The 72,089-nt window shown below is 42.0% G+C and overlaps 1 long non-coding RNA gene across 1 annotated transcript; it reads left to right on the top strand.

Annotated features, from left to right (window-relative positions):
- The first annotated feature begins 34,459 nt into the window (after positions 1–34,459).
- Positions 34,460–63,945, top strand: LOC149122948 (uncharacterized). The gene is made up of 3 exons (XR_016217295.1): positions 34,460–34,598; positions 50,739–50,817; positions 60,017–63,945. It is a non-coding gene; the product is annotated as an uncharacterized LOC149122948 (long non-coding RNA).
- The last annotated feature ends 8,144 nt before the right edge of the window (positions 63,946–72,089 follow it).

Below are 72,089 nucleotides of genomic sequence, written 5' to 3'. Positions count from 1 at the left end.
GCCATTGCTAATCAGTAAGGGAAGTGAAAAGAATGCAATAAATCATGCTGACAAATCTGAGAAGTAATTTGATGTCTGTTTCCTAGCACACAAAATAAATTTCATGTGGATTAGACTTTAATTTGAATATGTCCCAGTTAAAATGTGTCATTGCTTGCTCCATAGCAAAAAATACTCTAGTACATGAAGAGAACATAAATATACAAATATCTAAAGATTCCAACTAACACAGACTTTTCCATCCACATCTCTTTGCTGGCTGCTTCTCCTTTGGGCTCAATTGCACAGGCAAGCCTCTGCTCCCAACCACTCCTGGAGACACTGAGATCTTCCACAGTGCCCATATGTACCCTGCTGGGAAAGTGCTTCCCCTTCTATTCACCTAGCAAGTTCCTACTCCTTCAGGATCCACCTTAAGTAAATGTCTCTTCCTTGTGGATTGCACCTGCCTACACAGGTGGTCTCTCCCACTTGTACATTCTCATGTAATCTATCACGTTGATTACCAATAGCTACTTACAGGTTGGCCATCATGTATGTGTGAGCACTTTGCATTTGAAGGACTATGTTTTTAAGTTTTTATTTATTTTTATTTGAGAGGTAGACAAAGAGAATAAGAAAGACAAATACACACAGAGGAAGACCTTGGATATGTTTGTTTGTTCCGCATATGCCTGGAGATTCAGGAACTCAATCCAGGGCTCCCTGGTCAGTGGCAGGGATCCAGCTATTTGAGCCATAACCTGATGCTTCCTTCCCAGAGGATGCATTTGTTGAAAGCTGGAATCTGAAGTAGAGGCAGGACTCAACCCAGGTATTCTCATATGGGACAAGAGTGTTAACCACTGCACCAAAGGCCCATCCCTGGGAGGCTGCATTTCCAGTACTCAGCATAGAGTAGGAACTGAGTAATAGGCCAAGTGCATGGAGTAAGCACACACACCTGTTGAAAACACATATTGCACTACAGTGGCTGGATGTCCAGCACTGTGTATTACAACTTATCCAGGAGAAGCTAATCTATGAGTCTACAATAGTAGAGGGTAGTGGTTGCTATATTGTTGAGTGGAAAACACAAGCAACAGCAATGATAACATTTGCCAAACAATGTCAAGAGCACGGCCATAGCCCGAGTGGGAATCCTGGTTCTCCGGGGGTGATTCTGTTTAACTCTCTGAATCTGTTTTCTGACTCTATAATGGGAGCAGTGAGATCACATGCAAAAAGTGCCTGCTGGCTGACACCAGAGCCAGCTTCGGGTAAGCAGCAGTAAATGATCAGCTATCACTGTTCTGAAGTGGGATGGAAACATCCCAGAGATGTGGCAGCTTTAGAATGTCCTAGGACAGGCCCAGGTATCAGGGGTCACATGGGAACTGATGATAACCCCACTAAAGCAGTGGGACCAAGTCACAAGGGGCTGGTGGGAGAGGTCCTGGTCACAGCCTTTGGGCTCTTCCAGGCTGTCCTTTCCCTCCCATGCCAGGGTTCTCATAGACACAGATCCTGAGTATGTGCAGATGGCAAGGCCCACACTATAGATGCCAGCCCTCATACTTGGGAATGTCTCCTCTTAAAAGCTTTCTCTGGGAATTCCACAGCTGTATGGCTAGAATATGATTTGGCTTTCAAACTCATGCACTTGAGTCCCTGAAGTCTTATGTTTATTGTACTGAAAGATTGGAAATTAACTCCAGTTATGGTGCTAGGAAGTTGGGCCTTTGGGAGGGTGATTGCATTGAGATTAAGTTGTTAGGATGCAGCCCCACGATTAGATCCTGGTGTCTTTAGGAGAGAGACACTTAGACTTGTGCATTTCTTGTCTTTTGCTATGTGGTGCTCAGCATACTTTCGGATTTTGCCAGCAAGAACACCATCACCAAAGGCTGAGTCAATGGGACTACCCCATTGGACTGTAAACCTCCAGAACTAAGAGCCAAAGTAAACCTCTTTCCTTTATAAAATGGATTCCCTCAAGTATTTCCTTATAGTAAAAAAAGATGACTTACAACAGTGATCTGAGCTGGTTTTCCCAATGTCTCCATACAGGGAGGGGGGAAGAGAACAAACTAATGGAATGCTCACACTAGGCTAATTTCAAACTGTCATGACCTTTCAAATCTCTTGTCCCTACTCCAATCATACCCCTGCCCCTGGAGACCCCACTGTGCTGTAAACTCATTTTATAAACAGACAGGGAAAACAGCCACCACCATCATGAGTGAGGCTGCAACACTCCTCTCAGCTGGGCCCCAGGGCTACTGGGGTGATCTAAAGCCACTATGCTGCCTATGTTTGTACTCCAACCATAATTTCCCCCTTGAGCTGTCAGAAAACAGCTCTTCATGGTGTCTGCCCCAAGCCAGAGACTGTAGAGGTAACCTGGTTGACCTGGGGTTCCAGTAGCTTGTGCAGGGCCAGAGCAAGGCCACAGAGCATGAACTGCCACTGTCATCATGCTGAGTGACACACAGTAAACAAAACAGAGCCTACTTCTACTGAAGCTGAATCCAACGTGCCTGGATCACAGTGCATCCTTCTGTGTTTCTGGAGCTGTCCTTAGCTGTAGGCTTAGCCCCTCTATAACCCATGAGTCAAGCCGAACCTGAAGCTGAATACCTGCTCCACACTCCTCATGGTCTTTCCAGTGTCCTGCTTCTGAGAATCTTGAGCTCTGCTTCCTTTGGCCCAAGTACTGATGAGTTTTCCTCCTGCAATCTGGGGTACCTGGAACGCAAGTCCTGTTTAGCAGAGCCTTCCTTGTCTTGTCTAGGCTCTTTCCAGAAGTCAGAGTCTTTATCCCCCAGAGAGTATCAAAGGCAGCAAAATTCAAGCCAACAGTCACATCCAGAGGAACGCTTCTCTGAAGTCGATTACTACATAAAAACGAGTATCCCACAGCTCAAGTCTGGGCAAGTGGTGTTGAGAAGGGACTCCTGGGAGTCACAGTCATCTCCTTTCCCTTGTCACCCCAGGAGCAGGAACAAGACAGAGATCCAGATGCCTTATCCAGAGTCTATGAGCAGCAGAAACAGATGCAGTGGGCATCAGGTTACTCAGTCTTTGTTGCTATGCCACTCCTAGAATTTTCCTCATCGTTGCTGAGTTTCTGTGGGCTTAGACTGCTGCTTTGTCTCTCTAGGCAATGTCCTCTAGGCAGCCTTGCCTGCAAGTACACATGGTCTAAGAATTTACCTAGCTCACTTTCCATTGCCAAAAGCAATAAATCTACGACCATGCCAACAGTTATAATGCACCAAGTCTAAGACACTGTCTGTCTTTCAGGACTTGTTTGTCCAGGAGCTGGAAGAAAACAGAGATAGGTATGATATCCCCAAATCTTTACAAAGCACATTCCTGCTGAGAGCAAGTGGGAACTGGTGCAGCAAGCAAGTAAATGAGGAACACAGGGAAGAGGCTGGCAAGGAGGGTATCAGGAAAAAGTGTTTTCAGAGCCGAGTGGAGATGGTGGGAATGAATCCTGGGGAAAAGCAGATGGAAAGAAAAGGCCAGCAGGCAGGAGAGAAGTCCATATGAAAGAGGGGAGGATTTAGGAAGTTAGCAGCTCACATAGACCCTGGGACACAGCGAAATGACCCATGTGCCTTGGAGTTACGAATTTTGTGCTACTTGTTCTTTTAAGTCCCCAACAGTCAGATCTCAAACATATTTATTGGATTTGATTCAAAGCAAAAATAAAAGTGGCAAAAGTCCATTTTGCAAGATAATCACTGCAAACCATGTGACAAATGGAGATCGTCTGGAAATGAGGATATGGCTAGATGGTGCGCTTGCCCTCTGTGAGCACAAAGTCACACTCAGACTCCTGCGCCCTTCCAGCACCCCCCGGCAGGCTCCAGCCCAGCACTGTCAGTTATAAGGATACTTGGTCCCCCTCCTCAGCCCCTGACATCTTCCCTTTCTGTACTTTCTGGATTGCGAGCAAGTAGCCTCTTGCTTCTCAGTGCAAATCCTTGCTGTTTCCCAAATGATTCACACCAATACTGTAACCATCAGGATCCTGCCAAGACTAAGACCCTACAAGCAGCCTCAAGAAGCATCCAGGTACATAAGGAAGAAATTGCACTAGCAGCGGAACCTTCCAAGGAGCTACCCACACCCAAGATGTCTTCCAATCCAGCCGGCTCTGGCAGTAAACTGTGAACTCTCACATAGCATAAAGATTTGCTCAAGCACTGTGCTGAGTCCTGAGCACACTTCAGCCCAGCCTCCACCTGCATGAGGTTGTGCCCCTAAAAGTGACCCAGCCCATCTATTGAATCTTTGCTCAAGAAAATGCAATTCAGCCAAATCACTAAATATACATTACCTCACCCCAGGTCATCAAACCATTTTAATTTCCCCAGTTCTCCTGTTTCTGTAATTTCCCCTTTCTCCATAGCTTCTCTAGACTCCTCTTTGCCCCTCCTTTTTTCATTTCTCATAGCCCACTTATGTTCTTTCTCTGTTTCTCTTTAAAATCCTCAGCCACCTTTAGGTCTTGGTGGAGTAGAACCCATTTACTCAGGAGTCTTTCTCCTCCTTACTGCGATAGTCTGAACAGATCTCTCTCCCTGCATTTCACAGGTGGCCAGTGTTGGTTATCTTTGACACCACCAGGCAAAGCTGCTACCAGGCCCTCACCAGGACCGACTGCAGATGCCTCCTGACCACTGAGCCTTGGAACTTAGTGTGACCAATCAGCTAGCCAGTCTCAGGTCAGCAGCCGATCCTCTCACCAGCTACTAAGACAAAATGGTGTCCTTTCTTTTCCTGCTGGTCCAGTGGCCTTTGGTGCCCAAAAGCCAGTCCCCAGATTCAAGGGATTCATTCTCTACATTTCCGCTGGACTTCTGCTCTAATTATCAGTGTTACATCCAGATAAAGCTCTCCTTTTCAAATATCCACTGGCCCTAATTAATGGACCACTGTTTAAGATGGCCATACAGTATAGAGAGCAGAGCAGCAGAACCAGAAATACCCTACAGCCTCAGTCTTTGGTTAGCATGGCCAAAATCAAAGCACTTTCCTGGAACGTCAGCATTCCTGATCTTTTCCTCCGACATTGTCATTGGTTCGGGAGCCCTCACCTGCCAAAGAAATGTCCAGCTCTCACTAGCAATCCTATTTGTGTACAGGGATGCATTTCTATGGGTCCTGAGGGATGCTTTCCACATGCTCATCTTCAAGAACCAGAGATCAACTTCCAAAACACCACTCACAGCTACCACTGATCAGGTTCCCATTCTGCACCCACGCTGTCCTGGAGTCACACCAACTCATATTTGTTTTCATATTTCATCCCCCTGAAAAGCCACACTGTACCAAGAAGGAAATCACAGCCTGATGAGATCAGGCAACCTGCCACAGTCACAGAGCCAGCACAAGCAAGGCTTAAGGTCGGGCATTTCTGGCTCCAAAACTCTCCTGTCTATGATGTCCAGTGCAGAGCTGGAGGTGGTTGGGAAATGTTTTCTCCACTCTGATTTTGGGATTCCTGGTATTGGAAAGGCAGATTATAAATGTCTAATTTCCCAGGTAAGCAATATGGCAATAGGTCTTTAGAATATTAATAATGTTAATGCCCTCTCTGCCCTGGAAATTACATTTTTTTTGACAGGCAGAGTGGACAGTGAGAGAGAGAGAAACAGAGAGAAAAGTCTTCCTTTTCCGTTGGTTCACCCCCCAATGGCCGCAGCGGCCGGAGAGCTGCGCACCTATACGAGGCCAGGAGCCAGGTGCCTCTCCTGGTCTCCCATGCGGATGCAGGGACCAAGGACTTGGGCCATCCTCCACTGTACTCCCAGGTCACAGCAGAGAGCTGGACTGGAAGAGGAGCAACCTGGACAGAATCCGGTGCCCCAACTGGGACTATAACCTGGGGTGCCAGTGCCACAGGCGGAGGATTAGCCTATTGAGCCATGGCGCCGGCTGGGAAATCACATTTTTTAGAATTTATTATAATAGACATTGTTTGAAATATCACTTATATTTATAAAAAACAGTTCAAATGAAGGGATGCTGTGCAGCCAAAAGAAAATCATGTTTCGGACAAATAATTATATTTTCAGACAAATAATACAACTGGCAAAGAGTGCCCAATTAGAGTGAACACACAACTCTATGTACTCATTAGATTCCTAATCCGTGCTTGTGATTTCTATATAATGGTTATGGGGTTGGGGGAGCTTCCTTTCTCCAGAGTTCCCATCCACCCTGTCCATGACACAGTAACTGAACAGCACAGGCCACTGCCATCCATGTACTGCTTAAACAAGCAGGGAACTGAAGCATATTCAATCATTGTCTCTCTGGAAAATAGGTACTGATTCATAGCATCTGCCAGTTACCATGGTGTAAATATGTGCCCATGGTGGTCAGTGTCAAGCCACAACAGGAAATTGGTGCAGGCATGTTTGTGATGAGATGGGCACACTTGGCCCTGCCAAACTATTTCCAGCTGACGCAGCATGTTCTGGGCAAACACTCTGTGAGTGTGGACAAGGGTGCTTATCTTTGTTTGCATGGTTGGTTGGAGACATATCCTTTTTTTTTTTTTTTTTTTTTTTTTTGATAGGCAGAGTAGACAGTGAGAGAGAGAGAGAGAGAGAGAGAGAGAGAAAGGTCTTCCTTTGCCGTTCGTTCACCTTTCAATGGCCGCCGCAGCTGGCGCACTGCGGCTGGCGCACCGTGCTGATCCGAAGGCAGAGCCAGGTGCTTCTCCTGGTCTCCCATGTGGGTGCAGGGCCCAAGCACTTGGGCCATCCTCCACTGCACTCCTGGGCCACACCAGAGAGCTGGCCTGGAAGAGGGGCAACCGGGACAGAATCCGGCGCCCCGACTGGGACTAGAACCCGGTGTGCTGGTGCTGCAGGGGGAGGATTAACCTATTGAGCCACGGCACCGGCCACACATCCTTTTAAAATCTGTGAATGTTAAATTCTCATGTAAAAAAGTGTAGTGCTGTGGAAATGAAAATTAAGATGGCTGCAGTTTGATCCAGAGCAAGGTATATTGTGAGCCTAAGAGACTGTGTTTGGGGTTGATGCTGTGGTATAGCAGGTGAGATTACCTACAATACCAGCATCCCATGTGGGCATTGGTTTGAATCTCAGCTGCTCCATTTCTGATCCAGGTCCCTGCTGGAGTGCCTGGGAAGGCAGCAGAGGATGGTCCAGGTTCTTGGGCCCCTGCTCCATGTGGGAGAGCTGGTTGAGGCTTTTGGCTTCAACCTCGCACAGCTTTGGCTGTTGGGCCATTTGGAGAGTGAGCCAGCTGATGGATGATCTCTCTCTTTGTCCCTCTCTGCTTCTCCTTCTATAGCTCTGCCTGCACACACACACACACACACACACACATAATCTTCCTTACCATAACTCAACCTTTGTCTCACAACTTGCAAATCTATTATATATCTGAATAAAAAATGTCTTTGCTTTGCTTTTATTCTAACCTTATTTGTGATTTCTTAGTTTACATTATTTGCCTATAACCTATGCAATCCTCTCATATACTCTTTAAAATTAGATTACTTATAATTCCTCATACAATGTGAACACTATGTAAGTACTTTATGTCTTGTTTAAGGAGTAATGATAAGAAAAATATCTGCACATGTTTAGTTCAGACACAATTTTTAAAATACTTTTGGTCCACGTTAGTGGATCCCTGGATGTGGAATCCCTGAGTACAGAGATCTGTGTTTTTGCTTTCTTCTTTGTGTTGGGGGAATTAGAAAAGAAAACTCCAGGTGGGAGAGAATCTGACCCACATTGGGACACTGTACCTCTGAGGTGACCACTCTACAATGGAGGTGGCCACTACACCTAAGGTGACAGCTGTGGTGATCACTGCATGTCTGAGGCAGGTTGCTGCTCCTCCTGACCGGCCATTCCTCTGCACTCCTGCTGCTCTACCTGCTGGGCAGATGCTGTCCTCACCCCCTCACCCCACAAGTCACCTACCACTTTCAGGGCAAGAGGACAGGTTTGATCATTTCTCTTTCAGTTCTTCTGTACCACCAGCCTGTCAAAGCTGGCCAGGGTAGGCAGGCAGACTCATTAGGCAGCATCCACTAGTGGAAATGAGGGTCTAAAACAAAAGCAGCAAAGACATGCAGAGGAGAGAAAAGTTGCAAAGCTTTGGACACTCTTGTTCCTGTACTCAATGGATAGAAATCTGGGGGGGGGGGGGGGGAAGCCCAGCTTTTTCATGAACTTCCTGACTCAAAATTTTCAAGTAATATATCCACATCATTAATATGTCACTCTTATACTAGGCCTATGCTAACCTTCTCTGTATTACTCCTACTTAGCATTAGTAATGGTGCTAAAGTGAGCACCACTAACGTGGATTAACAGGAACCTACTGCCAATTACGTTGGCCCCTATGAAGGAACTGATCCTGTGTCTTCAGCATCCACAGTGGATGCTCCATTGGCTTCCACCTCAAAATAAAACACAAAGTAATTACCTACAGTTTCCCTAACCCCACACTCAGCCTCAAGCATGAGTAGAGAGGTCCCTGAACAGCTGTTTTGTGTTCACGAGGAATCCTGCTATGTGTGGCCAAAGTCTAGTGACTGCTGTATCTGAAAGTATTTACAGTCTCAGTTTCTATTTTCATAAATTCATTCACTCATAAAATATTTATTGAGAACTCACTGTGTACCACATGCTGCTGGAGGCATTTAGGATCCACCAGTGAACAACAACAGAAATAGATAAAAATCCCTGCCCTCACTGATCTGCTTCTTCTGGTGAGAAGACAGATGGTAAATTATACAAAGGGTCTTCAGAAAGTTCATAGGAATGTATATAATGAAAAAAACTGAGCATGAATTTCAAAACCAGAAATTTTGCACTAAAATTAACTTATCTTTTTAATTCCATGTTCCATATGCTTTTTGAAGTATTCTCATATAGTGCAATAAAGGTAGGTGGTCACAGTTTTGAAAAATAATAGAACAGGATAAGGGGAATGAGGAGTACTTAATAGTAGGGTTGAAATTTGTCCTGATTTTTAAATTCTCTACCTTCTCATAACGAAAAGAACGGCCAAGGCTGTGATCACTGATAGGAGAACAAGGGGGCAGAACTAGACACCTCTCACTTCTGGTAGATTTCCCATCATTCACACAGTTTAGTGAATTGATGAGTTGGTCTAATCAGTTCCCAACACAAAATCCTTGAGGTCTTCAGTCCACCGTCACACCCCTGTGTGTGTGCATCACAGTCTCATTGCTTTATTTTTGTTTATTTTATTTTATTTTATTTTTTTGACAGGCAGAGTGGACAGTGAGAAAGAGAGAGAGACAGAGAGAAAGGTCTTCCTTTACCGTTGGTTCACCCTCCAATGGCCGCCGCGGCCGGCGTGCTGTGACCAGCGCACCACGCTGATCTGAAGGCAGGAGCCAGGTGCTTCTCCTGGTCTCCCATGCGGGTGCAGGGCCCAAGCACTTGGGCCATCCTCCACTGCACTCCCAGGCCATAGCAGGGAGCTGGACAGGAAGAGGGGCAACCGGGGCAGACTCCGGCACCTGACCGGGACTAGAATCCGGTGTGCTGGCTCCAAGGATTAGCCTATTGAGCCGCCGCACAGGCCAGTCTCATTGCTTTGTAATGCAAATCCCCTCATGTAAGGTGTTAGGGAAAGAGATCAGAATATACTTGCACAAATAGTTGCAAGAAGGGATAAGACACCATTAATCAAGTTCTTACATCTGACACTAAGTTGCTATGCGACACACTTCTTGGTGAAAAAAAAAAACAAACGCTCTGATGCCTGAGGTACTATGCCTGGTGGGTAAAATATGCAAAGGTTCACCAACAAGGGGAAGAAGAGGGAACACTTCAGAAAATTCTAGAGAGGGTAGAAGAGTGGGCAGAGAAGTATCTAGAAAACGTGGTGGGAAGTATCTCCAGAACCACCCTAGACAGATGATGGGGCATCAGATAGATAAGAGAGCGAGAACTTCATGGCAGATTAAACTCTTAGGTCTTCCTCCATTCTTGTCTGATTGTCCACCCATGAATAGAAAGTTCCCTGAGAACAAGGCTTCATTTAATCTCCTCCTCCCAGTTAGTGCAAAATAAATATGTGAGGAAGCAAAAAAAAAAAAAAAAAAAAAAAAAAAAAAGGCACAGGAAAAGACCGTTCACTGTTAGGACATGACTAGTCTAGTAAACCAAACCGTGGAAGGCTGGGAAGCCAGGGGAAGAGAAGTTAGCAACTCAGTGAGGTCAAATCATGAAGAGCCTCAACCAACATAACCTGAAGGGGTGATAGGAAACACTAGAGTGTTTTCAGAAAGAGAAGACAGGGTTATGTCAGCAAGATGACTGCAAAGGAGGTCCCCATCCCTAGTCACTCTCACCCCCAAAAACACCAACTTAGCCACTATCCACAGATGAGAATGCCTTTGTGAGAATCCTGAAACTCAGGAGCAAGATTACAGCACCCTATCTGAGCACAAAAACTGAGAGAAAAATGCAATTAAAAAAGGTAAGAAAAACAACAAAAAGAAATAAAAGACATTAAAATTGGAAAAGAAGTTATATTGTCCCTGTTTGCAGTTGGTATGATCTTTTACATAGAAAACTGTAAAGACTTGTGATAGGTGTTTTGTCATGTTATGATTAAAGTGAATCTAAGTAAATTGGTACTTTAATAATGATTAAAATGAATATGTTTTGACAGCACTAATTCCATTTTGAGCTTTTCTTGCAAAGCAAACTGAGACTGAGCCAAATGGCTGGCTTATAGTCACCCTTGACACTGGTTGGCAGATAGCCACAGTGACAACTGTGCACAAATATGCATATGGGATGGGGTGCCCTGGGACTTTTCTCTCCAAGATTGTCATCTGGAATGTGAGATGATAGACTTCCTGGGGTGATGTAGTCACTTGTGACACAGCTTGCTGTGACCACTCTTTGTGAGTACACACTCTGAGAAGGCATCAGTCTCCAGAGACTATGATAGAATGACAAAGTCCTTTACCACCTTGCCAATGACTTTAAGGCAATATGTACCTGTTTGAATGTCAACCAGACCATTTGCATACTGTCTTCCATGGACTGAGAGTGTATGGCCCAGCCCTAGGTATTGCAGCCATTTGGGGAGTGAATCAATGGATTAAGATCTCTCTCCCCACCCCACCTCACCCCAGCCCATCACTCTGCTTTTCAGATAGATGAAAATAAATGAATATTTAAAAAGATTAATCATGTTTTTTTTTAAAAAAATGAGATATCATCTTTCACCTGCCATGTAAAATGATACTGGAAATAATATTAAAGATAGACCTACTGCATGATCCAGAAATCCCACTTCTAAATGTATCAGGAATAATTGAAATTAAGATAGGATGTCAAGGAGGTATCTTTTGTGTATACCAATTTTATTGATTTTTGTGTATTGACTTTATATCCTGCAACTTTACCAAACTGTCTTATGAGTTCTAATAGTCTCTTACTGGAGTCTTTTGGTTCCCTTATATATAAAATCATGTCATTTGGCCCCAGCACTGTGGTGTAGCGGGTAAAGCCACCGCCTGCAGTGCCAATTTCCCATACGGGCACTGGTTCAAGCCCTGGCTACTCCACTTCCGATCCAGCTCTCTGCTTTGGCCTGGGAAAGCAGTAGAGGATGGCCCTAGTGTTTGGACCACTGCACTCATGTGGGAGACCCAGAAGAAGCTCATGGCTCCTGGCTTTGGATCGGTCCAACTCCCATTGTTGGGGCCATTTAGGGAATGAACCAGTGGATAGAAGTCTTCTCTCTCTGTCTCTCCCTGTCTTTGTTTGTAACTTTGCCTGTCAAGTAAATAAATAAATCATAAAAAAAGAATCATGTCATGTGTAAACAGGGATAATTTGACTTCCTCCTTTCCAATTGTATCGCTCTGATCTCTTTTTCTTGCCTCTGGCTAAAACTTCCTGGACTGTATTGAATATCAGTGGTGAAAGTGGGCATCCTTGTCTAGTTCCATATCTTAGTGGAAATGCTTCCAACTTTTCCTCATTCAATAGCCTTTGTATACACAGAAAATGCCATGGCTAAGAAAGGACTTGTTAAGGCAGTCTCATTCACAATAGATACAAAAAATTTAAATACCTTGGAATAAATTTAACCAAGGAGATAAAAGATTTCTATAATGAAAATTACAAAATATTAAAGTAAGAAATAGAGCAAGGCACCACTCCAATACAGTCCCATCAAGATTTCATGTACCAATGCCATCTCATTAGTCCAAGTGATCAATTACAGTTCACAATTGATCACACTGATAGGTCAAAGTGTCAAAGGGATCACACAAACAAGACTAGTGTCTGCAAATACTAACTGATAGAATAAAAAAGGGAGAGAACGATCCAACATGGGAAGTGGGATACCCAGCAGACCCATAGAATGGCAGATGTCCTAAACAGCACTCTGGCCTCAGAATCAGCCCTTAAGGCATTCGGATCTGGCTGAAGAGCCCATGAGAGTATTTTAGGCATGGAAAGCCAAGACACTCTGGCAAAAAAAAAAAAAAAAAGAAAAGAAAAGAAAAGAAAAGAAACTAAATGAAAGGTCTCTGCGAGTGAGATCCCAGTAAAAGAATGAGCCATCAAAGGAGAGGAGGTACCTTTCTCTGAAGGGAGGAGAGAACTTCCACTTTGACTATGACCTTGTCTGAATAAGATCAGAGTGGGTGAACTCAAGAGGCTTCCATAGCCTTGGCAACTCATGACTAGAGCCTAGGGAGATTTCTGACGCCATAATCAAGAGTGTCAAATTGTTAAGTCAACAACAGGAGTCACTGTGTACTTACTCCTCATGTGGGATCTCTGTCCTTAATGTGTTGTCCAATGTGAATTAATGCTATAACTAGTACTCAAACAGTATTTTGTGTTCTGTGTGGGTGCAAACTGATGAAATCTTTACTTAATATATGCTATATTGATCTTCTGTATATAAAGAGAATTGAAAATGAATCTTGATGTGAATGGAATGGGAGAGGGAGCTGGAGATGGGAGGGGTGCGGGTGGGGGGGAAGTTATGGGGGGGAAGCCATTGTAATCCATAAACTGTACTTTGGAAAATTATATTTACTAAATAAAAGTTAAAAAAAAAGAAAAAAAAAACTTCCATGTTTGTGGGTTGGAGGAATTAATATCTTCAAAGCATCCATACTACCAAAGGCAATTTACAAATTCAATGCAATCCCAATCAAAATGCCAATGAAATTCCTCTAGGATCTGCAAAGAAAAAGATGCTAAAATTCGTTTGGAAGGAGCTGGCACTGTGGTGAAATAGGCTAAGCCTCCACCCATGGTGGCAGCATTCCATATTGGTGCCAGTTCATGTTTCTGATTGTTCCTTTTCTGAATCAGTTCTCTGATTATGGCCTGGGAAAGCAGTAGAAGATGGCCTAAATGCTTGGGCCCCTGCACCCACATGAGATACTTGTAGGAAGCTCCTGGCTACTGGTTTCAGATCAGCCCACCTCCAGCTGTTGCAGCTATTTAAGAAGTGAACCAGCAGATGGAAGATCTCTCTCTCTCTCTCTCTCTCTCTGTCCCTCTCTCTGTCTGTGATTCTGTCTCTCAAATAATTAAGATCTTTAAAAAAAATCACATGGAAACAGAAGAGACCCTGAATACCTAAAGCAATCTTATAGAACAAAAACAAGGCTGGAGGCATCACAATGACAGATTCCAAGACATTCTACAGGGCTGTTATAATCAAAGCAGCCTCCTACTGGCACAAAAATAGACATGTAGACCAGTGGAACAGAATAAAAACTCCTGAAATCAATCCACACATCTACAACCAACTAATCTTTGACAAAAGAGCTAGAATCAATCTCTGGAGAAAGAACAGTCTCTTCAACAAAGAGTACTGGGAAAATTCCATCTCCACATGCAGAAGCATGAAACAAGACCCCTACCTTACACCTTACGCAAAAAAATCAACTCAAGGAGCCAGCACTGTGGCATAGCAGGTAAAGCCACTGCCTGCAATGCTGGCATTCCATATGAGTGCTGGTTCAAGTCCCAGCTGCTCCATTTCTGATCCAGCTCTCTGCTATGGCCTGGGAGAGCAGTAGAAGATGGCCCAAGTGCTTGGGCCCCTACACCTGCATGGGGAACCTTGAGGAAGCTCCTGACTACTAGCTTCCGATCGGCCCAGTTCTGGCTTTTGCAGCCACTTGGGGAGTAAACCAGAGGATGGAAGACCTCTCTCTGTGTGTGTGTCTGCCTCTCTCTAATTCTGCCTTTCAAATAAATAAATAAATCTAAAAATATCAACTCAAACTGAATCAAGAATTTAAATCTATGACCTGATACCATCAAATTACTAGAGGAGAGCATTGGGGAAACTCTGCAGGACATTGGCATTAGCAAAGACTTCTTGGAAAAGACCCCAGAAGCACAGGCAATAAAGGCAAAAATAGACAAATGGGATTACATCAAGCTAAGAAGCTTCTACACTGCAAAGGAAACACTCAACAAAGTGAAGAGGCAACCAACAGAATGGGAAAAAAATATTTGTAAACCATGAAATCCATAAAGGATTAATATCCAGAATCTATAAAGAGCTCAAGAAACTCAACAACAACAAAACAAATCATCCAGTTAAGTAATGGGCAAAGGAAATGAACAGGCATTTTTCAAAAGAGGAAGTTCAAATGTGCAAAAGACATATGCAAAAAGGCTCAGGATCACTAACCATCAGGGAAATGTAAATAAAGACCACTATAAGGTTTCAACTCACCCCGTTATAATGACTCTCATACAAAAATCAAAAAACAATAAATGATGATGAGTATGTGGGGAAAATGGTACCCTAGTCCACTGTTTTGGGTGTTTTGGGTGTTTTTGTTTTTGTTTTTGTTTTTGACAGGCAGAGTTAGACAGTGAGAGAGAGAGACAGAGAGAAAGGTCTTCCTTTTTCCATTGGTTCACCCCCCGAAGTGGCTGCTACGGCCGGTGCGCTGTGCCGATCCGAAGCCAGGAGCCAGGTGCTTCCTCCCGATCTCCCATGCGGGTGCAGGGCCTAAGGACCTGGGCCATCCTCCACTGCACTCCCGTGCCACAGCAGAGAGCTGGACCGGAAGAGGAGCACTGGGACAGAATCTGGTGCCCCACCTGGGACTAGAACCTGGGGTGCTGGTGCCGCAAGCAGAGGATTAGCCTAGTGAGCCGTGGCTCCAGCCCCCTAGTCCACTGTTGATGGGGATATAAATTAGAAGAGCCATTTTGGAAATCAGTATAGAGATACCTCAGAGAGCTGAAAATAGATATACCTATAACTCAGCCATCCCACTCCTAGGATTTTACCAAAGGGAAATGAAATCAGCATGAAAGAGTTATCTGTATCCCCCATGTTTATTGCAGCTCAATTCACAATAGCTAAGATATGGAATTAATTCTGCTGTCCATCAACCAATGACTAGATAGAGAAAATGTGGTATATATGAACTATGTAATACTATTCAGTCATAAAAAAGAATGAAATCTTATCTTTTGTAACAAAATGGATGCAACTGGAAACCATCATACTTAGTGAAATAAGCCAGTCTCCAAAAGATAAATACCATATGTTTTCCTTGATCTCTGGTAATTAATAGAAAACCAAAAAAGTAATTCATATGAGCAAAATTAATGTTTTGAGATTTAATGATTGTTTACAGCCCTTGGCTCTACTGTTCAGAAGCAGTGCTTTTTTTCTTATTATTTGTTGAATTATTTACTCAGTATAGTGTTAATCTTATGAGTATAAAGGAAAGTGAAAGTAGATCATCATAAAATTAAAAGAATAAGAAAGAGAGGAAGAGGTAAGGTAGAAGTGTGGGCAGGATGGAGGGTAGGATGGAAAATACCACTAGGCTCCTAAATCCATATAGATGAGATATATGAAATTTGTTCACCTTAAAATAAATAAAATAAAGAGGTATATTCATTCCCATATTCACTATAGCATTATTCACAATAGCCAAGTTACAGAAACATCTGAAATGTCTATTCATAGGCAGATTAGTGAATAAACAAAATGCAGATTATCCACATGATAGAATGTTATCCAGACATAAATGAAGGAAATCATACCCTTTGTAACATTGATGGATGTGATGGACTTGAAAGACATAAGTGAAATAAGTGAGCCACAGAAATTCAGATACTGGATGATTCTTCTTATATGAGGCAGTTAAAATAGTCAAAGCTATAGAAGGAGACAGTAGAATGGTGGTTACCAGGTTATGGGGAAGAAGATGTGAGGAGTTGTTGTTTAATATGCATAGTTAAAGTGGTATAAGATAAATAAGTTTGCAAGAAATGCTGTACAACATAGTGCTTACACGTAACAGTAACGTTTATGTATTGAAAATTTGCTAAGAGTCTGAATCTCATGTTAAGTAATCTTACCATCACTATCAACATCAATACCACCACCACAACAAAAAACCACAAACAGCTATACAGAAACTTTGGAGGTAATAGATACATTTATAATCTGGATTTTGGTGATGGCAACATGAATGTGTACATATATCCAAACTCTCTAAACTGGACACATTAATTATGCACAGATTTTGTACACCAACTATATGCTAGTACAGCTGGGGTAAAAGCTAGGATATATGGCTGGTATTGCAACTTAGAAATATTGTGCTTGAAGTGGTAAACCGTATGAATGGGGCAAAGAAGTGGAGATGGAGGATGAAGATCAGCTTACAAAGCTGAAGAAAACTGAATTAGGATGGAGACATTGGCCAGGTCAAGAACTAGGGGTACAACAGGCCAGTCTACTGCAGTAGTTTTAGATATGGAAAGCCAGGGCTTCAGCAGAGGTCAGCTTATGAAGAGCCCTGGCAGCTCTGTCAGCCAAGAGTTGGATCACTGGAAATGGAACTGCCCTGGAGTCAAAGGACACTCAGGTCAGAGCCACAGATCTTTTTGTCACTAAGCTGAAAAGCCCTGCAGTTGGTCCAGCTTCCAAAGTAACTCCTGCTGCTGAGGGGATGGCCAGTTGGGTCAGTGACATTGAGGCAGAACTGTGAAGTTTCTGTTAGAGATGCCAGCTGTCATTACCTGGCCAGCTCTCCTCCAGGTCAGCTGGGTAATGGGAGTCAACATGGTGCTTTCCTTTTTTGTTTTTTAAGATTTATTTATTTACTTGAAAGTCAGTTACATAGAGAGAGGAGAGGCAGAGAGAGAGAGAGAGAGAGAGAGAGAGAGAGAGAGAGAGGTCTTCCATCTGCTGGTTCACTCCCCAATTGGCCACAATGGCCAGAGCTGTGCCTATCTGAAGCCAGGAGCCAGGCACTTCCTCTGGGACTTCCCACGTGGCTGGTCAGATTTCTCTATCAATAAATCCTTTCCCTTAAAAAAATGGGGGGGTAGTGATAGAATAGAGCATACAGAAGGCACACTATGTTGCACATGATGTTTCAGATTAGAAGGTTGTGGTAGATGAAAGTAAAGCAAAAACTCACCATGTGAAGAGGAGCTCAAAGAATCCTACAATGAACAATCATAATTCTCCAACAGTATCCGATCTTCCACATTGTGTTGAATTCTTTCTCTGTCTAATCTATTTTTAGTTTTCTTAAACCCTTAGAGAGTGAATTTCAGGAAAACAATTCTCCTCTAAGACCACTATAGCCTAAAACTTTAAGAAAATTAACCTCAATTCTCTAATATAATCTAATATTCAGTATGCATTATAATTACAGACCCAACAAAAACTAGTCCTGCTCAGTCAATAACAGTTATGTAGAGCTCTCCCTGCCAATAAACACAGGCTTGGAATGGGTCCTCAGGGTACAATGGATTCAACTCAATGCGCATGGGATAAGGTAGCACTGGGCTACTGGGATAGATCTGAAATTTTGGAGTGTACTGGATTGTACTTTGGGTAATTGGAGGATTCTTGGGCTGAGATTCAGCATAAGATCCTATAAGCTACAAATTTCAGGGCAAATCATTTCTCTCTGGTTCTAATCAGAACTTCGGAGCCTCATGGACTAAATCTCTGTCACCATAAATTGGAAACACCTGATGATGGGCAAGCACCTGAGGCCCATTTAATTGTTGGCAAAGATCCTAATATGGGCAAATGGCCTCCTTCCAACAGATACAAGACAGCCGAAATTGTCCTATAACCTGGGTGTGTGCAGAAGAGAAAGTATTTAACCTTAAATAACACTTAGAACTGATATTTCCTTCCTGTGGAACCAAGGAGACCAGAACAGGACCACAATCCCAGATGCCAGAACACGTTTAGAATCAACATGTCCACTGACCAGAGAGATCCAGTGCCAACCCCCCCCCCCCACCATCACCACCAATCAGAAGTTGCCTCACCAGCACTGCCAGCTCACTGATCCTCTCTAATCCATAAACCCGACTTCAGATCCCAGATCGGGAAAACAGATTTGAGCCTTGTCTTTTGTCTCCTTACTGGTGGACCTTGCAATAAAGCCTTTTTTTCCTCAAAAGCTGGTGCCATAGTAATGGCCTTTGTGCATGTCGGGCTGCAAGTCCTTACTCAGAAATAATATGAACATTTTCCCACTTATCTTCAAAATGATTTTTTAGCTCAATTTTTAAAAGCATGGGTATAACCAAGATTTACATATTGCACTTGGTTGTTGCATCTTCTTAGTTCTTTTTGGTCATGATGTTTACAAGAAATCAAGATAATCCCATCATGAATTTCTCACTTTCTGTATGTGTATGGGGATATCATTGCTGGTATCTTTTTACTTGCTGCTCTGTACCCTGCATTCATTCATGTTGCAGCATGTGACAGAATTCCATTCCTTTTTAAGGCCAATAATAATATTCCATTGTATTCCACATCTTGTTTATCCATTCATCCATTGATGGCACTAGGGTTGTTGTTTCCAACATTGAATATTGTGAATAATGCTGCTAAACCTAGGTGTGCCAAAACTTGTTCAAGTTCCTGCTTTGAATCCTTTTGGATAGATAACTAGACATGGAATTACTGGATCTCATGATAACTCTATGTTTAATTTTTTAAGGATAATCATAACATTTAAGGAAAGTAAACATAAAGTTTGGTGAAATTTCTATAATTGATAACAAAGAAACCACAATAATAACAAAGAATCCACACATTTCAGTTAGGGCCATCTTCTCCTTCAAGTGGATGAAATTTTTGAAACAGCTCAATTTCCAAGACTGTCATCCCTAGGAATCCCTGCAGAATATGCATCAAGACCTGAGGAAAGTTGCAAAGTGGGTCAGACCTATAGGGATCATTGAAGCAGATGGACAGTGAATTATAAGAACCAAATATCAGATGACAAAAAATGTTCATCAAAGCTGCTAGAGATACAGCAAGATACACTTGCAGACAAATTTTACTCATAGGGGAAAAGGAGCTAAGTTTGAGATACTGGCCCAGATATGCTCACTCAGGAAGAAATCACCTAGGCTCTGCGGACATGCAAAGCACATCTGTATATGTTGCACCTGTCACGCCCTTAATCAAGGTGTCAGGAAGCACAGCAAGTGAGAAATGGAGCCAGACTTTTTTCTTTCCATTTTAAAAATATTTTTAGATTTTTCTGCTTTTCCAAAGTTTTGCCAGAAGAATGGGGAGAATTTGACCCTTGATGTTGGTAATAAAATGTGATGTGAAAAAGAAAAAGAAACTGAAATCTGAAAGAGACTTAAAAAGAAGAGGAGAGGACCAGAAGCCAAGGAGTCAGTGGGTAGTTTCACTTGCACGTTCCGCCTTATCTGGAACAAGTGGAGTTAGGTAGGCAGCTGTTGAGCGATGGAACAATAGAGCACACTCCTTCAGAATGGCCTGGGAAAGCACCAGAGCCAGAGGGCCACCAGCAAAGGCCAGAAGCATGCTGACCAATGAATAGGCTCAGACTACTGCCTCTGCCACAAAGAGGTGAGTTGTTCACACTAGAAACCAGAGCTGTCTGGAGACATGAGGCTGTCCTCTGTAAGATAATCGAAAATGAATCTTGATGTGAATGGAAGGGGAGAGGGAGTGGGAAAGGGGAGGGTGGTGGGTGGGAGGGACGGTATGGGGGGGAAAGCCATTGTAACCCATGAGACATACTTTGGAAACTTATATTCATTAAATAAAAGATAAAAAAAAAAAAAGCTCAAAACTTCATGCTCGGCAATAAATATTGCAAATATTGTCATTTAAAAAAAATAAAAAATAAAAAGTACTCTTAAAAAAAAAAAAAAAAGAGAGAGAATATGGAGTTCTGGAATACTCTCCAGAGTGCTCTTGGCAGTACTAAGCAGAGCTATTTCTCTGAACACCATAGAGATAAAGGACTAATTTGCCATTTATAGTGGGAACCATTCAGCCCGCCCTCAATGACTGAAAAGGATGGAGACTACAACTGAAATCACCCCGACACCATTTTCCTCTTGTGGGGAGGTGGGTACAAAGATCAACAGCGACTTCCTGTGCTGTTCTTCCATTCCACAGCCCTCCGTGTGCCAGTGGACTGCAGTTGGACGACCGCAGAAGGGCTCCTGTTCACACAGACGGCTCCCCCACAGGGCCATTTACACAATCCCTTCTTGCCATATGGAGTCAGCAGCAGAGCCAGATGGGTCCCTGCTTGAGCAATATTAGACAGGCATTCTTCTAAGGGCTCCTGCTCTTCTTCTTGCTTCCCACGTTCCCCTCTCCTTGCTTACAACCACAGTGTGGAAGCTGAGGACTGAACAGGAGTCTGACCATGGGCTGGTCAGTCCCACATGGTAATGACTGGGTCAGTTCTGTTCTATCTGTGCCTTCCTCCGAGTGACTACTTCCAACTGCTGCTTTCTGCCCTCATCACAGCCACAAAAGACCTGGACCAAGGACTTTCTATAGCAGTCATCTACTTAATTTTACAATCTGTGGTTGCAGCATCTCCTCAAAAGGGCTTCAGTGTACAAGACAAGGCACGTAACTGGTACATGATAGATGCATTCTTCATCTGTTTTAAATTGTCTTTGGATGTTACATCCATGGCCAGTTATGTCACCACTCTCTGGAAGGGTAGTACTGGGCTTCTTATCAAGTTCTGCTTCAAAACAAAAGATCTTCCAGTACGTTCCTTCTTCCATTTGTTTATGCTCCATCTGCTTATCTAATTCCCTCACTGCTTTCGCACACATCTCCTCTCTCTATGTTGGGGCACAGATTCCTCTTCTGACCTCGACTTCCATAAAACGACGGCTAGCAGAGCTGAATCCAAACATTGGTAGCAAAGGCTTGGAAAGAGTGGGAGCATTTAGGATAATGTGTGTCTGATTTTGTTGAAGTAGGGACCCACTTAGCCCTGTTATTGAGTCCCTTTCAGGCTCTGGGAGTCTACACAGCTGCAGCTTCTCTCTTGACTTAGGATAATGAGCCCTGGGGTTTGCCAATAGTGTCTCTGAAATACTTCATACTTGCCTATGGATCACAGTCCATTACCTAGAACAGATTTTGGAATGGTCCAAGATATACATTAGTGACTCTGAGCTTTCAAGATGCTTGGGCTTAAAGTATTAGAAAGAATTGTATTATATCCACAAAGGAAAAAAAATGATATCATGATTATTTTTTTGGTTCCGTGTTCATAAGTCAAAACTGACACTGATCTCTCAAATAACCATGAATGTTTCTTTTTAAATTTTTACCTAACTATAAAAGTAATAAATTGTTAATGTTATGGCAGACTGGATAATTCAGATCAATGCTGACTGAGAAAAATGAAAATATCTGGATGTTGTTAAGAATAAATCATCTAGGCCGGCGCTGCGGCTCACTAGGCTAATCCTCTGCCTGCGGTGCCGGCACCCTGGGTTCAAGTCCTGGTTGGGGCGCTGGATTCTGTCCTGGTTGTTCCTCTTCCAGTCCAGCTCTCTGCTGTGGCCTGGGAAGGCAGTGGAGGATGGCCCAAGTGCTTGGGCCCTGCACCCCATGGGAGACCAGGAGAAAGCACCCGGCTCCTGGCTTCAGATCGGCGCAACACCGGTCATAGCGGCCATTTGGGGGGTGAACCAACGGAAGGAAGACCTTTCTCTCTGTCTCTCTCTTTCTCATTGTCTAACTCTGCCTGTCAAAAAAAAAAAAAAAAAAAAAAGAGAGAGAGAGAGAGAGAATAAATTATCTAAAAAACATCAGAGAACTAGTAAGAAAGTAAAAAATTTGTTAGGCTACTGTTTCAAAAAAGACAAAGTCCAGAAAAGAAAGAAGAAAGCTTAGGGACAATTTTACCCTGAAGGTTTCCTCTATAAATAGATAAACAGCAGAAGAACTAAGATCAGATTAGAAGGCATCAAAGTCAAATGCCTATAACTCCTGAAATAGAGCTACTATCCGACCACAGTTACATGAAGTTGGGACGCTAAAGGCTGACACCTTGAGGTGTGAATGATAAACTAGCCCATGCCAAGACTTGCAAGCTGAACTTGAGAGACCCCTAGGCTTTGAACTTGGATTTAAGCAGTCCAAGATGAGTGGTGCACCAGCTCCTGAGATCCCTTTTATGATACAACCACAAAAAGCTGGAAAACTATACTACTGTTAGAAGAAATACTACTTAGGTTACATAGCTAAGGGATAAAGGGAAAAAGATTTTAGTATGCCATCATTAATCTAAGTCAAACTGGATAAATGATAGGTAAGTAGATAGATAGATAGATAGATAGATATCGTAGTCCTTAGTATTCTTAGTAGTTGCAGTGTATAAAGTCACTTAAAATGTTGACTTAATGAATACAAAACATGAAATATTTGAAAAGAAAAATATGTTAGGTTCCTATTAACCTTTAACATGTTTTCACGTTTTTGCCAATCAAACAATATGTAATCTGTTTCACATATTTCTGTTTAAAGGCAATTTATTTACTGATTTATTGAAGATTTATTTTATTTATTTGAAAGGCAGAGTTACAGAGAAAGAAAGAAAGATCTTCCAATCTCTAGTTCAGTCGCCAAATGGCCACAATAGCCAGCGTGTATGAGCAAGAACTACTTTGAGGTACCAAGAAGGATGAAATATTTTTGAACATTTTTAAACTTTATTGAGAGGCACTAAAACTAGTTAAATAAGTAAACAAATAACTAGTTTATGAATTTAACAGCAAAATATTATAAAGATTCCATTTCTTCTCAAACTAATTTATAGATTCAATCCAAACCCAAAATTCCAAAAGGAACATTCTGTGGAACTTAACAAGTTGATTCTAAAATATTCATCAATTCGCACAAAGCCAAGAACTTCCCAGACCATCAAAGGGATAGGGAACGTCTGGCTCATGAGACTAAAATCATCTGGTCTGGCCCTGTCACAGCAACAACAGACGGGATTCAAAATTCGATAAGTCTATAGCAGGCTGATTGTTAAGTTGGTGATTTTGTATGACCCACAAGTGATGTTGTATCAACAAGCCCAATGTGTTTTTCTTCTCGAGCAAGAAGGGGAAACTTTTTTTCTGCCAGAGCTATTTGGGCTGGCTCAGCCCTAGCTGTTGTGGGCATTTGGAGAGTAAAACAGGGAATGTGGATGGAAATTCTCTCTCTCTCTCTCTGTCTCTCTCCTCTTTTCTCTCCAAACCCCACTCCTGTCTCTGCCCCTTTCCCTCTCTCTTTCTCCCTCTCTCTTTTTCACTGTGCCTTTCAAATAAATAAATAAATAAATAAATATTTTTAAAAGCCTGTAGAGGCAAAAATGCTGTCTCTGTTTCTTTACTCTCTGTTTACATTCTTCCGTGCCTGAATCTCAGATTCCTTCTTGCACACAGACCTTCTGTGAACTGGCCCGCTCTCCTCACAGTCTCCCTCAACCCCACACTGCAGTACAGTCCACTCATAATGCACTGCATGGGGAAGACATGATAAATTGTCCACCTTCAGTTGATCTCCATATTGCCTTCTTCACCACCTTACTTTTACCACAGAGGACGAAAATACCAAATGTTTACTTCCCCAGTCCTACAGCCAATCCTGACCCGTGGGACCTGAAAGGACGGGTAATGGAAGGATTTTCTACCTTATACAAAAAGACCCACTCAGTGTCCCAGAATCTTCTTAGACAGACTATTGTGCTGTTTACTTCTGACAGTCTGCAATATTAACAGCAAAGTTGGACCACAAAAGGGTAAGATTAATTACTGAGACCATATGCTAAAGACAGAAAGAGCCTGAGCCCTTGCTGACATCAATTTTCAAGGGAACCAACCTGGCAGCACCTGCCTCCAGAATTCTTGTTATATATGTTAATGTTCAATTCCAGATCCTTGCAGAACACAAACCACATACAAAGAGCTCACTGGATAGGTTAGTAAAGGGGCCAGTGTCAGAAGTACAGATGGGATGAAAGGTGACTGAAACATCCAGAAACTGGCAATAGCTGGAAACCATTAAAGAAGTCCCTACTTACCCATGGAAGATACATCCCAAGACCCCCAGTTGATGCCTGAATTGCAGATAGTACCAAACCCTATGTATACTGTGTTTCCTTAGACATGCATACTTATAACATTTAACTTACAAATTGGGCAAGCAATATATTAATATTAATGATTAATAATAAATTAGAGCAACTATACTGTAATAGAATTATATGAATTGAAGTTTATCAAAATATGTTATTATACCAAAGATCTTAGAAATCTCAGCATACAATTTTTTTCCTCATTAAGTTGAACATTTTCACCTTTTCACTCAAAGGAAGCACTTCAACAGCTTCTCTTTGCATTTCCAAACTGCCAGAACTACCTCTCTTGCACTTGGAGCCATTATTAAGAAGGATGACTTGAACACAAGCACTATGGTAAGACAAAAGTCAGTTTGATGAGACAGCTAGTAAGTAACTGATGAGTGGATAGTATATACAGTGTGGACACTGGGAAAAACAATGATTGACATTTTGGGGGCAACAGAATGGACTAGCACGGGATTTCATCACGCTACTCAGAATGGCATGCAATTTAAAGATTTTGGATTGCTTATTTCTGGAGTTGCCCATTAAGTATTTTTGGACCACATTTGACCCTCAGTGTCTGAAATCACAGGAAATAAAACTATGGGTAAGGAAGAGCCACTGTACCACATCAGATCTGCAAAGACAGTAAAGAAGTGGTTGCCAACTGGGGCCTGGTGAGGTAACCACCTAAATCATAGGGATAAGGGGTCAGGTGGAGTAACCTGACCACTTTCAAAACGACAGTTCAGTGTGGAAAAAGTGGTACACATGCTCCATCCTCTCCCTACAGGCAGTCTCTGTTATCCTGCCAATGCCTCTCAGTAGTTGAATCCAAAAGTGGGCCAGATAGTGGTGAGATTAGGGCACAGAGAGGTACAGCAAATGGATCTTAAAGTGTGATTGGAGAACACCAACACTGATTGCAGGCCCCTCTGCCCCAAGCCAACTTGAGGTGAGCTTTCTGTTACTTTGGGCCACAGGCATCCCAGCTGATACGCTGCCCATTCTCACCACTGTGCTTCTGGAAGGGTCATTCTGACCTCTATCTAAGAGGTCCCTGCCATCCCTGGAAGTCCCTGCTCAATGTCTGTGTTGCCTCCACGATTAACCCTTTCTGGCTCCCCAAGGTTGTCACTCTATTTTCTCTGTTCTCACACTTTCTATTGTGAAATAATTATAAAATCACAAGACCTTGCACAGATAGTAGAGTCCCTGTGTACCCTTCACTTGGATTCCCCCAATAGTTACATTTTTTGCAATGATAATAAAATACAACAATCAGCATTTGACATTGGTGCAATGTGAGTGCACAGTCCTGTCACTCTACCACACATGTGGATTCGTGTGATCCTCTCCATAAGGACTCTGACACCACCACATTTCACTGTGCTATCCCAAGTGGTCACCCATATTCCCTTCCCTCACCATTCCTAATCCTTAGAAACCAATGATCTGTTTTCTATCTCTAGACTTTTGTCACGCTGGCAAGATAATATAAAAGAAGTCATGTAATGTGGTCTTTGGAGATTTTCTGTTAATTACTCAACAAAATGCCCTTGAGATGCATCGAAGCTGTGAATTCATAGCTCATTCTTTGTATTCCATGGTGTAGATGATGAATGTAGCACAATTTGCTTAACCATTTATCTATGGAAAAAATAGCTGTTTCCAATTTTTACCTATGAAAAATAAAGCTGTTCTGAGCAATTTTGTATAGGTGCATGTACAGACATAAGTTTTATCTCTTTGAGATAAATGCCTAACAGTGCAATTGCTGAATTGACTAGTAAGTGTATGTTTAATGTTTTTGTTTAATTTTAATAAATGTATGTGGGGGAGAGAGAGAGAGAGAGAGAGAGAGAGAGAGAGAGAGACTGACTCTCATTCTCTGGTTTACTCCCCAAATTTCTCAGTGGCTGGGATTGAGCCAGGGTAGAAGCAGGGAGCCAGGAACTCAATCCAGGTCTCTCACATAGGTGGTAAAAAACCAATGATTTGAGCCATCTCTGCTGTTTCCCAAGGTTTGCATTAGAGGGAGCTGGAGTCAGGAACCAGTGCCATGAATCAAACCCAGGTCCTCTGATGTGAGACCCAAGCATCTTAATAGCTAGGCTAAATGCTGACACTTGTTTAGTTTTTTTAAAGTCTCCATTAAAGTGTTTTCTAGTGATTCTACCGTCATACATTTCCAAATAGCTATATATGACAAATTCAGTTTCTTCACGCCCTTCCAGAATTTGATGTGGTCATTATTTAGTTTAATTGGTCCAATAGGTATATGATAATATCAAATTGTTACCAAAAGATGATGACAACAAAAGTTTGTGAGTGAAGAAAAGAGAACATTTAATATGCTGACCAATGAGGCAGCAGCAGACATACAGATCTCAAGATCTTTTTCTCGGGGCCGGCGCTGTGGAAGTAAAGCCACCGCCTGCAGTGCCAGCATCCCATGTGGGCGCTGGTTTGAGTACCAGCTGCTCCACTTCTGATCCAGCTTTCTGCTATGGCCTGGGAAAGCTGTAGAAGATGGCACAAGCCCTTGGGCTCCTGTACCCACATGGGAGACTTGGAAGAAGCTCCTAGCTCCTGGCTTCGAATCTGCGCAGCTCTGACCGTTGCAGCCAATTGGAGAGTGAACAGCAGATGGAAGACCTCTCTCTTTCTCTCTGCCTCTCTTTCTCTCTCTGTGTAACTCTGACTTTCAAATAAATAAATAAATCTTTTTTAAAAAAGTACTATTACTCCCCTAATGAGGGTGTTTGGGGATTTTTAAAGACTGCGAACCTCTGGTTTTTGGCCAGGTATCAAGGCTCTCTTATTCTTTCTCTGCTTTGTGTCTGCAAAAGAAATTTCGATAAGGAACAAGACAATGTGTACCATAGGACATGAACAAGGGGGAAGCCAGCAAGTCCAGGCATGAAACATCAACAAGATGCCCATGGCTGCCTGTTCAAGATTACCTGGTTGGTTTGATGACCAAGTAGGATTCAGTCAGCCTTGGGCTACATGCAGGTGGTAGCTATCTTTTGCTCTGGACCTGGAATTCCCCTCCACAGAACCCCTCAAGACAATATTGGCCACTGGCGTGTCATCCATTGGACTACATGAGTCCAGTGATAAGAATCTTGCTCAGCCAGCTGTACCGCTCCCTCAGTTCAGTGAGTTAAGTTGAGGGAGGCTGGCTAGGAGACTGGGGCTGATGGTATCTAGCATCTGCATTCAAGGCACTGTGTGATTACTTGTATTCCTCTATCCTTGCTAATTTTAAGGTAGAGACTTCAATTCTGTAATGGGCCCAGGATAACTCTGTGTGATTTTCAGTGTCTTCAACATTTTCTTGTCATAAAGAGGAGTGAGGACTTCTAAACTCTATGTTGGAGCTGAAATGGAAAGTCCCATGTACATCAATTTGTAAAACTAATTATAAATGTTATTTTAAATTTTGGTTTCAACATTTGCATTGCTAGTAAAATCTTATTTATTTTTGAACATTGATACTGTGTCTTGAGAACTTTCGAAGTTCAGTTATTAGCTTTAGAAGAAGGATTTTTCTCTTTGTTGTTGAGTAGATTCCCAGGGTTTTCTGTGTAGATTGTATTGCTGTTAGAAAAGCTAGGTAGTTTAGTTTCTTCCTTCATTTCCTTAATGTACTGGCAAGAACTTCCTGTATTAAGTTGAGAAATGATGGTGAAAGTGGACATTCTTGGGGCTGGCATTGTGGCATAGCAGGTAAAGCCACCTCCTTAAATGCCAGCATCCCACATGGGCACTGGTTCAAGTCCTGGCTGCTTTACTTCCAAGCCAGCTCCCTGCTAATGGCCTGAGAAGGCAGTGGAGGATGGCTCAAGTCCTTGACCCCCTGTACCCACAAATGAGACCTGTAAGAAGAACCTAGGTCCTGGCTTCAGCCTGGCCCAGCCATAGTCATTGCAGCTATTTGGGGGGTGAACCAGAGAATGGAAGATCTTTCTCCGTCTCTCCTTCTCTCTCTCTGTAACTCTACTTTAAAAAAAAGGTGGACATTCTTTCTTTGTTCCCAATCTTAGATGACAGCATTCAGCTTTCCCTATTTCACCATTGACTATAAAGCTAGTGTAAGGTTTCTGTAAATTTCCTTTATCAAGTTGAGAAAACTTTTCCTTGTTCTTGTGTTTCTGAGAATTTTTATCATTAATGGGCATTTCATTTTGTCATATTTTTCTGCATCAATTGATACAATAGTGATTTTTTTTTCTTCTTTAACCTGCTAATATAATGCGTTACACACATCCTTGGAATAAATCCCATTATGTCATGGAAATATATGTTTTATATGCTGCTAACTTATGTTGGCAATGTTTTCAGAAGTTCTACATTGACATACATGATAGATATCAGTCTCTAGTTTTCTTTTTGTACTGTCTCATTTGTCTGGTTTTGATATCAGATGATACTGGTTGTATAGATGAATCAGGGATTTTTTTTCTACCTCTCATACATTTTGGAAGAAATTGTATAAATTGATGTTAATATCACATTATATGTTTTGTTCTCCAGCAAAATCACAAGCTTAGAGATTTCTTTTTTGAGAGTATTAAAGCTGTGAATTCAATACTCTCAATAGTTATAGAGGTATTCAGATTAGCTATTTTATATTGAGTTGTAGTAGTTTTTGAGTAGTTTGTCCATTTCATCAAGTTTGCCTGTCTAAAGTTGTTTGTGGTATCTTATTACAATCCTTTTAACGCTTGCAAGATCTGTAGTGATGTCCTTAGCTTCAGTCCTGACCGTAGCAGTTTATGTCTTCTCTCTGTTTTCTAGCATCACTCTTGCTAGACAGCCTCCTCACCAGCTAGCAGGAATTATGTCCCTGTCCCCTACTTGGCCTTTTCTGCAACTGCCAGAGGGGAAGGAGAAGTGGGAAGGTTTAGGAGTGCCTCAGGCAGCCCAAGGATAGTAAAATTCTAGGCTCCTCTCTTGGCCTGTTTAGGTGAGGCAGAGTTACAGAGAGAGAAGGAGAGACACACAGAGAGAGGTCTTCCAGCCACTGGTTCATTCCCCAAATGACTGCAGACAAATGGCTGGAGTTGGGCTGATCCAAAGCTAGGAGCCAGGTGCTTCTTCCCAATCTCACACATGGGTGCAGGGGCCCAAGCCCTTGAGCCATCCCCCACTGCTTTCTCAGGGTGCTGGGTTGGAAGTGGAGCAGCCAGGAATGGAATTGGTGCTCATATGGGATTCTGGCATTGAAGGGCAGGACTTTAACCCACAAAGCCACAGTGCCTGCCCCTGCATGGTTCTTACCTACCAGTTTTCCCCCTTTCCTATTATTTTTGCTGCTGAAAGTAGGCTTTTCTGAGTGTATTAAAAAAATCTATTTCCATTGAAGTTTCTAGTTCCTGGTTTTTCCAATATTCAATTCCAGATACATGAGGCAGGAAAGATCCAAGGTATTGCCTGGCCTGTTATTCCTTATGATATGGGATAGAAAGGGAGGTAGTTAGTAAACAAAGAAGCTAGGAGGTTGCCAGTATTCTCTGCTGTAGACCCTGCACAGCTAAAACTCCACCACCTTCTGCACCAATTCAGCATGTCCACTTCCTGTGAGGAACCTGATTCTCCTCCATCGTGCAGAAGATGCCATGATGAACACATGTATGCTGAATTGTACATGGAGACGTCAGGAAACCTTCCCAGAGATCACCACTCACACTGAGCCTTGCCTAAACTCCACCTCATTTGTATATTCAATTAGGGCACCGCCACCTACGCAATAAAGGGAGAAACCAAACTGGGGGAGGGGTGATTCTCCCCAGTAGGGTTGCATACATGCCTGTCTGTGTACTATCTCTTCAATCTTTTAAAATAAATCCTTCTCCCATTCTTGCACCATATCTATGTCTCTGCTTTGAATTCTTGGCTCATACCAAGAACTTGGAACAAATCCAGCTGGGGATACCCACAACCCTCTACCCCACAACACTCTGATCCTTAATCCCAGGGTTATTCTACCTTCTCTCTCTCCATTTCAGTATCTTCCTAGTTTTACTTTGTACAAAATATATTTGAGTTTCAATTTTATTGACTTGAAAGAATGTGTAAAAGTAGGTAGTATACCTACTCCAACCTCCCAGAAGCAGAGGTTAAGTAAGTTGTTCAATATTATCAGCCAGTGACAGAGCAGGAATTGGATAGATGGCATTTGTCAACAAGTCCACCTTCTTTTCTGCTCCTTAATAAATGTTGATTGAAAGGATGAGTCATTGAAATAAAGCCCCATGCTTTCAGTTCTGTGATTTTTCCCAAGACTCAAGCCTGCATTCAGAAAACTTCAAAAGATACAGTAATGTATTTCTTCTTGTGCATCACAATCAAAAATTCTTGAAATCTATAGGCCTGGAAACCACAAGGCATTGCCCTTTAGTAAATTTCCTAAAATTCAATTATGTAGATTCTGTGAATAAGTTTCTCCAGCACTGGCTGCAAGGTATCAGGCTCTGTTCACCCTTCTTGACCTTTGTTCCTTAACCTGGAGACCGGGTAGAGACTCAGGCAACTTTAGAAGCAAATCAGGATGACAGCCTGGATCTATGAAAGAAAATCTGAAAAATAAAGCAATCCTCAACCCTCCCCAGTAAAGGGCTTTCAGATAAAAGCAGGGGCAAGTTCCCAAAAGTGTAAAAGCTGCCAGTTAATGTTATGTGTCAACGTGGCTAGGCTACGGTTCCCCTGTGGCTTAGGCAAACTAGTCTACACATTGCTATGAAGGTATTTTTTACATACGATTAACATTTGCCATCAGTAGGCTTTTGAGTTCAACAGATCACCTTCTGAGGAGTGAGTGGGCCTCTCCCAGTCGACTGAAGGCCATAAGAGCAAAGACCTAGTCCTCAAACAAGAAGCCCAAGAGTGCCATAGCGAAATTCTGCTGAGTTTCCAGTGTATTGGTCTACGTTATAGACTTTAGACTCAAGATTGCAGCATCAATTATTCCAGTCAATTTCCAGCCTGCTCAACTGCCCTGTGGATTGAGAGCTTGCTAATCTCTAAGGTAGCATGGACCAAATCTTCAATAGCTCTCTCTTTCCCTCTCTCCTTCATTCTCACCCTCATATTTATGCACAACACACAACACCCACACACTCACACACACATACACAAACACACATATGCATGTTGATTACAAGGACTGAAGAATGGAAGGGAGGAGAGATGGGGGATGCTAATAAGTTAATAAGCTACAAGAGAAAGAGAACAAAAGGCCATTTTTCATTCCAGACTCTATGCCAGCATCTTAACTCAGACCCTGTCATGACTGCTGGCCGTCACCACACTCTACTTACAGACCCAGCAAACCCAGAGGCCACTTCCTCTTACGGTTGGCCTCCCTTTCCCAAAGCTATCACCACTTCACACACTTCTACCCCATTTGTGTAGCCAATGCAGTATCAGTGTAAAACCAGACGACTTCCTTGTCCAAGTTTTCATTCTCTTACTTCTGTTCCGGGGGACATATTTCCAGCTGCTACCTAGCCTTGCACCTGGAAGTGCTGGGGGCTTGTCTCAGGATCTGGCCCCTTTTTGTCTGATGAGTGTCTGTAGTGGCTTGGTGTGAACCCTCTTGCTCTTCTGGTCTCAGGGTTTCAGTCTAACATTTTGGTTGCAGCAACAGGATTCCGTCTTCAGAGGGGACACAGTGCCCTCAGGGCCAAGTCTGTTGCCACAGCAGCAGTCCCTTCGAGACTCTTCAGTCTGAGGGAGTACCTCCTCTGAGAGAAGGCCCTGACCCCCAGCACACACACACACACACACACACACACACACACACACGTTGTAGTGAATACACACAGCCTTTGCTGGGCCCCCTGCTGCTGGCCATCTCTAAATGACCACCTTGCATGTCTATGGCATTAAATAACAATCTGGGAAACCTGTGAGCTGTTGAGAGGATGCCCTCAAATTTAATGGGAGGAATCCCCTGAACTTGATATTTACAGTTTTGTTTTTTCTTGGTACTTCATCTAAAATACTTTGAGCTCATAATGACATCTTGTGGCCATTTGATGTAATTACATCTTGTATTTTTGCAGTCAGAAAATCAATACCTTAGCTCAAACGTGAATTAGGAAAATTCACTCTGAAGGCAAGAGATGATTAGCTCCTTCTTGCTCCCTCTGGGAAATTTCCAGGCGAGTGGGGTGGGAAAATCATTCAAGAGGTGCAGCAGTCTCACAGAGCTTCCCAACAGAGCACACCCCATTTGTAGGTAGGAACACTTCTGGCTCATCTGAAGGTGCCTATTAGAGATTTGGTCCTCCAAGCATCTCCAGCACCCTAACATCGCCTGGTGTTCGGGGCCTTCCATGACATAAATGAATAACCAGCAACCCTGGTGACACTGCGCAGAGTGGCCCTCTTAAGCCTCGCACATTTAACCCAGATCATTCATTTGCTGCTGGCTTGGTTGACTGAGAATCTTCTAAATTACACAAAATTAAAACTCTCAAGCTTTCCTGGCTTCCTTTCAGAAATGCCCACTGATGCTATGTCTAAGAAATACAGAGCTGAATCATGCACATTTTTGCCAAAATGAGTAAATCTTTGTGAAGATGACATGTCTTTGCAGTTCCAATTAATTTGCAATGTTGATTTTGAATCTGCATTTTTGTGACTCTTGGCTTTGGGCTACCCTTTGCTGAACAGCTTTTGTTTCCTACTTTCCATATGTTGGGGGGACACAGGATATAGGAACTTTGAGTCTGGAGGACCCGCAAAAATTCCAGTGTGATCAGATAGAAGTGTAGATTATACCTCACCCGACTAGCAACGCTTTTCCTTCTTTCTGTCTGCTTTCGGAGCGATCTGCATTTTGCTTGTAGTTTTGAGTAGAATTTGAATTGCTCTTGTGCTTTTAGTCGTATTTCAGGTATACTGATGGTTTAACATTTTGGTTTGATTTGAAAGCATGATAGGAAGTTTTTGCTGTTTGCTTTTAGTATTTCAAGACAAATTGCTTAAAAATCTTCTGGTTTCCATCTTATCTGAAAATCTGCTCTCCAATATAAAAGAATAAATTAAGGATAATACAGTTAAATGGCGGGCAAGCTCCTGGATGTTACCCAGGATACAACGCGTTTCCTATGAGGATTAAGAGTGACTGTCTCAAATATGCCCGTTCCCTCGGTCTGAGTATTTCGTTGCTATAATGAAATGGCAAAAGCAGGCTAATTTATAAAGGAGACAGGATTATCTTGGCTCACAGTTCTGGAGGTCCACAGCCTAAGATCTGGAAGCCCTGTGGTTCAGCCTCTGATGATGACGCTCTTGCCGGCAGGGTCCTGAGACAGCACAGAGCCTCACATGGGGATGAAGCAGGAGTGGTTAGTTGTTCCTAGCCATGCAAGAGCTTTGTCTCGTGGATGATGAAGCCTGAAGGCACAGATACAGAGGGGCAAGTGAGTATTGAAGCAAAGTTTAATGAAAACAAGTAATAAAGAGAGTACACTGGACAGACCAGACATCTGAGTAAAGAACTTAGAACATAGTCTACCTTTGGACTGGAGTTCTTATGGATGTGGGTCTGGGGCCTCCATTTCTCCCCCTCCCTACACCCGGCTGCTAAGGCAACTCAGTAGACATTAGCCTAGGTGTGTACAAAGGGAGGGACTGTGCAATGCAACGTGGAAACAAGTCCTGAAAGCAGGACCCAGCCTCTGGTCTGTCTGCCTGACTTAGACCAAGGTGTTCTTGCCTGGCTTTTATCAAAAGGAAACCACTGGCTTGAGGGATGATAGAGCTGGCCAGACAAGGTTCTGGTTGCTAGACTGAAGCAGTTATTTGCTCCTCAGATGAATACCTTGATGGCCAGTACTGATCAGAGGGGTTTGTTTAGGGAAATTCCATTCCTAAAATAATTAACCTTGTTTTATGACCATGTTAGGTGGATTTCAGCCTCCTCCCTAGGAGCAATTCACCAAGCCTTTCACCAAGGGGGTTCTGGGAGGAATTCCATGCTCAAAAAGCCCTCTACCTAGTAGTATCCTAGAGAGTGTCAGGGAGGACAAACAGGAGACCCATACTCATGCCCAGAAAACCCCCCATCTGAATATTACAGGAATTTGATGAAGAATTACAGCATGGACAACAAAGACGGGTGAGCAAAGCAAATGAAAAAAGATTTTATAGGGAGTGTAAATCAATTGATCAATTCTTCTACGTAGTTTCAAAGTGTCAGGGATCCATTTCGAGATTCGATGATTATTCGCTGTACTTTTCTCTTCCGTTGAGGAGCAGTGTTTTTTTTTTTTTCTTTTCTTTTTTCTTAGTACTATTTGTTGAAATCTTTTACTTAGAGTAGGGTTAACTATATGATCATTAAGTAAACTGAAAATAGACCTTTGTGAAAATTAAGAGTGGGAATGTGAGAGGGAGGAGGAGGAAAGGTTGGAGCATGGGTGGGAGGGAGGGAAATGGCACTAAGTTCCTAATCTGTATATATGAAATACATAACCGTTATCTAACTTAAATGCAATTTAAAAAATAAAGCAGATGATGAATATATACATATATAAAAAAAGATGTCAGGGGTCGCTTCGCTGTTTTCTGCCTCCTGTGTAGCGGTCATGGTTCCTGACCAGGTGACAAATGTTACCATGTCAACCACTTGGGAGCTGTGACAGTTGAGAAATATTGTCAACCTGACCAATTAAGGCAGGTTATGCCTACCTAATCAGTTGCTAAGCACTTGAGACATGCTGTTTTGTGGTGTTTTCTGGTATGATGCCAGAGCCTATTTTCTCATATGGTTACCTACAGATTTCATTTTCTTGGAGCAGTGTTTTTGTCTTATCAACTGATGTCAGGTTTTATACAAATACCTGGATCCTGATTCCCACAGGGGCCCTTCCCAGCTGCCTATTAATCCCTCAGTCCTTTCCTCCCTGGTCTAGGAATTTCTTTCTCCTCAGTTTCTCTATGCTAAAATTGCCTTCTCGCCTGCTCCTTCATCAGCCTCCTATGTCATTGTCTATGGAACAAGTTCATGAGCTTGACAAGGGAGACCCTTGTCCCTCTGTGATCTCATCTGTATCCACTCACCTGTCAATCAGACTACACAACCACTCCCCTTTGGGAAGTGACCAGGAGGCATGGAGCACCCAGGGCCAGCCCTGTTCTCCAGTACACTGCCTGTTAATGCAGCTGCTGCTGCCCATGCAGTTTCTCCACACAGCTCTGGCCTGCAGACTCCTGCACGTGGCCCCTGTCTGCCGACAGATTCTGGTTTGGAATTTCCTGTTTACCCTTCTTAGGCCTCTCTCCTTTAATAAAGCCCTCATGTTCCTGTGTATTTCTCTCACTCTCTAAATAAATCTTAAACCTTACCATTTTGTCTGTCTTGTTTGTGTCTAAGCTTAGGATGCCTCTCTAAATTGAGACAAGAGCCCAAAATATTAATTTGAGTGTATGCTTGCCAATAGTACCTAGGGGTTCAAATCAGTGGTATCATTTTCTGGGATAGTGCTCGGTTGGGGCTTTCTGGATGTGGAATTCCTGAAATCCCTCCCAGAACGTCATAGCTGCCATCTTGGTGAAGGGCAGATGAGAGTTCTCCAAGATGAGGATTAACATCCAACATGTCTACCATAAAAATTGCCCCCAAGGAGACCCACCCACCCAAGTTATTGAGCAAAAGCAATACTTCAGATATATAATTCTGGCTTGCTTCTGTATTTTCCCTCATTCCACTGCACAGAAATGCCCATTTTTCCTTTGGCCCCTCATCCACACATGGCCTCAAGTCTACTAGCTACCCTAACAGTATGAGGCAGGGAGCATGCATGTCTGAGTGTCTGTCTCTCCATGTTATTCTACTTTTCTTTACAAAACCACTCTGACTCAATCATGGGGCTCTACCCCAGTGATTTAATCCAACCTAATCACTTTCCAAAGGTGCCTCTCTATTTTTTTTTTTATTTTATTTTTTTGACAGGCAGAGTGGACAGTGAGAGAGAGAGACAGAGAGAAAGGTCTTCCTTTGCCGTTGGTTCACCCTCCAATGGCCGCCGCTGCCGGCACACCGCGCTGATCTGATGGCAGGAGCCAGGTACTTATCCTGGTCTCCCATGGGGTGCAGGGCCCAAGCACCTGGGCCATTCTCCACTGCACTCCCTGGCCACAGCAGAGAGCTGGCCTGGAAGAGGGGCAACCGGGACAGAATCCGGCGCCCCGACTGGGACTAGAACCCTGTGTGCCGGCGCCACAAGGCGGAGGATTAGCCTAGTGAGCCACAGCGCTGGCTCAAAGGTCCCTCTCTAAACACAGTGTGGGTTAACTTTCCATACCCATGAGACTTTGGAGATTAAATTCTTGAGTTCAAATATCACAGGACCCTCAAACTCTTCTTTTCTGCATTTTGCTGAAGCAGTAGAATATTTCTTTGTGCCCTTTTGAGATGTAAATTTCTTTCTTTCTTTCTTTCTTTCTTTCTTTCTTTTTTTTTTTTTTTTTTTTTTTTTTTTTGACAGGCAGGTTAGACAGTGAGAGAGAGAGACAGAGAAAGGTCTTCCTTTTTCTGTTGGTTCACCCCGCGAGTGGCCGCCATGGCTGGCGCGCTGCACTGATCCAAAGCCAGGAGCCAGGTGTAGAATCCAGCGCCCCAACTGGAACTACAACCTGGGGTGCCGGCGCCACAGGCGGAGGATTAGCCTCGTGAGCCATGGCTCACTAGATGAAAAATTTCTACTCAGTTTCACCTGAAGACCTTCACCCTTTGGAGAAAAGAAAGGCTGAAAAGATTTGCTATTTGCCCTGGCTAAAACCTGATATTTGAGAGGAAACAAGAGAGCTGTATGGTCAACCCAGTTTAATTAGAAGTTAATATTCATTTATTTTGGGGGCCTCTGTTTTCCCATGGATCTGAGTACCTATAAATTACCTAGTTTGTGTAGTCTCATGACTAAAACTTTAAAATAAAAACTACAAGACCTTTATTTTGTCTGTGTTTTTATGGATCCATGTTTAGATGTGTGTGATTTGTTATATCCACATGTATGTGTTTATATATTGTCTACTATGTAATCAGAAAACTGATTAGCAGAGTGCTCTTAAATTAAATTAACCTGAATATTTTTCAAGTTAATGTGATATTAACAATCTTTGGTAAATAAGAATGTTACTAGTTTAATTAAAATATGCATGTCTATCAATACTATTGTAATAGGGACACAACTTTTGTCTGTATTAGGTATTATAAAAAAAAGTGAGCTAAGAAGGAAAAAATAAATAAGATATCAATAGAATAAGAGTTTATAAATGTACTTTCAAGAATAACTAGGTTTTATAGTACGTTTGTTTTTAAATGTTCCTCTAGTCTCTTTAATAACTACATCCTTACGGATTTATTCAAGAACACCCCAAACCTAGCTGGAGGAGCTGCTACAGAACTCCAAAAACCGAGTCCACTCATTTGACTCATAATAAGCCAATCACTGGCAGCAGGGTGATAGAGGCAAGGAGGTGTTTATTACAAAGCCTGGAGCCAGGAGCCTGGCAGCTATGGCTTAATTCCTAGGCTCCCAGGAGGGATCAGGGATAAGTGTTCTTTCCTCTAAAACTGGGACTGAGAAGTGCACGTTCAGCTTCTGTCCAAGTCACTTTTTGGTCTGCAGTGCTGGCGGAGCTCCTTTGATTGGTCAGTGGTGTCATGTTCTTTGATAATGCAAATGGGCTCCAGTCAGTGTGGGGGCTGTGTGAAAATCATATTTACTCTTCACTTGGACCCCCCTCAAGACAAGAGTGAACAGGAGATGTTATCTATAGGGGAAATAAAGAAGCCTGGTGATTAGGGACCTGGTAGGGCCGGTTGCCCTCCCTACTCCCTCAGTTCAGTGAGTTACTTCTAGTGAAACCAGACAAGGGAAAGGTTAAGCTAAAGGGAGGAGGCCAGGAGATGGTGAGAGACAATGACCTTATGGTTTCTAGCACCTGCATTCAAGGCCCTGTGTAGGGATCAGTTTCAGTTTTACTAAGTTAACTTGAATGATGAATATTCATTAAGTATCCAGATCACTTCCAAGTAAGATAAAGTAATAAAACACTAATCACTAAGGACTCCTTAAATTTTATAGAAACACAAGAAATTGTTGGTCTATTAAAAATATTATTGTGCCCTGTTGTTCTGTGAGAAATGTATGTTTCTAAAAATTATAAAACTGTGTTCATTTTCAGAAGACTGCTTTATAATTGCTAAGGATTAGAGTTACAGGTAATATGTGTATTTAAAAAAACTAAGAGGGATGGGTGCTACAGCGTAGTAGGCTAAGCCTCCACCTATGGTGCTGGCATCCCATATGGGCACCCAATCTGTCCCTACAGTTCCTCTTCCAATCCAGCTCCCTGCTTATAACCTGGGAAAGCAGTGGAAGATGGCTCAAGTGTTTGGGCACCTGCACCCACGTGAGAGACCCAGAAGAATCTCCTGGCTCCTGGTTTTGGATCAGCCCAGCCCCAGCCATTGTAGCCATTTGGAGAGTGAACCAGCAGATGGAAGACCTCTCTGTAACTATGTCTCTCAAATAAATAAATCTTAAAAAACAAAAAAAAACTACTAAGAAAACCAAATCTGCTTTAAGTATAAATATATTTTTGGTGAAAGGTTGGTTTTTTGTTGATAAAAAAAGATAATTTTGTACACTTTAGAGGTTGCTTTAAAATAAAGGAATGAAGAATGCTTTAATAAAAATAAATGGATATAGAAAGTTGGGAGAAGAAAGTAAAAATCTGTGTGGTTGAACTGACTTAAATGACTTCATTGCAAAAATGTTAAATTTAAATATTACTATTAATAGCACACTAATACAAACATAAAATTTGAGTTTCCCTTTTAAACAAGATTTTTATGCAATGCATATAATAGATAATAAAAGATTTTCATTGTATTTTTTAGTAAATTGCAAAAACAGAGAGAGAAATGAGATTCTATGTGCTTCGTGCTACTTTCATTGGGTCTTTGATCACTTAAAAAAAACTGAGTCTTCAAAGAATTAAGATGTTTCTACAGCTATGTGGTTTTTTCCATGTTAGATTTCTTTTAATCACTTATTAATCTTAAAGGCAGAGCAACAAAGTGAAAGAGAACCTTCCATCCACTGGTTCACTCCCCAAACGGCTGCAACAGCCAGATCTGGGCTAGGCCAAAACCAGGAGGCAGGAACTCCATTCTGGAAGTGTTTGGGCCATCTTCCACACAAGCCATTAACAGGAAATTGAATGGGAAGCAGAACAGCCAGGACTCAGACAGACACTCAAATATGGTATTCCAGCCTGCAAGCAGGAGCGGTGCCAATCCGAAGCCAGGAGCCAGGAGCTTCCTCCTGGACGGGCGCAGGTGCCCAAACACTCAGGCCATCCTCCACCACCCTCCCGGGCCACAACAGAGAGTTGGACTGGAAGAGGAGCAACCGGGACCAGAACCAGGTGCCCACATGGAATGCCGGTGCTGCAGGCAGAGGATTAACCAAGTGAGCCATGACACCGGCCCCCTACATATTCTTCTAACTAGTGCTTGGAACGTTCTCTAGGATTAAGCCATAAAGCAAGTCTCAGCAACTTCAAAAAAATAGAAATCTTAGCACACACTTTCTCAGACCACAATGGAATGAAGCTGGAAATCAACAATTCATGGATCTCTAGAACATATGAAAACACATGGAGACTGCATAACATGCTCCTGAATCAACAGTGGTTCATAGAATAAATCAAAATAAGTTTAAAAATTTCTGGAAATAAATGAAGATGACAATACAACAAATCAAAACTAGTGGGATACAGAAAAAGCAGTGTTGATAGGAAAGTTAATATCAATTGGTGCCTGCATCAAGAAATTGGAAAGGCACCAAATAAATGAGCTTCCAATGCATCTCAAGGATCTGGAAAAACAACAACAACTCAAACCAGAAACTAGTAGGGGAAAAGAAATAATTAAAATTAGAGAAGCAATCAACAAAAATTAAAATGAAAAAATACAAAATATCAGTAAAATGAAGAGCTGGTTTTTTGAAAAAAATAAACAAAATTGACACACCATTGGCAAATTAAAAAAAAAAGGAGGGAGAAGATACAAATCCATAAAATTAGAGATAAAAAAGGAAATGTAACAATCACCACAGAAATAAAAAGAATCATCAGAAATTACTAAAAAAGAGCTGTATGCCAGCAAACTTGGAAATATAGAAGAAATGGATAGATTCTTGGACACATAAAATCTACCTAAATTGAGCCATGAAGACATAGAGAACCAAAACAGACCCAAAACCAAAACAAAAATTGTAATAAATATCCTCCCAACAAAGAAAAGCCCAGGACCAAATGGCTTCACTGATGAATTAAACCAGACACTTAAAGAAGAACTAATTGCTATTATTCTCAAGTTATTCAAAACAATTGAAGGAGACAGAATGCTCCTAAATTCTTTCTATGAAGACAGCATCACCTTAATTCTCAAACCCAAAAAAGCTGCAACAAAGAGAACTACAGTTCAATTTCCCTGAAGAATGCAGACACAAAATCCTCAGCAAAATTCTAGTCCATTAAATCAAACAACACATCAGAAAGATCATCCACACAGACCAAATGGATTTATCCCTGGTATGCAGGGATGGTTCAGCATTCACAGATCAATCAATGTGATACATCACATTAACAAACTGAAGAACAAAAATCATATGATTATCAATAGATGCAGAGAAAACTTTGGATAAAATACAACAACCTTTCATGATGAAGACTCTAAGAAAACTGGGTATAGAAGGAACATTCCTCAACACAATTGAGGCAAGTTATAACAAACCCATGGCCAGTGTCCAACTGAATGAGGGGAAATTGGAAGCATTCCCTCTAAGATATGGAACCAGACAAGGATGCCTACTCTCGCCATTCCTACTCAATATAGTCCTGGAAGTTTTAGCCAGAGCCAATAGGCAAGAAAAAGAAATCAAAGGGATACAAATTGGGAAAAATGAAGTCAAATTATCCCTATTTGCAAATTACATCATTCTATATATAGGGAATCCGAAACACTCCACCAAGAGACTATTGGAACTCATAGAAGAGTTTGGTAAAGTAGCAGGATATAAAATCAATACAAAAAAACAACAGCCTTTTTATACACAGACAATGCCAAGGCTGAGAAAGAACTTCTAAGATCAATCCCATTCACAATAGCTACAAAAAAAAAAAAAATCAAATACCTTGAAATAAACTTAACCAAGGATGTCAAAGATCTCTATGATGAGAGGCCGGCGCTGTGGCTCACTAGGCTAATCCTCCGCCTTGCGACGCCGGCACACCGGGTTCTAGTCCCTGTCAGGGCACCAGATTCTGTCCCGGTTGCCCCTCTTCCAGGCCAGCTCTCTGCTGTGGCCTGTGGCCAGGGAGTGCAGTGGAGGATGGCCCAAGTGCTTGGGCCCTGCACCCCATGGGAGACCAGAATAAGTACCTGGCTCCTGCCTTCGGATCAGCACGGTGCGCCAGCCACAGTGCACCGGCTGTGGCGGCCATTGGAGGGTGAACCAAAGGCAAAGGAAGACCTTTTTCTCTGTCTCTCTCTCTCACTGTCCACTCTGCCTGTCAAAAAAAAAAAAAGAAAAAGAAAAAGAAAAAAAGATCTCTATGATGAGAATTACAAAACATTAAAGAAAGAAACAGAAGAAGATACAAAAAAAAAAAAAAAAGGAAAATCTTCCATGTTCCTGGATTGGAAGAATCAATATCATCAAAATGTCCATTCTTCCCAAGGCAATTTACAGATTCAGTGCAATACTAATCAAAATACCAAGGACATTCTCAGATATAGAAGAAATATTCTGAAATTCATATGGAAACACAGGAGACTTTAAATAGCTAAAGCAATCTTATACAACAAAAACAAAGCCTGAGGCATAACAATACCAGATTTCAAGACATACTACAAGGCACTTGTAATCAAAACAGCCTGGTACTGATACAAAAACAGATGGTTAGACCAATGGAACAGAATAGAAATGCCAGAAATCAATTCAAACATCTATAACCAACTTATATTTGACCAAGGAGATAAAAACCTATCCCTGGAGTAAGAACAATCTCTTCACCAAATGGTGCTGGGAAAACTGGGTTTCCACATGCAGAAGTATGAAGCAAGACCCCTACCTTGCACCCTACACAAAAATCCATTCAAAATTGATTAAAGACCTAAATCTATGATCTGACACCATCAAATTATTAGAGAACATTGGGGAAACCCTGCAAGACAATGGCACAGGAAAAGAATTGTTGGAAAATACCCCAGAGGAACAGGCAATCAAAGCCAAAATAAACAAATGGGATTGCACCTAATTGAGAAGTTTCTGTACTGCAAAAGAAATACTCCGGAAAGTGAAGAGGCAGCTGACAGAATGGAAGAAATTATTTGCAAACTGTGCTGCTGATAAAGGATTAATACCCAGAATACATAGAGAACAAGAAATTCCTCAACAAAACAAAAAACCCAGTTAACAAATGGGCAAAGGACTTAAACAAATATTTTTTAAAAAGACTTATTTATTTATTTGAAAGTCAGAGTTATACAGAGTTAAAAGAGGCAGAGAGAGAGAGAGAGAGAGAGATCTTCCATCCAATGGTTTACTCCGCAAATGGCTGCAACAGCCAGAGCTGCACCTATTCGAAGCCAGGAGCTTCTTCCGGGTCTCCCACGTGGGTGCAAGGGCCCAAGGACTTGGGCCATCTTTTACTGCTTTCCCAGGCCATAGCAGAGAGTTGGATCAGAAGTGGAGCGGCTGGGTCTCGAACCAGCACCCATATGGGATGCCGACGCTTCAGGCCAGGGCATTAACCCACTGTACCACAGCGCCAGCCCCAAACTGACATTTTTTTAGAAGAGGAAATCCTAATGGCCAACAGGCACATGAAAAAATGTTCAGGATCACTAGGTGTCAGGGAAATGCAAATCAAAACCACAATGAGGTTTCACCTCACCCCAGTTAGAATGACTTTCATACAGACATCAACAAACAACAAATGCTGGTGAGGATGTAGGGAAAAAGTTACACTAATCCATTGTTGGTGGCAATGTAAACTGGTAAATCCACTATGGAAAACAGTTTGGAAATAACTCAGAAATCTGAACATAGTCCTACTATGTGACCCAGTCATTCCATTCCTGGGAATTTACTGAAGGGAAATGAAATCTGTAAATAAAAGAGTCATCTGCAACCCGGTGTTTATTGCAGCTCAATTCACAGTAGCTAGTACATGGAATCATCCTAAATGCCCATCAACTGAAGACTGGATAAAGAAATTATGGCATACATACACTATGGAATATTATACAGTGTTTAAAAATTAAATGCAATAACAAATGGATGAATCTGGAAAACATCATACTTAGTGAAATAAGCCAGTCCCAAAGGGACAAGTACCGTATGCTCTCCCTGATCAGTGATAACTAACAGAGCATCTAAAAGGAAATCTTTAGAAGTGAAATTGACCCTTTGAGAAGCAACGACTTGAGAAGCAACGACTTGAGAAGCAACAACTTGAACATCCTTTGCCTTGACTGTCGAGGAACAATTTTTTCTTTCCCTTCTTCACACTATTTGTTGAACTCTTTAGTTAACACAGAGTTGGGCCGGTGCCGTGGCTCAATAGGCTAATCCTCCACCTGCAGCGCCAGCACACCAGGTTCTAGTCCCAGTCGGGGTGCTGGATTCTGTCCCGGTTGCCTTCTTCCAGGCCAGGTCTCTGCTATGGCCCGGGGAGTACAGTGGAGGATGGCCCAAGTGCTTGGGCCCTGCACCCGCATGGGAGACCAGTATAAGTACCTGGCTCCTGCCTTCAGATCAGCGTGATGCGCCAGCCGCAGCACGCCGGCTGTGGCAGCCATTGGAGGGTGAACCAATGGCAAAGGAAGACCTTTCTCCCTGTCTCTCTCTCTGTCTCACTGTCCACTCTACCTGTCCAAAAAAAAAAAAAAAAAACAAAACCCATAATCATATGTGTATAAAATCAATTGAAAATAGATCTCAGTTAAAAAAAATTAGAGTAGGAATAGGAGAGGGAGGAGGAAGTTTGTAATTGCAAAGCTGAACAGTTCTGCAGACATACCTATGGAATTACTTCTAAGGGTACAGTTTAAAAACTTGTCTTGGGACCCCAAATCCCATTAAGCTGGATGGTAAAAATGCCATCTTAAGTGTTAAAGTGATCATATTAAGTGTTAAAGTGAACATATAGATTGCATTAAGTATTAAAATCATCATCTAAATAGGATCAAGTGTCTATAATAATAATAGATAGAATTAAAAAGGAGAGAATGTTCCAACATGGGAAGCAGTCCACACAGCAGACCCATAGAATGACAATGGCTGAAAAGCCTGTGAGACTATTTCAGGCATGGAAAGCCATGACACTGTAGCAAAACATGTTCAACATGAAGAATCTCTGTGAGTGAGACCCCAGTGGACAGAATTGGCAATCAAAGAAAGAGGTACTTTTCTCTGAAAGGAGGAGATAACTACCACTTTGCTTATGGCCTTGTCTAAATACTGATGGAATTTGTGGGTTCAAAAGGCTTCCATAGCCTAGGCAGCTCATGTCAAGAGCCTTGGGTGCATGAATCTTACTTGCTGAATTTTCCTGAGTGTGAATCTTATGCCTCTCTTATCGTTGCTGTAATAATTTTGTTCTCAGGATCATTATGCATTTCAACCATGCTACACAAACCTGTCCATTTCTTTGTGTTTTAGATTACCTACTTGAAGATACACAGCTGTTTGTGGCATAGGTAGTGAGTCACCTTAGCAAGGATGGGCTCACCGCTGTTTAGACAAGCCTCTTAGGATATTTTATTACTCATCTCTCTTGACACAAAAATTCACACTCCATGAAGCAAAGATACAGGAGCATGCTGGCAGGTTATCAGGACAACCTAAGCCAAACAATAATTGGATTTCTTATCCCTAGTGTCAGAGTTTATGTAAACAGGAGATATGATCAGAAACCTTTCTGACACCATTGGCCAAATAGCAGAAGGCACTGCCAGAATTATTAGACTGTCTTGCTCATTACACTCGTACTCAGATTGTGCCACATAACATTGCTTTAGATTATCTATTAGCAGAAAAAAGAGGAATATGCACAATAACTTACAGTATTTATTGCACCAGAATAAGCAGCTCTAAAAGTAGAGACACATGAAGAAAGAATTATCCAAATCCTCTTTGAGTGCAAGATGTAAGAACTTGATCATCTATGTGATTTGTTCCATTGTTGGTAATTATATTTTACATTCTTTTGATTTCTAGTATTTTCAAATATTGTACCTTTCGTTTGTCCCAACTACGTAAATCAGTGTACTGAACTCCAGCCAGCATCCTGCTCTCTTGGGAAGTTGAACCAGATACTTCCAGAAAAAGAAAAAACACTGAAGGGTCCTAACAGTGATTGGCTTGTTGCTCTCTCTCTTTCTCTCCCTCTCTACCAACTTTTTATGCCCATAATAGGATTAAAATACATCTCATCATCATTATCTAGTTTCTTCTCCTCCATGACACATAGCCTCCCCAGCCAATTAGGATGAGTGCTGAACAACATATGGAGCAACTGAACAAGACAGACAGAAAAAGAAGGAACTCACAGCATTCATCAATGATTTTTCTCCAAAATACCTCAACAAAAAAAGGAGATGATAAAAAATTTAAAAAACAAATAAACAAAGAATACCTCTTAGGGTGTCCAAGGTCCAAGAGACAGGAAAGGTTAATGAGTTAACAAGCTACAAGCCAAAGAACAAAAGGCCAATTTACATTCTTGAAAGTGTGCTAAATATTTTAACTCAGACGCCAGCATGATTGCTGGGTGCCGCTACATCTGGTTTGCAACTCCAACCAGTCCAGAAGCAACAATTACCATCCCCATGGACTGCCCTCCACCCAAAAGCTGCTCCCGCTTCATGTAATCCTGGCCCTCCTATCTATACCATTATAGGTTCATTGTATGAAATTTATGTCTTCTTTCCCCAAATTTTCTTTTTTTTAAGATTTAATTTATTTATTTGAAAGGCAGAATTACAGAGAGAGAGATTGATCTTTCATCTGCTGGTTCACATCCCAGATGGCTACATTAGCTTATGCGTGTGAAACAGGGCAAAGGAAAGTCCCTGTGGGAATGAGAATAGCAGCCCTAGAAACAAATCAGGCTTTTGGAGCTGCCCAGTATTTGCACATCAGCAGTCCTGCCATGCCTGTTAACTGCACAGGGGCTCTCAGCCTTGCCCCAAAGACGCTGCAGGAGGATCTTCCTGGCCCTGCATCAAGGGGACTATATTGTACTGGGCCATAAAGCCTTGGGGGGAATTTCATATCCCACAAGTCCTTTGTCCAACAATATTCCAGAAGTAGAGGTAAGGGAAAGGAGAAACAGCAGGAAGAATTGGACCCGTGCCCATTTAATCCCAATCTAAATGCAGACTGGACACTCAGTCCCTGGCGCAGTTTCCCACCTGGCCTGTCAGATCTGCTTCATTAAGCTTTGTTAGCTTGCCTACCTCTAATCTTTGTCTCTCTTCTTGTGGGGAGACAAGAACCTCTGTTCTAATCATTTTCAGTTGCATATTTCCGTCTGCTACTTGGCCCTACTTGTACTTGTGGGAACTTGTCCCAAGACCTGGTTCTTTTATTTTCTCTCTAGCATCTATAAAGGCTCAATAACACCCTATTTCAGTGATTCCCTTGGTCTCAAGAGCTTGTGTTTAATACACCTATAGAGGACAAAGAAAATGTCTGTAACACAAAAATCCAATAATATCTTCATAGACATCTTAAATCTCTGGGCACAATTACGTATTCTAGAAATATAAATATATCCTATATACCATAAAATTCTAAAAGAAAAGGTAAAAATTTACAAGGATTGATAAGGTCGCATATGTCCTCCCTACCCTCAAGAGATATTGCCATTCTTTAATCAGGGCTTGGAGTGGAGCTGTCACCCAGATTCAAGTTTCCAGTGAAGATTTTTTGAACAAGATAGATGACAAGTTTAGTTTTGAAGAATGAAAAGAACTCAAATATGCAGTTAAGCAAAAAGTGGATTCCAAGTATGAGTGCGGTTACAAATAATAGTGCCTCAGCCGGCGTTGTGGCATAGCGGGTAAAGCCACCACCTGCAGTGCCGGCATCCCATATGGCCGCCAGTTCAAGTCTTGGCTGCTCCACTTCCAATCCAGCTCTCTGCTGTGGCCTGGGAAGGCAGTGGAAGATGGCCCAAGTCCTTGGGCCCTTGCACCCACGTGGGAGACCCAGAAGAAGCTCCTGGCTCCTAGCTTCGGATCAGCACAGCTCCGACCATTGTGGCCAGCTGGGAAGTAAGCCAGCAGATAGAGGACCTCTCTCTTTCTCTGCCTCTCCTTCTCTCTCTGTGTAACTCTGACTTTCAAATAAATAAATAAATCTTTAAAAATAATAATGCCTCATTAGTGCAGCTGGCCTCAGGTGAAAGGTTTGTTGAAGTTCTGGCAGATGTGGTTGGAGACAAAAGTTGGGACAAATCTTTGCTTTTAGGGATCAAATGAGCAACTTAAGTGAGTGCAGCGAAATGAGCAACAGATGATAAAGAGCAGTAGAGTCTTAGGGAGAACTGGTGAACAAACACTGCTCCACTTAACAGCTTCTAGATTCAAGCTTGTAAACAACTCTGAGTTAGCAAAATTAAGCATGTTTCTAGGCTGAATATGACCTGCAGGCTACCTGTCTTTGGCCTTAAATTAAGAATTTTTAAAGATTTATTTACTTATTTAGACAGTAGGTGACAGAGAGAAAGAGAGAGGGGGACAGAAAGAGAGAGAGAGGGAGAGAGAGAGATCCTCCATATGCTGGTTCACTCCCCAATGGCTGCAACAGCCAGGATTGAGCCAGGATAAAGTTAGACACCAGGAAGTCCTAAGTCTACTAAGTGGGTTATAGAAGGCCAAGTACTTGGATCATCTGCCACCTTCCCAGGTGCATTAGCAGGAAGTCTTTTGGGAATAGTTTCCCCAGCTGTTGTATTCCAGGTTCCGACCTCCATGGGAAGAAGGAGGTAAAAGCAGTGCAAGAATGGGAGCAGGAATTTTTTTGAAGAGGTAGAGAGAGGGAGGGTACACCTTCAGGCATGAATGTAGGCAGCCCCACGAGGAGAGACATGCACCATGAGGAGAATCTGTATCTGTGGGGAAAGAGAGAACGAGCTGCCCCTGCATTCAGTGGTCACCTTTATTGGGTAGAAGATGGTGCCCTAGTTGAATATACAAACACAGTGGAGTTTGGGCAGGGGTCAGTGAGTGTGATGTCATTTGCAAAGTTTCATGACATCTCCATGAGGAGCTCAGTTTACACATGTCCATCATGGTGTCTTCTTCACGCTGGAGGAAGCTTAGGTGCATCATGGGAATGTGGGTGTGCTGGAATGGCATGTGAAGGAATGGATTCATGACGCAGGGCTACAAAAGGCAGACTGTGAGGGAACCTCTTAGCTCCTTTTTGTTCACTGGCTGCCTGCCTAGTCCATAAGAGAAACTGAATTGAAAGCAGAGTGGCAGAGACTCAAACTCATTCCAGTGTGGTATGCCAGTGTCACAAGTGGCAGTTTAACCCACTGTACCACAACGCTGGCCCATCAAAGATGTTGGATTACAAAACAAGTTATTTGTTCTTGAGGCCATGGAGGATCTTGAAAAGATTTGATTCATACACTCTCAAGATATGGTATGTGGCCTCTTCTGGGTCCCTAAATCCTTTTCAAGGTTTCTGCGAAGTCAAAACTGTTTTCATAATAATTATGAAAACATTATTTTCTCTTTTCGCTGTGCTATAATTTATAATGATTGTGCAAACAAAATGGTAGATAAAGCTGAAGTAACTTGGCACAAATCAGGATATGACCAAATTGCACCAGCAGTCATTGCACAAAAACTTGCAGGAAAACATCAGTTTTACTAAAGAATATCTTCAATGAATCAGAGAAAAAATTGTTTAATTTATGATAGCTCCACTCTTGAGTACACACTTTTTAATATTCAGTGTGATAAGCTGGAAAGTACAGGCAAAGCACTTCAGCTCCATAGTGAAATGTGATGCTTATCTTTAGGGAAAAAACTTCTGCAATTATTTGTGTTGTAAGATGAACTAGCAGCTTTTTCATGAACAGCACTGTTACTTGAAAGAACAACTTGTTACTGAATCCAAACTTGTCTGCATGCTGCACCAAAATACAAACAAACAAACAAAAAAACAGTAACTCAAGGGAGAGGTGTTGAAGCAAGGAAAGTGACTCTATTTGGTGTACAAGGAAACAGGAAAGAGAGTGGGGCTTTAGTGCTACAAAATTATCGTTTCCATTCCTTGTAATGGGCTGTTTTAAGGTATAAGTGGCAGAAAAAGAGGAAGAAGGGGAAGGGCAAGGTCAAGAAGTGATTAAATCCTGCAGACATCTGGGCACCAGCACGGGTCTGAGAAGGGTCATGAAATTCTCTGTCCTTGATTAGTTGACTTTGGAGATGGGGATTTGGTCGATCTACTCCATGAATCCTTACAAAAACCTTCATTATTCCCGTATATACCTCTCTATCTCCTCAAGCGATGCAAGCAATGAGGAAAGGCCTATCAGCTGGGTACTCGAGCTGCAAACAAAAGTCCTCTTGTGACAAACATATCTACATGCAGAGCTTAAGGAACCCAGTCCCACCCAAAGGTTCAGGTAGCAAAGGAGGCAGACACAACAGAAGACAGGATGACAAGCTTTTCCACTGTTTCAAACAGATAAAGCGTGTCTCGGTAGAGGTGGGTATTTGGCAGTTCAGGAAATGCCTCCCTGATATGCGCCACTTTGGTCTGCTGATGACTTCAAAGTGAAGGCACTTGGGGGACAGCAAATGCAAAGAGGGGCCTCTCTGAGTTCCCCTTATCTGCGTAGAGAAAGATCTTCCAAAAGGAACTCAGCTGACATCCATCCCATCCCCATGAATTTCATCAACTAGAAAGGTTAGATTGATGAGAGGAGACTGAAGGTTGATGTCACACAGGTTACACGTTGTCAGAGACTGTCATCTGTTCTTCTGAGGGCCCATTCACCTGCCCCCAAAATTACACCCCTCCCACTTCTCCCCTTTGAAGAGGGCATATAAACTAGATCTCACTTTTCTTTCCTGGGATGTCTTCATGCAAATAATAAATTTGTGTACCTTTTTTCCTGTGAATTTCCCTGCTGTTCATTTATTTCACAGACTCAATTATCAAATGCTCAAGAGAGTACAATGGAAGTTCTCCCACCCGTATAGCAGATTGTTCCTGGAAATGAATAAAGTAAGTCTGTCACTTTAAAGGAAAAAAAAAAAAGACAGTATTTGCTATTTATTGCAATGATAAAGTTCAAGTTTCCACGTGAAAATTAAGATTTTGGAAAACTCCTATCTGCCATCATGAGCTTGACAACTTTCCAATGCCTATGGCTTTTTTGATGAAGACAGAGGTACTATGGCTGCATGTAATATTTTGATATATTATATAAAGAGCTATGCCAATATTTGAAAGAGTTACAGTATTTGGTGGATTTATATTTTTCAAGTAACTAGTACATAAATTTTAAAAATCATGCATTTATAAAAGATCAATTCAAAGTATCAACAAGATCAATTATTTTGAATATACAGGTTATGGACTCATTGAAATGAGTTCACAATGTTTGCATAATCTTTAAGAAACTACTGTTTGTTGGCGGGGGCTAGCTGGCACCACGGCTCACTTGGCTAATCCTCCGCCTGCGGTGCTGGCACCCCGGGTTCTAGTCCCAGTTGGGGGCGCTGGATTCTGTCCCGGTTGCTCCTCTTCCAGTCCAGCTCTCTGTTGTGGCCTGGGAAGGCAGTGGAGGATGGCGCAAGTGTTTTGGCCTTGCACCGGCATGGGAGACCAGGAGGAAGCACCTGGCTCCTGGCCTCAGATTGGCGCAGTGAGCCGACCATAGTGGCCATTTGGAGGGTGAACCAACGGAAGGAAGACCTTTCTCTCTGTCTCTCTCTTTCTCACTGTCTAACTCTGCCTGTCAAAAAAAAAAAAAAAAAAAAAAAACACAAAAACTACCGCTTGTTAAGTTGTGATGCAGTATTAAAGTAGAATATCTACAATCTCCATGAAAGGGTGTTAAAGCTTCTTTTCTAAACACACATATGCATACACCTGCATTTTGGAAATCAGCTTCAACTGAAACAGAAGATTCCAGTAGCTTGAATGTAGAAACAAGAGAATTCCATGTTTTTTTCCAAGCAAAATTGAGAGAAATCTTAAAAATGTAACATCACTATTTTAGTAAATTGTCCATTAAAAAGTGTCTTTTTTTTTTTTCTTTTTTTCTTTTTTTTTTTTTTTAACTTTTATTTAATGCATATAAATTTCCAAAGTACGACTTATGGATTACAATGGCTTCCCCCCAATACCGTCCCTCCCACCCACAACCCTCCCCTTTCCCACTCCCTCTCCCCTTCCATTCATATCAAGATTCATTTTCGATTATCTTAATATACAGAAGATCAGCTTAGTATACATTAAGTATGGATTTCAACAGTTTGCTCCCACACAGAAACATAAAGTGAAAAATAATAGATGATTTTTTTTAAATGATGAAATCAGATGAAATCTGATGAAATCAGATGAAATCAGACCTATTGTCATGTTTAATCCCAGTGAGAGTCAAGTTGGGAATTGATAATTTCTTCTTTTTTTTTTTTTTTTTTTTTTTTACAGAGGATCAGTTTAGTATGCATTAAGTAAGGATTTCAACAGTTTGCACCCCCATAGAAACACAAAGTGAAATATATTGTTTGAGTACTCGTTATAGCATTAAATCTCAATGTACAGCACATTAAGGATAGAGATCCTACATGAGGAGTAAGTGCACAGTGACTCCTGTTGTTGACTTTACCAATTGACACTCCTGTCTATGGCATCAGTAATCTCCCTATGCTCCAGTCATGAGTTTCCAAGGCTATGGAAGCCCTCTGAGTTCTCCGACTCTTATCTTGTTTAGACAAGGTCATAGTCAAAGTGGAGGTTCTCTCCTCCCTTCAGAGAAAGGTACCTCCTTCTTTGATGACCTGTTCTTTCCACTGGGATCTCACTCGCAGAGATCTTTTGCCAGAGTGTCTTGGCTTTCCATGCCTGAAATACTCTCATGAGCTTTTCAGCCAGCTCCGAATGCCTTTAGGGCTGATTCTGAGGCCAGAGTGCTATTTAGGACATCTGCCATTCTATGAGTCTGCTGAGTATCTCACTTCCCATGTTGGATCACTCTCCCCTTTATTTACTCCATCAGTTAGCGTTAGCAGGTACTAGACTTGTCTATGTGCTCCCTTTGACTCCCAGTCCCTTCACCATGACCAACTGTGAACTGAAACTGATCACCTGGAACAGTGAGATGGCATTGGTACATGCCACCTCGATGGGATTGAATTGGAATCCCCTGGTATGCTTCCAACTCCACCACTTGGGGCAAGTCAGCCTGAGCATGTCCCAAATTATACATCTCTTCCCTCTCCCATTCCCACCACCATGTTCAACAGGGATCACATTTCAGTTAATTTTCAACACTTAAGAATAACTGTGCATCAATTACAGATCTAAACCAGTCATATTAAGTAGAACAGATAAAAAAACTACTAAGAGGGATAATGTATTTAGTTGTTCATTAACAGTCAGGGCTATGCTGATCAAGCCACCATTTCCCATAGTGTCCACCTCACTCCAACAGGTTTCCCTCTTGGTGTTCAGTCAGTCGTCACCGATCAGGGAGAACATATGGTATTTGTCCCTTTGGGACTGGCTTATTTCACTCAGCATGATGTGTTCCAGATTCCTCCATTTTGTTGCAAATGACTGGATTTCGTTGTTTCTTACTGCGGTATAGTATTCTAAAGAGTACATATCCCATAATTTCTTTATCCAGTCTATCGTTGATGGGCATTTAGGTTGGTTCCAGGTCTTAGCTATTGTGAATTGAGCTGCAATAAACATTAGGGTGCAGACCTCTTTTTTGTTTGCCAATTTAAATTCCTTTGGGTAAATTCCAAGGAGTGGGATGGCTGGGTCGAACGGTAGGGTTATCTTCAGGTTTCTGAGGAATCTCCAGACTGACTTCCATAGTGGCTTGACCAGTTTGCATTCCCACCAACAGTGTGTTAGTGTCCCTTTTTCCCCACATCCTCGCCAGCATCTGTTGTTGCTAGATTTCTGCATGTGAGCCATTCTAACCGGGGTGAGGTGAAACCTCATTGTGGTTTTGATTTGCATTTCCCTGATTGCCAATGACCTTGAACATTTTTTCATGTGCCTGTTGGCCATTTGGATTTCCTCTTTTGAAAAATGTCTATTGAGGTCCTTGGCCCATCTCTTAAGTGGGTTGTTGGTTTTGTTTTTGTGGAGTTTCTTGATCTCTTTGTAGATTCTGGTTATCAACCCTTTGTCTGTTGCATAGTTTGCAAATACTTTTTCCCATTCTGTCGGTTGTCTTTTCACTCTCCTGACTGTTTCTTTTGCAGTACAGAAACTTCTCAATTTGATGCAATCCCAATAGTTGATTTTGGCTTTGACTGCCTGTGCCTCCCGGGTCTTTTCCAGAAATTCTTTGCCTGTGCCAATATCTTGAAGGGTTTCTCCAATGTTCTCTAGTAACTTGATGGTGTCAGGTCGTAGATTTAGGTCTTTAATCCATGTTGAGTGGATTTTTGTGTAAGGTGTAAGGTAGGGGTCTTGCTTCATGATTCTGCACGTGGAAATCCAATTTTCCCAGCACCATTTATTGAATAGACTGTCCTTGCTCCAGGAATTAGTTTTAGATCCTTGATCAAATATAAGTTGGCTGTAGATGTTTGGGTTGATTTCTGGTGTTTCTGTTCTGTTCCATTGGTCTATCCATCTGTTTCTGTACCAGTACCATGCTGTTTTAATTACAACTGCCCTGTAGTATGTCCTGAAATCTGGTATTGTGATGCCTCCGGCTTTGTTTTTGTTGTACAAGATTGCTTTAGCTATTCGAGGTCTCTTGTGCCTCCATATAAATTTCAGCACCATTTTTTCCAGATCTGAGAAGAAGGTCTTCGGTATCTTGATTGGTATTGCATTGAATCTGTAAATTGCTTTTGGGAGAATGAACATTTTGATGATATTGATTCTTCCAATCCATGAGCATGGAAGATTTTTCCATTTCTTGGTATCCTCTTCTATTTCTTTCTTTAAGGTTTTGTAATTTTCATCGTAGAGATCTTTAACGTCCTTGGTTAAGTTTATTCCAAGGTATTTGATTGTTTTTGTAGCTATTGTGAATGGGATTGATCTTAGAAGTTCTTCCTCAGCCATGGCATTGTCTGTGTATACAAAGGCTGTTGATTTTTGTGCATTGATTTTATACCCTGCTACTTTGCCAAACTCTTCTATGAGTTCCAATAGTCTCTTAGTAGAGTTCTTTGGGTCCCCTAAATACAGAATCATGTCATCTGCAAAGAGGGATAGTTTGAGTTCTTCCTTCCCAATTTGTATCCCTTTAATTTCTTTTTCTTGCCTAATAGCTCTGGCTAGAACCTCCAGAACTATATTGAATAGCAGTGGTGAGAGTGGGCATCCCTGTCTGGTTCCAGATCTCAGTGGAAATGCTTCCAACTTTTCCCCATTCAATAGGATGTTGGCTGTGGGTTTTTCATAGATTGCTTTGATTGTATTGAGGAATGTTCCTTCCAAACCCAGTTTGCTTAGAGTTTTCATCATGAAAGGGTGTTGTATTTTATCAAATGCTTTCTCAGCATCTATTGAGATAATCATATGGTTTTTCTTCTGCAGTCTGTTAATGTGGTGTATCACATTGATTGTCTTGCGCACATTAAACCATCCCTGCATACCAGGGATAAATCCCACTTGGTCTGGGTGGATGATCTTTCTGATGTGTTGTTGCATTCTATTGGCGAGAATTTTATTGAGGATTTTTGCATCTATGTTCATCAGGGATATTGGTCTGTAATTCTCTTTCAGTGCTGCATCTTTTTCCGGCTTAGGAATTAAGGTGATGGTGGCTTCATAGAAAGAATTTGGGAGGACTCCCTCTTCTTCGATTGTTCTGAATAGTTTGAGAAGAATTGGAGTTAGTTCTTCTTTAAATGTCTGGTAGAATTCAGCAGTGAATCCATCTGGTCCTGGGCTTTTCTTTGTTGGGAGGGCCTTTATTACTGTTTCAATTTCTGTCTCAGTTATGGGTCTGTTTAGGTTTTCGATGTCTTCCTGGTTCAATTTAGGCAGGTTGCATGTGTCCAGGAATCTATCCATTTCTGATAGGTTTCCCTGTTTGCTGGCATACAAGTCCTTGTAGTAATTTCTGATGATTCTTTTTATTTCTGTGGTGTCTGTTGTTACATTTCCTTTTTCATCTCTGATTTTATTGATTTGGGTCTTTTCTCTTCTTTTTTTAGTTAGTTGGGCCAATGGGGTGTCAATTTTGTTTATTTTTTCAAAAAACCAGCTCTTCGTTTGGCTGATTTTTTGTAATGTTTTTCTTGATTCAATCCTGTTGATTTCTTCTCTGATTTTAATTATTTCTCTTCTCCTACTAGATTTGGGTCTGGTTTGCTGTAGGTTTTCTAGATCCTTGAGGTGAAGTGAAAGCTCATCTATTTGGTGTCTTTCCAATTTCTTGATGTAGGCACCTATTGATATAAACTTTCCTCTTAACACTGCTTTTGCTGCATCCCATAAGTTTTGGTATGTTGTGCTGTTATCCTCATTTACTTCCAGAAAGTTTTTGATTTCTCTTTTGATTTCTTCTATGACCCATTGTTCATTCAGGAGCATGTTGTTCAGTCTCCATGTGTTTGCGTATGCTCTAGGGATTCCTGAGTTGCTAAATTCCAACTTCATTCCTTTATGGTCTGAGAAGCTGCATGGTATGATTCTAATTCTTTTGAATTTGCTGAGGCTTGCTTTATGGCCTAGTATGTGGTCAATCCTAGAGAAGGTTCCATGCACTGCTGAGAAGAATGTAAAATCTTTAGCTGTAGGATTGAAAGTTCTGTATACATCGGTGAGATCCATTTGGGCTATAGTGTCGTTTAAATCTACTGTATCCTTGTTGATCTTCTGACAGGATGATCTGTCTATTTCTGAGAGTGGAGTATTGAAGTCCCCCAGTACTACTGTATTGGGGTCTAAGTCTCCCTTTAAGTCCGTTAATAAATCTTTTAGATAAACTGGTGCCCTGTAGTTAGGTGCATATACATTGATAATTGTTATATCTTCCTGTTGAATTGATCCCTTAATCATGATATAGTGTCCCTCTTTGTCTCTCTTAACAGTTTTTGTGGTAAAGTTTATGTTGTCCGATATTAAGATCGCTACGCCCGCTCTTTTTTCATTTCTGTTGGCATGGTATATCTTTTTCCAGCCTTTCACTTTCAGTCTGTATGGATCTTTGTTGGAAAGATGTGTTTCTTGTAAGCAGCAAATAGATGGGTTTTGTTCCTTAACCCAATCAGCCAATCGGTGTCTTTTAACTGGACAGTTCAGGCCATTCACGTTCAAAGTGACTAATGATAAGTGGTAACTTTGCCCTGCCATTTGCCAAAGATAAGTTCTAATATATGCTTTGAATTCCCTGTGATCTTTTGCTGTGAGGTTTCCTTCCTTTACCTTCTTTCATATTGATGACCGTGTTTCTGTGTTTCTGTGTGTAACACATCTTTAAGCATCTTTTGCAGGGCTGGACGAGTGGCAACAAATTCTTTCAATTTCTGTTTGCAATGAAAAGTCTTTATTTCACCTTCATTCACAAATGATAGCTTTGCAGGATATAATATTCTGGGCTGGCAGTTGTTCTCTCTTAGTACCTGGGCTATATCTCGCCATTCCCTCCTAGCTTTTAGAGTTTCTGATGAGAAGTCAGCTGTGAGTCTGATTGGAGATCCTCTGAGAGTAATTTGACGTTTCTCTCTTGCACATTTTAGGATCTTTTCTTTATGTTTCACTGTGGAGAGTTTAATTACAACGTGTCGTGGTGAGGATCTCTTTTGGTCGTGTTTATTAGGGGTTCTGTGGGCTTCCTGTACTAGGATTTCTCTGTCCTTCTCCAAACCTGGGAAATTTTCTGCTAATATCTCACTAAAAAGGCCTTCTAATCCTTTCTCCCTCTCCATGCCTTCAGGAACTCCTAGAACCCGAATGTTGGGTTTTTTAATAGTATCCTGAAGATTCCCGACAATATGTTTCAGATTTCTAATTTCCTCTTCTTTTCTTTGGTCTGACTGTATCCTTTCCTGTTCTCTGTCTTCTAAGTCCGATATTCTCTCTTCTGCTTCACCCATTCTGTTTGTAAGGCTCTCTATTGTGTTTTTCATTTGATCTATTGAATTCTTCACTTCAGTCACTATCACAGTTTCCTGTTGTACTAGTTGTTTCGTTTCATTTTGATTCCTCCTTAATATTTCATTTTCACGAGAGAGATTTTCTATCTTGTCCAGTAAGGATTTGTGTAGTTCAAGAATTTGTTTTTGAGAACTTCTTAATGTCCTTATCAATTTTTTGAGATCTGCTTCTTGCATTTCTTCTATGTCATCATCTTCATAATCTTGAATTGGGGTGTCTTTTTCATTTGAGGGCGTCATGGTGACTTCCTTGTTTTTATTACCTCGGTTTTTGCGTTTGTTATTTGGCATATTGGAGATATTTGGTTTCTTCACTGTGGTGCTTTTTCTTGTTATACTATGACTCTAGATTAAGTGGACTATATGTTTTTGATGGAGCCTTAGGGCTTGAGATGGGTGTGGCCTGAGAGCTCTGTTTGGTGTGCCAAAGGTGACACTCCCAGGTTGGGCGTGGTAAATCTCTCTCTCTCTCTTTCTTTTTTTTTTTTTTTTTTTTTTTTGATTCAAAAGGGAAGTAATTCCGCACAGCTGAACGAAGTTGGAGGTAGTTAGCAGGCAAATGATATACTCACAGGAGCCAGAGATCAAAAGCTCTTTCCCAAGATCCCCACAGGGAATCTGTTCGGCCCTCAGAGTGGGCTCAAATTCTCCTTCAGCCTCCCACTGGGTTGCCAAAGTTACGGAATTGTAGCGTCTCTGGAGAGTGCTCACGTGAATTCCGTGAGTTCTCTCCCCCACCGTCTCTTTTTTCACAGTCTCAGTTCAGTAGCACCACAAATTTACTAGGTCCTAATCTCCTGTTAATTCGCCCCGCCCAGAGTCAGGTTTTTCTGCTAGGCTCAGGGCCGGTGCAGACCTGAGGTCGCTCTGCTTATGACGTATGTCCAAGATGGCGCCTGCTCTTTGTCTTGCTCGCCCTTGAGAGGTGAGCGGAGAGAGAGAAACCCGTGTCCGTACTAGTCACCCTTTTTTTTTTTTTTTTCTCTCTCTCTCTCTCTTCCAGTTAGCCTTGTGAACTTCCCCCCCCGGGGGTCGTTCCCTCTAGTCTCCTCTCTCCGCTTGCCTGCCGGTATCTCGGGTTATTGAGGTTCGGCTCACCTCGCGTTCCAGCACTGGTGTGTTGAGTCTGCCGCTGATGTCCCGAACTGTGGGTTCCCACGCTCTCCACGCAGGTCCGCTGTGAGTCACGCGTTCCGGAAGAGTTTCTTCTGCTGTTTCCTCCCCTACTCTTCCTTGAACCTGCAGTATCTCCACTTTTATTAAACTATCTCTCCCCAGACTATCAGTGTGCTCCCTTCCTATTCCGCCATCTTGCCGGAAATCTCTAAAAAGTGTCTTTATTTTAACCTTTAATAGGTCTATTATCATTATTTGTAAAAGATTTTATACATTTTTATTTATCCCCCCCCCAAAGAAACCTTTTATTTAAGGAATACAGACTTCATGTATTTCATAAGTACAACTTTAGGAATATAGTGAGCCTTCCCACCATACCCACCCTCCTATGCACACTCTCACACCTTCCCCCTCCTCCCTCTCCCATTCCCAGTCCAGTTCTCCACTAAGATCCATTTTTTGATTAACTTTTTTGACAGGCAGAGTGGGCAGTAAGAGAGAGAGAGAAAGAGAGAGAAAGGTCTTCCTTTTGCCGTTGGTTCACCCTCCAATGGCCGCCGCAGCTGGCGTCGCTGTGGCTGGCGTGCTGCAGCCAGCGCACCGCGCTGATCCGAAGGCAGGAGCCAGGTACTTCTCCTGGTCTCCCATGGGATGCAGGGCCCAAGCACTTGGGCCATCCTCCACTGCACTCCCTGGCCACAGGCCACAGCAGAGAGCTGGCCTGGAAGAGGGGCAACCGAGACAGAATCCGGCGCCCCGACCGGGACTAGAACCTGGTGTACTGGCGCCACAGGTGGAGGATTAGCCTATTGAGCCGCGGCGCTGGCCATTTTTTGATTAACTTTATACACAAAAAAATCGACTGTATACTAAGTAAAGAGTTCAACAATTTGCGTGGAGGGGGGCAGGATCTGTTCCTTAACAGCTGAGACAAGCATTGTTCAAAGTCATTGCATCTTGAAGTTAATCTCACTTCTTCTTTTTTTTTTTTTTTTTAGAAACTTAATTAACTTTAAAGAAGCACCCAGGAAGCCGGCGCCATGGCGCCATGGCTAGTCCTGGTATGGGCGCCGGATTCTGTCCCGGTTGCCCCTCTTCCAGGCCAGCTCTCTGCTGTGGCCTGTGGCCAGGGAGTGCAGTGGAGGATGGCCAGGCCCTGCACCCGCATGAGAGACCAGGAAAAGCACCTGGCTCCTGGCTTCAGTTCAACGCGATGCGTCGGCCGCAGCACGCCAGCCACAGCAGCCATTGGAGGGTGAACCAACAGCAAAGGAAGACCTTTCTCTCTGTCTCTCTCTCTCTCTCACTGTCCACTCTGCCTGTCAAAAAAAAAAAAAAAAAAAAAGAAGCACCCAGGAGTGATACATATTTTGCGAGCACTTAGACATAATTATAATACAACTCTTTGAGGACAAAAGTCCTGTATGGGAAGTTAATGCACAGTGACTCTTGTTAATTTAACAATTAACACTCTTATGTATGACGTCAGTGGTCACCTGAGGCTCTTGACATGAGCTACCTAGGCTATGGAATCCTTTTGAGTCCACAAACTCCATTAGTATTTAGACAAGGTCATAAGCAGAGTGGAAATTCTCTCCTCTCTTCAGAGAAAAGTATCTCCTTCTTTAATGACCCCTTCTGTCCACTGGGATCTCACCCACTGAGTTCCTTCATGTAGGACATTTTTTGCCACAGTGTCTTGGCTTTCCATGCCTGAAATGCTCTCATGTACTTTTCAGACAGGCCAGATTATACATATATTTTAAATATTCTGTATTAATTTGTAATGTAGTGAATATCAAAAGATAAAATTCACAAAAATAAAAGCTTTTGGCATCCTCAGTAAAGAAATATAAAGTTTTCAGGCTGGCGGCATGGCGCACTAGGTTAATCCCATGTGGATGCCGGGTTCTAGTCTGGGTTGCTCCTCTTCCAGTTCAGTTCTCTGCTGTGGACTGGGAAGGCAGTGGAGGATGGCCCAAGTGCTTGGGCCCCTGCACCCACATAGGAAACCAGGAGGAGGCACCTGGCTCCTGGCTTCCAATCAGTGTAGCTCCGGCCGTTGCAGCCATTTGGGGAGTGAACCAACGGCAAAGGAAGACCTTTCTCTCTGTCTCTCTCTCTCACTGTCTGTAACTCTACCTGTCAAATAAATAAATGAAAATCTTTTAAAAAAGGAAATATAAAATTTTCTAAATTAAATGTTTGAGAACTACTGAATTAGCAGCTGAATAGCATATTTGAAGAGGCATTGAGCTTATGGCATAAAATGAATTACAAAGGTAAAATTGGAGAGAGTAGATGGTGGTTGAATAGGTCAGAAAAGAAGCAATTATACTCTGCCTTTCAAATAAATAAATAAATCTTAAAAAAAAAAAAAGTTCTGGCCCTGTGGCGTAGTGGGTAAAACCACCACCCTTGGCGCTGACATCCCATATGGGTGCCGGTTCAACCCCTGGCTGCTCCACTTCCAATCCAGCTCCCTGCTATGGCCTGGGAAAGCAGTAGAAGATGGCCCAAGTCCTTGGGCCCTTGCACCCACTTGGGAGATCTGGAAGAAGCTCCTGGCTCCTGATGAAATAAATAGACAAAATAAAACCCATCAGTCTCTTTCTCCAGTCTTGCCTGCATCTGCCAGTGGGCTCATGACCAAAGTGGATGTGGTAGCAGGATGGAAGTTCTGCATAGGCTCAGCAATGTGGACTTCTACTCACCAAGACCGAATTGACCACAGACGCTGCTGAGTACCCAATCTGCCAACATCTGGAGACCAACACTGATTTCCAATATGGCACCATTCCCTAGGATGATCTAGCCAACGAGTTGATTACACTGAATTACTTTGATCATTGAAGCATTGATTTGTGTTTTGTCCTTAGTGTAATAGACATTTACTATGGATATTAATTTGCCTTTCCCACATAAAATCTTTCAGTCAGAACTACCAGCCATGCATTTACAGAATATTCTATTCACCAACATGATGCTCTAAACAGCATTACTTCTGATCAAGGAATTCACTTCACAGGAAAAGAAGTGTGACACTTGACACCTGCACATGGAATTCATTGTACTTACCATGTTCCGTGGCATCCCAAAGCAGCTTGCTTGCAGAACAGTGAGGTGGTCTTTGGCAGACTCAGTTACAGTATCAGTGAGGTGGCATTACTTTGCATGATTTGGATAAGATTCTCCAGGATATGGTGTATATCCTGAATCAGAATTCTGCATATGGCACCATTTTTCTGATAGCCAGGACTCGGAAATCAAGATCTAGACATGGGAGTGACTCTGTTCGCTATCACCATTACTGATCCACCAAAAAAAATTTTGATTCCCAAGGTGGCAGATTAGGGAGGGAGCTTACTTCTTTAGTATAGGGGAAAATGGCAAAAAAAAAAAAAAAAAAAAAAAAAAAAAAAAAAAAAAAAAAGTGCAGATAGAGTGCAATCTGAGGGAAGATTAGGGAGAAAATGGCAGATGAAACTCCACACAAATTAGAGGGACACTGGATCTATGTGGAGGATGTGGACGTGCACAACTCAGGACCCCAGCATCCAAGAGCCTCAGCACCAGCTTTGGAGAGTGAAGTGAGACCAGACAGCAGCAACTCAAGCCACTAGCAATAAAGCTGTAAGACCCTGGCATGAGTCTGGCATGGAGTCCTGTGGAGGACAGTGTACCTGCCAGTTTAGAGAGAATAAAAGGGTGGGCACATTGCTCTCTCCCTGACCACCTGGCTCTGGCTCCTGGTAACTAGCTTAGAAAGGGCAGGTGCCATTGTTGACATACATAACAGTAATGCCAGCTTGTGTCCGTGCTCCCAGCAACCAGCTGAGAGAAGATGCCTGAGTCTGGCTGGGAGAATTGACAGGGGACTGGGTGCTCATGAACTTGGGAGCCTTGTGTGCTGAAACTGTAAAAACACTGTGGGATATAGCAAAAGCATTTTTAAGAGGAAACATTTATAGCAATTGGTGCCTACATCAAGAAATTGGTAAGGCGCCAAATAAATAAGCTATCAATGCATCTCAAGGAGCTCAAAAAACAATAGCAAACCAAACCCAAAATTAGTAGGAGGGATGACCTAGAGGAAACAGAACATTTAAATAGAAAATCCTAGATATTTCAAGAATCCTTGTAAAACTACAGTAGTTCAGTGGAGCAGTGGAATAGAACAGAGGATCCAGAAATAGACACACATATGATTTACAGTAAAGGGGCTGCTGCTATTCACAGAAACACAAGTGGTCTTTCTAATAAATGGAGAAATTTGATGTCTACATAAAAAATAAATATACCTTAACCCTTTTCCCACACTATAAACAAAATTTAATTTAAGATGGATTATGTGAAGGCTAAAGCAAATAACATACTGGAAGAAAACAACAGAATATTCCCATGATCTTTCTTTTTCTCACTTTCTTAATGCTCTTAGGAGAGCCTTTGTTTTTCATTTGTTTATTTACTCAATTTAGTTTATGTATTTTAAAATGTATAATTAACAAATAATAATTTTATGTATTTGTGTAATGTAATATGATGTATCTATATATGCACCATGTGTAATAATTAAATCAAGCTAATTACCATAGCCACCGCCTCACATACTCTTGTGATGTTTATTTTGCTATGTTATGATTCCTGTGAATCTAAGTAGATTGATATTTTAGTTATAGTTAATGTGACAATTTTAAGACAACATTTATTCCATTTTGGGTTTTTTCCTATAACACAAGCTATAACAGAGCCAAGTGACTGGCTGATAGTCACCTTCTATTGGCTGATTTATAAGCCATGTTGATAATTGTGTGCCAGTATGCAAATGAGAATGTTCAGCTCAGGACTTTTCCCTCCAAGGTTGACATCTGGAAGCTGAGATAATGCACCTTCTGGGGGGATAAATATCAGTGTCTTTAGACTGCCATTTGAGATGCAGCACATTGTGAATCCGTTCTCTGCAAGAATTCACTCTGGAAAAGCATTGATCTTTAGGGGCTATGCAGAGTGAATATTTCTTTACTGTACTGCTGATGATGTGGCAGTAGTTGGGATCTGTTTGAGTGTCATTTTGAAGGGTTGTAGTTCATGGGCCAGTTGGACAGTATCCTCCATGGACACATGGAGTTGAGTTTCTTACTAGCACTCTGTGTTCAAGTAACTTTCTTTTACATTTTACCTATTTTTGCCTGTTTTTATATATTCTTTTTACTTTCATAAGTTCTACTTCTGTATGCACTGTACTAAACTTATTAACTTTAGAGCTATCTTTGTTTCAAATGACTTATCATTTTGTTAGAGAATAGAGTCTGTTCCTCTTGGGGAAATTATAATCATTAAGGTAAAAATTGCCACCAAGTGTTATGCAATCAAGCCATCCTGACTGGTCCAATGTGATGCATAATATAATTTTTTGTTGTGAGAACATAATTCTCTTAGTAATTTTGAAGTATATAAAACATTAATATTAGCTATAGTCACCATTCAATGCAATGGGTCTCAAAAACTTATTCCTCTTGCTTAACTGAAACTTTTTACACTCTGGTTGACATCTACCCATTCCCTCCACACACCAGTTTACTGTCTATTTGTATGAGTTTGACATTTTTAAAGTCTCTATATAAGTGAGATGTGGTAATTGTCTTTATGTGCCTGGCCTCTTCTCTCTTTTATAGGTTTATTCTTTACTGTTCACTCAAAAGTTCTCTGCTTCATTGATCTTGAGAAAAATGAAACCTCTGTCATGCTACTTAGAGTCAGGAGGACACTGGAAAAAATCCTGATGGCATTTGCTCACTCTGCATATGATTTGGCCTCATATGCCCCCTAGCCTCTCACCCACTTCTGCCTTACCTACTTCAAGGCACATCTCCAGCTACAGGGTTATTAGGCTACCACAAAGAGTATAGTCTTGGCCCAGGGTTTGGCCCTTTACCTAAGTATATTCCCTGGAAAACAAGCTTGTCTCAACAGTGGGGTTTCCATCCCAACTTGGGTCAATGTGGTGAAAGGAGAGCTGCTTGGCACCTTCTGGAAGAGGGATTCTGAAGCCAACCCCTTATTCCAAATGTCCTTGATGTTGATTTTATTAAATCCCAATCTCTCTTCCTTAGCCTACAGTTACTCTGTAAAAAGATTAGCTCATTATGTTAAGGGACTGACGCAATGATATGAGGCTCAAATTACCACTAATGTTACTAACTCAATGCCAGCCTCTATTCTGGAGCTTTGGAGGAACACATTTTTGGGGATTCAATAGCGACTCCTCCAACCAGTTTTAGGGTTGTTCAATAAAAGTTCCAGTCTTTGAGTCTCTGAAATTACTACAAAATCTGGAACTAGCCATCATGTCATGTTTGGGAAGGCAGAAAGGAGAGGATATAATTGGTGAGTCACTGTAATAAATGTCCACTCTGAAAAGTCTCTATACCAGTCAGGCTAGGCAAGAAAATGTGGTAATCATAAATGAGGATCTCGGGGTTACCTTGCAAGTTTATTTCTCACTCTCATATTTGGCTGTGGGCCCAAGGAATGTTCCAGCACAGTGATACTCCAGGTGCAGCTCAGTGTTACAGGGTATTCTGATCTTATGGTGTCCTTACATCAACATGTTACCCAAGGATCACGCTAGCATGTGAGGAGAACATGGAGACTCCCACCTGGTCTTTAGCATTCCCCATAGAAGTCTCACACATCCTTTTTCCTGAATCTAACAGAGCACCTGCCTGGAGAGGAGATTTTGATAAATATTAGTAGTTCCTATCCCTCTGGTACTCAAGCCAATAACCCCATTTATGGTTTAGGTAGAGGAATTTAAATGTGTGTAGTTATTTGCAACTGTCCAGAGGGAAAAATTACTAGTATTTTGTTTAAAGATATTGCTTAGCTTTGGTTTTGATTCTGGAATCAGGTAACACTTCATTCCACAAAATAGAACAAATACTGCCATATCAGAATAGAAGAGCTTAGTCTTATACACAGAAAAGAACTGAAAAAAACAAAAAACAGAAACAAAGAACAAAAAGCAAATCAATCATTTCAAAGTTACTTTCTTTGTAAGTCAGGGACAGGGAGAGAGAACAATAAGAAATAACTGATTGGGTAACATCAGGTTACTCCAGGTTGCCTTTAAGGAGTGTTGCAGAGGGACCATAACTATCATGGCTGTTGAAACTGACCCAGATGGGAAATCTGGCTGTTACCTCTCTATCTTGATTTATCAGGTCAGACACCAATGTAGTTTCAGTTTGATGGTAAAGTACTTTAGCATGAGTTACCTCCTTTTGGTTTTTAGTCTGTTCTGTTGGGCTTCATTCTAGGAGCTTAGACTAAACCAGTGTACTTCTATAGCCACATAACCAAAAGAATCTTATCTTTTAACTCAAATAATCGTTATCATTTTCATTTAAGGAGTGAGGATATTTACCACTGAACTGAGAGCTCAGCCAGACATACATTCCTGGATCTCGAGAAGAAAGAAAAGCTCAGACAAGTGCAACTGGAAGCAGCTACAAACCAGCACAGTCTGCAGGTGACAGTGACAAGTTTCCAACAGAAATCTGGATGTAGAAATGCACGGCTTTGGCCACGAAAGCATGGGGTTAGTCCAAGGTATTCCGAGACTGGTCTTGCTGGCTTCCACATTGGGTATTCTGAGGCGTGTTTTAAATAAGAGTCCTGGCAACAAGCCCCTGCGCCTCAGAAGCACAAGCTCATTCCTCTAATCAGTCACTTCCTAGTCTTTCTGAGTGCTGTCAGATCTGCATGTTCTCAGCAGTTCAATTGTTCTTCAAATTATCCATTGTGTGAGCCAAGGAACTGAACTTTCTAAATAAAGATTTAAAAAGCACTTCTCCTGATGAAAGTAAAATGCATACTGGCTGAGTGGAGCCCCTCTGCTATCTTAAATGGCACCCAGCCTTCAACAGACACCTGGAAACACCGTTCGCCTTTCACATATGCGAGCCAGTGTTCAGGTCTGTCCAAGGCTCCAGGCTCTATCCAGGGATGGCTGTGAACTTCAACCAGGACAGCATCTATGTGATGCTCCTGAGTAAACGCTCAACAGAGAGCCTGCAACAACCACTGTTTAATTCCCTAATGTCTTTTCTTTCCATCTAGCTTCACAAGTGTGTGTGCACACATGCAAATCTTGCTTAAAATGAGCAAGATTCTGTGATGTGCTCTTCAAATATCATGTGTAAGGAGGATGGAGTGGAATTTAGGACCATGAAAACAACTCTCATTGCCACCCCCCCAGTATGTCTGTTCCCACACTGGTTGTGTTGGCACTTTCTCATGCAGGAGGCAGGGTGAGTGTCTTCAGCTTCTTTGGAGTCTGGACAGCCTTCCAGAGCACACACCCAAGATGTGTGTGCAAGCTCCTGCCTTCTCATGGAGCTGACACACCACGGGGGAACACATGTGGCACTGCCTTCAGTGGCCTCTGCTAGACTTCCTCGGGTTTGCAGTACACATTCACCCCCATGCCTCATAATTCCCTTATATCTGCCGAACTAAACAAAAATAGAGATTCTCCAAAGATTAATTAAATTTATTCAGGAATAGCATTGCAGTGGGAATATGCATGCCATAATAAACTATATGGGTATTCAAGGAGCTTGAAACAGGGAAGCATTTACTAGCAAAAAGGGAGAAATTTACATCAGCTGCTTGGATACAACGTTCATTGGCCTTGGTTACCTGAGGCGGAAGTTGGCATCAGCTCATTGGTGGAGGTATATTGCCAGGCAAATGTGCCATCAAGGGCATCTTCTCTGAATTTCTGCAGTCTTAAAGAACATTGAAGATAAATTTTATTACAGAAATATGTGCAAGGTGTCCAATGAATGCACTGCATATAGAATGAGAAGGAGTCTCGTGTGGGGCATTTAGGAAGTCCGAGACACAGACAGGAAGGCACGAGTCTGTTCTCTTACACTATCTCCCATCTATAATTTTGTATGAGTCTGAAAAGATGATTTCACCTTGATATCAGCAACTTAGCACACATCAATACAAGCTAACAAAAGCCTGGTCAAATAAATGGAAACATATCCATGATAGAACTTAGCACACTAAACTGTCTTTGGTCTCTTCAGGTTAGAGTTCAAGTTCTTGTAAAGATACTTGGGGCTCCAAAAGATGGAAATCTTTCTCTTGACACCCTACTCTTTAGCATCATCTTGAGCCTCCTTCCTGGATCACAACAGCCAGTTCCTTTTGGATGTCCTGAATTAAGTTCCACATGAACTGTTCTCTAGCACACCAGTTGTGTTTTGTCACTGGAAGATGACAGTGACTTCCTCCTCAATTAAGCTTCACCTGAGCCCTCTTCTCTCTTCTGAACAAGACCTTGTCCTTTGCCTGATGATCCCAGTTTTAGCAAGAATACCCCCACCCTTGACATCTAATCAAATTCCTTTTAGTAAATTTCCATCCTTTGATGCCTACCCAGTGGCTATTCACCCCCTACTACACTTGCTGTATTTGGACTGAGTTCAGTCTCCCAGATTATGCTCATTGCGACACCTACTACCATAAGGAAAACACAGACCTTCAACAATGATACAAAGAACACAAACTGGAGAAGCATTGCTGAGAATCTTGTCATAATTATATAATTATATTAAAATGGAACAGGAAGATTTTTTAGCTGAAAAAGATTTCTAGCTTTTTTATTTAAAAAAAAAGAAATAAAATAAAGTTCGGTGTTAAATAAAAATTGCAGAAAGTCATTGGTTTGCACTAGGCTCCTGCACTGAGCCCTAACAGACCAGACTGAAAATCAAAATGGAGTCATTGTGCTAACATTCCACATCATGAAACAGAAACAAGCTGTTTTCAAGCAATCAAGGGGGAGAGAGATCATGACCAAATTTCCCAACCAGCCCCGCATTTGGCTTGATAATGAAGTTCCCTCTGCTTCAACTCTACCTGATGTTGACCAAGCTATGTCCTGCTGTTCTGTCTTCCTGTCCCTCCCATACAGGGAAAGTAACTTTGAAAGGAGATCTGCTCTTTGTTTTTTGTTTCTGCTTTTTTTCAGCCCTTCTCTGTAAAATCAGCCTCCTCTGCTGAGTTCATTGGAGTGCTTATTTTTTTTTTTATGGAATAAAGTGATGCCCAATTCTAGACTCAAAAATGAAGCCGATTAAGATCTTCAAATTAAATTTGTTGTAATTTTATCTTTTGACACTAAAAATGTAGATTTTTTTAAAAAATCAACTTTATTCTTTACACACACACACACATATACACACAAACACACACCCCTGAGTGCTTAATTCCCACAAGAGAATAACATCAGAAGCAGCGCCAGCACATCATGCCATTCCATAGCCTCCTTTCTTGATGAGAACCCGGTTACTTGTCCAAGCAGGGACTTCCTAAGTTCCATGACAAGCCATGGGCTAAACAGAGGTCAGAGACTTCCCCAAGTTCCTGTGACCGCTTAGATTGTAAGTCTCACAGACCAAAGCATGAAGTAAGAAAAGGTTAAGCATAGCTACCCCACACCCAGGAGCTGCCTTGTCTCTCTAGGACAGTTGGTACCCAAATGTGTTCTTAGAAACATAGCTGAGATAGCATCTGTTAATTTGATCTGAGTGATAGATAATTCCAGTGCATATTTATTGACAAACCTGAGCTATACTGGGTGCTGTCATAGAAGTTGTGGAATCAGTAGTGAACAAGACTAGGTCTCTGCCCTCAGTGGCCAACAGTCTAACTGGGAAAATCATACAATAACTGCTTGATCAATAATTACATAAAATAATATCAGGTAGCGTCAGTGTGTTCTGCATTGTGTACCACTGTGTGCTGAAGCTGGCCTTCTCTAATTGCATTGCTCCTGTTGCCATACAATTTTCTATGTGAGATCTCCCCTTGATTTCTCACTTTAAAATAATGCCATGACGAAGGAAGCATTTGAAATAATGGTTAGGACACTGCTTGGGATGTTGGTATCCCATATCAGAATGTATAACTTCAAGTAGACCCTGTTTCTGATTCCAGCTTCCTGCTAATGTGCACCCTGGGAAGCAGTAGGTGATAGTCTAAGTACTTGAGCTCCTACAACCCATGTGGGAGACATGGACTGGCTTCTGAAATCCTGGCTTTGGTCTGGCCCAGCCTAGCTATTGTTGGCACTTGATTAAAAATTCTGCAAGGATGAAACCCCATCTGTCTTAATCCCTGCTGTTTCATAAATACTTATTTCAATATCAAGTCAGCAGGCAAAAAAGAACATATTTTCTATTTTATTTTTAAAGATTTATTTATTTATTTGAAAGATAGCGTGACAGAAAGAGAGGGAGGCATTTTCCATTCACTGGTTCGGTACCCTAATGGCTGCAACAGTCAAGGCAGCCCAGGTAAAACTAAGAGCCAGAACTCCATAGGAGTCTCCCATGTGAGTAACAGGCACTCAAGCACCTGAGCCATTCTCCATTGTCTTCCCAGATACATTAGCAGGAAGCGAGAAGCCAGGACTCAAACTGACACTTCTACATGGGATGCTGGCTACACAAACAGTAGCTTATCCTGCTGTGCTATAACAATGGTCAAAGGAATATGTATTTTATTTTCAGTTTAATCACTTTTATTTCAAGTGTATCTTTGAAACCATAAATATGGTTCTATAATCCAAAGTTAAAATATTTATTCTTCATAGGTTTAGAAATCAAACAATTACAGATGATGCTTTTCAAATCCAGTCTTCTTTGTGATTTTTCCAGATTTTAGACACCTTGCATTAAGACTACTCAATTCTAAATGCACAGTTTTAGAAAACTAATTGTATATGTGCTGATAAGAGATTTTTCTGAAAACAGTCCATCAAATATAAAGAATGGTTTCCGAACAAGCATTAGTAGGAGGGAGAAATATTAGACACCTATCAAGAAATCACTTATTAAAGGAATATATTTTAACTGGACTGAAAGGGGGTTCAAAAATCTTGCCCAATGGACCACCTTAATATATACACATGTTTCAAACCACTGTTGTCCAGGATTCTTCTCACTTTTGCCATCACCAGTGAATTAACTTGGAACAAATATTTTAGCAGATTATTTGACCATTAACAGAGCCACCTGTTGACCATAGAACAGGAATTTCTGTTGTCCTTCCACAGGGAATAAACCAGTAGTGGCTCCTGGGACAAAACATCTGTTTCCAACTGCAAAATAGATAATGGTTTCCTTCCTGACATCAGCAGGTACATCCTGCAACAAAAAGTAACATAGTATCTGCAGAATCCAAACAAGCATTAGCAACAGGGGAGAGATTTTTCTTCTTTTTCAGGTGCAGAGCAAACCACACAAATAATATAATGCTCACAAATGGAAGGAAAATAGCCGGCGCCGCGGCTCACTAGGCTAATCCTCCGCCTAGCGGCACCGGCACACCGGGTTCTAGTCCCGGTTGGGGCGCCGGATTCTGTCCCGGTTGCCCCTCTTCCAGGCCAGCTCTCTGCTGTGGCCAGGGAGTGCAGTGGAGGATGGCCCAAGTGCTTGGGCCCTGCACCCCATGGGAGACCAGGAAAAGCACCTGGCTCCTGGCTCCTGCCATCGGATCAGCGCGGTGCGCCGGCTGCAGCGCGCCGGCCGCGGCGGCCATTGGAGGGTGAACCAACGGCAAAGGAAGACCTTTCTCTCTGTCTCTCTCTCTCACTGTCCACTCTGCCTGTCAAAAAAAAAAAAAAAAAAAAAAAAATGGAAGGAAAATAAAAGGATAACTGACAGGTATTCAGAAAAGGATTCAAAAAAGTCTCTGCTATGTGTTCTCCTCCTACTGCTCGGTACTTGGCACTCAGCATTCACATTATCATCATGCATACGCATTCCTGTAGTGCAGGGAGCAGGAAGCATGATGCACTGAGGTTTCAAATCACAGTGCCCTCTCACCCTCTGAGATTCTCCCAAACAACAAAATGTCAAACTTTATCACCACATCATGTCCAGAAAAGTCTCAGTTGATGGAGGGCCTGGGTGCAGGCTGCTGGGGGCGATTGTAGACTGCACACTCATGATGGACAGGTCTCACAAAGTGTCACTAAGGATCCCCAAT

The sequence above is a fragment of the Oryctolagus cuniculus genome, chromosome 12 (genome assembly GCF_051225735.1).
Source record: "Oryctolagus cuniculus isolate XC-2025 breed Fujian yellow rabbit chromosome 12, ASM5122573v1, whole genome shotgun sequence".
Taxonomy (NCBI): Eukaryota; Metazoa; Chordata; class Mammalia; order Lagomorpha; family Leporidae; genus Oryctolagus; species Oryctolagus cuniculus.
This window is presented reverse-complemented; position numbering and strand designations above follow the sequence as displayed.